The sequence below is a fragment of the Talpa europaea genome (assembly GCF_964194135.1).
Source record: "Talpa europaea genome assembly, chromosome: 1".
Lineage (NCBI taxonomy): Eukaryota > Metazoa > Chordata > Mammalia > Eulipotyphla > Talpidae > Talpa > Talpa europaea.
The window spans coordinates 144,195,533-144,251,884 of NC_140073.1; the positions used below are offsets into that span (position 1 = coordinate 144,195,533).

At 44.9% G+C, this 56,352-nt stretch overlaps 3 protein-coding genes across 3 annotated transcripts in view; 2 read left to right on the forward strand and 1 right to left on the reverse strand.

Annotated features, from left to right (window-relative positions):
- The window catches only part of TTLL4 (tubulin tyrosine ligase like 4), a gene marked incomplete at both ends in the record, with an annotated part of 13,834 nt that extends 13,528 nt beyond the window's left edge, over positions 1-306 (forward strand). Inside the window, one exon of the mRNA XM_084245236.1 lies at positions 48-306. Coding sequence (XP_084101362.1) covers positions 48-306 — 259 coding nt within the window. The remainder of the gene's footprint in view (positions 1-47) is intronic.
- Positions 307-14,028: 13,722 nt separating this feature from the next.
- CYP27A1 (cytochrome P450 family 27 subfamily A member 1) lies at positions 14,029-43,820 on the forward strand. Its single transcript, XM_084248562.1, has 9 exons — positions 14,029-14,417; positions 37,789-37,979; positions 41,274-41,473; positions 41,585-41,782; positions 41,930-42,102; positions 42,689-42,855; positions 43,055-43,136; positions 43,216-43,428; positions 43,582-43,820. Exons 1-9 carry the CDS (start codon positions 14,166-14,168, stop codon positions 43,699-43,701), a joined length of 1,596 nt encoding a protein of 531 aa, XP_084104688.1. The 5' UTR covers positions 14,029-14,165; the 3' UTR covers positions 43,702-43,820.
- Positions 43,821-51,618: 7,798 nt separating this feature from the next.
- Positions 51,619-56,352, reverse strand: part of PRKAG3 (protein kinase AMP-activated non-catalytic subunit gamma 3) — a gene marked incomplete at both ends in the record, with an annotated part of 6,482 nt that continues 1,748 nt past the window's right edge. The window contains 9 exons of the mRNA XM_084227774.1: positions 51,619-51,735; positions 52,026-52,172; positions 52,350-52,387; positions 53,727-53,892; positions 54,000-54,126; positions 54,276-54,330; positions 54,545-54,590; positions 54,708-54,766; positions 55,273-55,354. Coding sequence (XP_084083900.1) covers positions 51,619-51,735; positions 52,026-52,172; positions 52,350-52,387; positions 53,727-53,892; positions 54,000-54,126; positions 54,276-54,330; positions 54,545-54,590; positions 54,708-54,766; positions 55,273-55,354 — 837 coding nt within the window. The remainder of the gene's footprint in view (positions 51,736-52,025; positions 52,173-52,349; positions 52,388-53,726; positions 53,893-53,999; positions 54,127-54,275; positions 54,331-54,544; positions 54,591-54,707; positions 54,767-55,272; positions 55,355-56,352) is intronic.

The window sequence follows — 56,352 nt, forward strand, 5'->3', positions numbered from 1 at the left end:
AGCTATACAGTATATCAGTTACTTCTTTCCCCACCTGTTCCCTTTAGAAAACATAGCTCCTCCGAGGGAAGCGTACCACTCTCTGAAGATGGGAACTCTCCCAAGCCCAAGAAGACCCAAGCTGGCCTGTCCCCTCTCCCCAAGAAACTCAGTTCCTCAGTCGACGGTGAGGACACCAGCAAAGAGCCCAGCCACTCTGCCCAGGTGTTACCTGTGATCAAGTACTCTGGGCGGACTTCAGGACTCTCTCCTTCCCCAGCCTCCCAGTCTACCAGTGACTCACTCCTGGCTGCTATGAGCCCATGACTGGCCTCTCTCCAGTAGCCCCTGTCCAGGAGCACCAGTGTTAGCTACCTCACAGGAACTGGCCAGCCAGCCAGCCAGTCAGCCAGCCTGAACCCCCACCCCCTCCACCTTGCCCGTCCTCAGAATATTTTTTGAAGTCGTCGAATTGCAGAAGATGGGTATTTGGAGGGGTGGTATGGATGAAGAGAAGGTGAAGGAGGTTTACCCTCTTGTCACTTTCTGCCTGGCTGGCACCGCATATCTCAGCAGAGAAGCCAATTATGGCCACTCAGCCTTATAAAACAGGGTTTGGTTTCTACCTTCAGAGAGCCATGTGTGGTTTGTTTGGGGCTTGGATGCAGAGATTGAATTATAACTCAAGAGGAGAAAACATACTGAAGGAATTTAGGCCAGAAGTCCTTTTGTTCTATAATTGAGGAGATTCCTCTGAAGATCTTCATTTCCTCAGGTCTCACTTCCCCTACCCCACTCCTCGACCTGAGGAGCCACTTTCAGAAATCTTCAAACTTGCCCCATTAACTAGGCAGGGAGAGACTGACATGATGACCTGTTTCCTATTATCCTTGTCTTGGGGCTTTACCACCTCCAGACCACCTCTCCTTTCATAGATCCACCAGCAACCTTTGGTCTTCCTATTCTGACTTCGTATCGCTACTTGTTAAACATTCTAGACTTTCCTCTCATGAATGTTATTAACCTCTTTAGCGCTTGACTTTCTGTGAGACGAGAGGTTCTATGAACTTTGTGGATTTCTCATCATCTCAATGAAGGAGCCCAGATAATCCCAGTTACTATTGTCTGTGTTCATCTAAAACAGGACACAGTGCTGGGGGAGGGTGGAAGGAGTTGAGGTTTCCTCACAACACAGGAATTCTTAGGTTCAACTTCACCACCTTCACTGTGTGGTTAGCAGGGTCTGGCCCATAGGTCGCTGGGGCAGGCTGGGTCTGGTGGCTTGGGGGTGGATTTCAGGAGCAGTCACCACTTTAGGATACACTTCAATGAGACCGCTGACTACACTCTTAGTACTCTTAACTGTATCTACCTCCCTCCCTAAGACTTGGTAAATAGTGAGTGTTCAATAAATGTTGACTGAGCGAACTGTACGATGGAGATCTCGAAGGACAAGCACCTGAACCAGAAGCTCCACTTCCCCTCACTCCAGGGGCAAAGTGGAGCCCAGGGAGAGCACACGGTGGGGGAATTTGAATCAGATGGTTTTCACTTCAACTATGCCCTTTCCGAACGCAGCACTTCCCAGTTGCCACTCGCCTCCTCCCTAGCCCCTTCAATCCCTTTATTTCATTTTTCTAGCATCAGGGCCCAAGAAGAAACCAAATAACCCATCTCTGATACCCACGTTTTCCTTTCTGCACATATGGAGGAAGCTCTCCTCACAGGCTCACTCTGGTCTCTCCCTTCCTTCTTCAGCTTAAAACTACTGATTCTTTGCCTTCTGAGAATCCCCAGACTACACAATCAATCCATTTCCATTCCTGTACCCCATTGCAGCATCATGGGAATGAGGGTATGGGAGTTGGGGGTGGACTGAAGAAATTATGACAGTGATAAAAGTATAATGTCCTTAGTAGTTTATAATGATTACTTTTCATTGTTACCACAGTCGAGTATCTGACAGATCTAGGTGTTTTGCTGGATGGGAGAAAGGAATGGGGCTAATGTATGAAATTGAAATTTGGGAGTAGGTAGAGTCAGTCTTTGCAGAACATGTCATTTGTCTTCCTAAGTTAAGAACTCTAACCCATTTCCTGTTTGGAATGGGAGTGAGTGCTCCTGAATTGAGGAAATACAGGGTTGCAGGGTATTTTTGGAAGAGTGGAATAAGGACTTAGGTTAGGGGGCAAGGAGTCATTATGCATGTTTTCTTCAAATTTGCTCAGAGATTATTTAGAGTGAAGTAATTTAGAGGGAAGGGATGATACTGATAAGACAAGAACATGGGCCTGAAGGCTGACCTGGGGTTCGTATCTTAACTTTTGCTCTGTGACCTTGGGTCTGTCATCTAACTTTTTTGGTGTCTTTTAAAAACTAATGTGAATTTAATAGGTACATTGCAGGTTCGTGAAAATTAAAACATGATAAAACCATTTAGGGACATAAAGGACCCTTAATGAATGGTTATGCCTTTCTCTGTTATCTAAGCCCTGTTTCTGGGGTAGGGAAAGGCAGGTAAGAAATGTTAAACCCTTTCCACAAGGGAAGTGAAGCAGCTGTTGAGATGTTTTAGAGGTAAAAAAGTCCAGAACACCCCCGGCTTCACACACACATAAATGCACACTCCTGCATGCAGAAACACTGTCATTCATTCCACTGTTTTTGCTGAGAACATTTTCCTTTGGTTAAATATTTCACAGAATGCAAATTCCCTGAATAAGGAAGGACATTAACATTAGATAAAAGTGAATTGAGTGATACTTTATTCGGTCCTATCCCAAGAGAAGCTTTGATACAAAAAGGAGAGCGAGGCAGTAATTGCATGGTGACTAAAAAAGGGAGGAGATAAGTGCAGAAGAAAGTGCTTAGAGCTTGAACTGGTGCTGTGGCCAAGGAACAATCTAGAGAAGTTGCCTTCACAGGTACATTCTTAGGGATTCAGAATATTTTATTTAGGGTGGTTGTCCCTCCCAGAAAATGACTGCCTTCTGGGTCCATCCAACACTGAGTCAATGAAGAAGAATGATCCCAGAAAACTCCCATTTTCCTCATCACTTGAGTTACCCAAATAAGATGCCCACCAACAGCAGCCAGAGGACCTGCCCTCCTGGGTTCCTCTGAATTGGTCCTCCAAGACCTTGTCTACTGCTCTCGTCTACTGCTCAAATCAGCCCTCCAACTGTTTTGAGACTTAGAAACAGAGTTTTCAGAGCTGTGTGACTGAGGCGACTCCATTGCATTCTGCTTAAGGTCCTGATCCTGCTTAACCCTTGTGGCAGTGTATGTCCGCTCATTGTCCAGGGGTTTGTACAAACTCATCTGACTTGACCTTTCATCAGTTTGGGGCAATGAAAGCTGCAAGCAGTCTTAGGATGCTCTTGGCAGATTTCTTAAAGGTGAAAGAATACAAGAACAATAGGGCAGTTTTCTAAAACTCACTTGTGCCTTAATTATTATAATGGACTGAGACACATGGAATGCTAAGAACACATGGGAAAAAACAATTTTGAAAAGATTTCTGAATTGTGGGAGACCAAAGTCTGCCTCAGGGTGGTTACGAGGGTTAAAGGACGAAGAGAGGGGAAATATAAGTAAAGCACCCAGCAAAGTGCCTGAAATATATAGTGCAGATTCTAAGACAATTAAAATCAGCACCACCAAAACATTTTCTATAATAACAGCATGTTAACCACAGTACTACAATACTCCTACAGTAGTATAGTGCTATTATAAAACTGATAAAAGTACACTTTGAGTCTATGCATGGGATACCAACTATGAGGATTTAATCAAGATAATTAGCTTAGAAGGACTGGGACCTTAGCATTAGTAGTCAGGGAGGTGCATTTAAAAATCTAATGACATAGTCAGTGTATTTGCTTGGCTGAGGGGCCAGTGGGGCTTAGCCTCTGCCATCTAGGATTATGGCTGAACCTTTAAATTAGAATCCCATCAATGCTGACCTGTAGAGCACCTTGACTCAGCCTTGTTTCTCTGGTCTCTGCCCTGTCAAGTGCTATCAAGGCGGCCTATAAAGTGCTCCCCACGTGGCACAGGGGCACATTGGAATGGGGCCTGAGCAGGGAACCTCTTACCCAGAGAAACCTGAAAAGGGTGCTGCCCCTTGCATGTTTATGGGGTACCTGGTACTACATTATTCCTTTTTATACTCATTTGTTTAATATTTCAGATAATCTAGAGATAAGCTTAACCAAGATAAAACTTTAATGATATTTTTAAATGTTATAAGAATAAACAGGAAAAAAAATAAAATTCTCTAATAAAGCAAAAATACCTCATGTCTAATATCTGTGGTATGTTATATTTTTAAAAACTGTTCTTAAAGATAACCTTCTGGATCGGGCTTGCTACATAGCAGAGTAGGTCCCTCACTGTGATCTATTGAAGCCCTGAACACGACTTCGGGGTTGGGGGGCACTGAAAAAAAAAAAAACAAAACAAAACCCTAAACTATGAGTCACCATGTTTGTAGTAAAATTAAAATGGCTCAAATAGAGACGAAAATTTAAAGTGTCAATGTGGAGCAAGTAGTTCCTATGTTGCTAGTGGGAATGCAATATAGTACATTTGAAAAGAGCTTGGCAGTTTCTTAAAAGTAAAACATGCTTGGGCCTCCCCCGTGGCGCAGCGGTTGAGTGCTGGGTTGCAAAGCTGCCCGCAGCCTCTGCAGTGCCGGTTCGATCCCCGGCTGCTCCCCGGCCACTGGAGGAGGGTCCCACATGGCGCGCAGACCTCTCCTGCCGCCCGCTGCTCCCCTCAGCAGTGTACTTCGTCAGTCTAACTGTTCTGTTCCCCGCTCTGGCTCTGGTGAATTCTCTCACCCTCCCGCGCTTCTGACTGTAACCAGTGCTTGTATAAATGTATAAATAAATAAATCTTTAAAAAAAAAAAAAAGTAAAACATGCTGTTAACATACAACCTGGCAGTTCACACGGGCAGGCACATGTTGACAGCAACTTTATTAATAACAGCACAACCCAAATAGCAACAAGTGAATGAAGTAAATTGTGGTTTAGCTATTCAATACTACTTAGGTATAAAAAAGGAGTAAACTGATACATACCATAATGGAGATGAATGGCAAGAGCATTATGCTAAGGGAAAGAATCCAGAAGCAAAGCACTGTATTCTTTGTGATTCCACTTATGTAACTTCTAGAAAAGGCAGAAAAGTATGGGCAGAAAGCTTATGAGGGCTTGCCAGGGACTGACTGTGCAGGGGGACACTGTAAATTTATCTTGGCTGTAGGGTAGGTACAGCAACTCATCAAATTACCCCTAATAGGGGTGAGTTGCATGTAAGCAGCTACAGCTGACTTTTAAAAAAGGACGAGAGGGGGCATCCCTGGTGGCACAAGGGGTTGAGCACCACACTATCAAGCAAAACGCAGCCTCTGCAGCACGCATTCGATCCCCGACGCAGCCTCTGTAGCATGAGTTCGATCCCCGACCGGCCAGAGAGAAACCCACGTGGTGAAGCAGACCTCTCCCGCCTAGCCCGCTGCTCCCCTCAGCAGTGTATTTCAGTACATCTGCCTGTTCTGCTCCCTAATCCGTCTCTGGTGAATCCTCTCACCCCCTGCACCTCAGGCCTGTACCCCAGGTCTTGTATGCATAAAAATAAATCTTTTTTAAAAATAGTATAGCAAGAAAAGGGGGGAAAGGGAAGTTTCTGGAGTGGTGGCAATGCTCTTGATTGGGGGTTGTTTACATAGGTGAAATACTACTTAAAATATCAGTGTGCATTTAAAAGCTGAGCATTTTAGCATTTTCTTTTTAATTGTATCTTTTTTATTGGGATAACATTGGTTTATGACGCTTGATGACAATAGGGGTACTGTTCACACCTCTTCAGATGTGTGGTCCACACCACCAAAGTACCAATAATCCTCCACTATTGTCCCTTGGGTCTCCTGCTCTTTTTGCACCCCACTCCCTCCCACTCTAGTAGCCTCAATTCTGAGTCAGATTTTTAGGGTTTGTTTTGCTTAGTTTTGTCTGTTCTTTGTTTTGTTTCTTTATATTCCATGTAAGTGAGATCAGTCCTTACATGTCTTCCTCGATTTATTTTGCTTGACATATCCCCTCCAGTTCTATCCACATATCACAAATGGCAAGATTTCAAAAGATAACATTTTCTTTTTAGAAACTGAAGTAAAACTGACATAGAACTAACCAGGTTAAAATGAATGTTTCAGTGGCAGTACATTCATGATGGGTGCAACCACATCACCTCTTTCTGAAAACATTTTCATCAATCGAAGAGGAAACCCCTGTCTCCCTACTCCCAGCCCACTCGGTTTTCCGTTTCTGTACTTACCTGTTCTGGATAGATGACATAATGGAATCATAAAATATGTGGTCTTCTGGATCTGGCTTACCCTTTGCCTGTTTTCACATTGAGAATCTTACATATTTCAGAAGAAAAGTCAATAGTCACTAGAAGATATTCTATACATTTTATTAATATGTGTGAAAGTGTCTCCCTACAACGGTCACTTGAACAAAAAAAATTGAAGTTACCATTTTTGAGTTTCTATTATGATCCAGGCATAGTTCTTTTTTTTTTTAATTTTTTTTTTATAGAGGCATGCTTTTTATTTATTTATTTGTTTGTTTGTTTCGTTTATACATGCACTGGGTACAGTCAGAAGCGTGGGAGGGTGAGAGAATCCACCAGAGCCAGAGCGGGGAGCAGAGCAGGCAGAAGGACCGAAGTACACTGCTGAGGGGAGCAGCGGGCGGCAGGAGAGGTCTGCGCGCCATGTGGGACCCTCCTCTGGTGGCCGGGGAGCAGCCGGGGATCGAACCGGTGCCGCAGAGGCCGCAGGCAGCTTTGCAACCCAGCGCTCAACCGCTGCACCACTGGGGAGGCCCCAGGCATAGTTCTTTATGTAGACACTTGTGTATATATAACACACCAAAAATTCCTTTACTATTGACATTATTTATCTTTACTCTTTAGATTAGTAACATGACATTCAAAGACATTACATGACCTGTGCAAGGTTATTGAATGAGTTAATGAATGTACAAACCACTCCATTTTCTAGTACTTCGTAGCAGCTGCTGACTTTAGCAATCAAGGAGAAGATGTGAGATGAAGGAAGGATGGGATATGAAACCAAAAAAGGAAGAATACAAGGATATGGACAAATGTGACAGTGAAGTAATCATGTGATCAAGGATACCCGAACAGATCATAAAATAATAATTTATAAATGATTTTTAACGTTTTCTTCATTTGGTGTTTCTTACAAGTTTTCCTTCACTAAAAATGATGAAATAATACATGGCCAAATCAAAACCTCTGCTAGTTGTCAACCAAAGGGAGGCACAGTCCAGTTTTCATAAATATGTCTAGATTTCCATAGTTCTTAGAGCAGCTAACACTTTTACCAGAAGGTTCCAGTTGAGGTAGAACAATGCTTGGATATTTGTAATTTAGGGTTTCTAATTTTACTCATTGCCTTTGTGATTTTGTTTTAGTAAAAGCTGACATTATTTCATTGTGGTTTCACATTGCACTTCCTGATGGCTAATGTGGAAGACGGTTACTTTATAAGGTGGTTGCAACTATTTGTTTCAGCACAAATGCAATTCAACAACTCACTTTGCCAACTTTAGTGAAGTCTGGTAGAATCTTGGAAAGCATGTGACTGCTCTGACCAAAGCTGGGTTACAAAAGTTTGGGCAGCCTCTGCCTTATTAGTTGCAAAGTTCATGCTTGGAGCCCTGAGCTGCCATGTGTAAGTCCTACTGCCCTGACTTTAGTGAGCTGTGAGGAAGCCAAGCCAGTGGAGATTCATGTAAGACACTCTGGAGAGCAATGCTTGTCTCCGATTCATCAGGCCCTTCCATATTCTTCCAGCCCTCAGCCTGTGAGTCTTCCTGAGGTCTCAGATATAATAGAACACAGTAAATCATTCCCACTGTATTCACCCCATATTCCTAACACACAGAATCTGTATGTGTGATAAAATGATTGTTTTAAATTGCTAAGTATTTGGACAGTTTGTTAAGCAGTTATAACAAAAGTCTAATACAAGTGATTGGTTTTACTACATAGCAGCTAGAATGTTAAAACACTTTAGTTTCATTTACCCCCTTTTTCCTTTTGCATTATTATTGAAAATATATATGGTCATTTAGAGGAACAAAATCCATTTCTCATATATATTTGGTCTTTGTCAATGATTCCTGGCTCACAGCTCCCAAAACCTGTGGTATTTCCAGATCAATAAAAGTAATAAGAACATCTTTTGTTTTATTTGATCTCTTTTAACTGAGTTTCTGAAAACTCAGAGTCACAAAGGTGAAATGGGTGTTTTGCTACTCAACACAAGTGTCTTTTGTCACAACTGGGTTATGTCAATGAGGTAACTTTGGAAAGCACCTAAGGATGGGGACTACTGCCTGATTTCTAGGAATGCGAGAGGCTGGAAATGGAGTCAAGTCATTAATGGCCAATGACTAAATCAACCACTGTGTAATGAAGCCGCCTTAAAACCCAAAAGGAGTTTTGCAGAGCTTCCAAATTGGAGAACCAGAACACTTCCATGGGCCACAATGCCAGGCCCAAACTCCACGGGATCAGAGCCTCCTGTTTTGGACCTCACTCTATGTATTATTCTATCTGCTGTTGATTTTTAATATACTTTGTAATAAACTGGCAACATAGTGAGTGAATGGTTTTCCTGAGTTTGGAAAATGGCAAATGAATTGAAGGGGGTTGAGGGAAGATCTGATTTATAGCCAGTTGGTCAGAAGTATAGGTGACAACCAGGGCTTGCAATTGGCTTCTGAAGTGGAAGGTAGCAGTCTGTGAGATTGAGCCCCCAACCTGTGGAATCTAATGGTATTTCCAGGGGGATAGTGTCGGAACTGAATTATAGGATACCCTACAGGGCAGGGTATCAGCATATTGCTTAGTGGTATGGAAATCTATCCCCTACTGTGTGTGTGCGCGCACACACATACACTAAATTGGGTGAGCAGAACCTCTTCATTATTGACATACACTAATTTTACATATATTGCAAGACTGCTAAAAGTAACTGCTTTTGGGAAGCTTTTCTCCTTAAATTTTTAAGCCTCTCACTCACAACCCCAGAATTTGGCAAATGTCCTGAAGGGATTGTGTGTTGGAGGATCCCCATATTTCTGTCAAACTTTTCTAGTTTCTCTGTCCTCTATAAGTGGTTCTCTCTGAGTAAAGCATAAACTTTGAACTTCCTGATGTCCCCAGAATTTCCAGGTGCTCCTAGCATGAAAATACCCAGAGCGATCAGCTACAAGTGTTTCCTCCCAGTGTCTGTGAATCTCTAAATCCCACCGCTCAAGATAGGATAGATGGAGCAGACACCTAGTCATTACCTGGGACCTTGTTAGAAAATACAGACCCTACCCCAGGCCTACTGATGCAATACTTGTTATTCATTTGTTAAAAGAAGTAAACAAAGCACTGGTTATAAGATTGAACAAGACATTCTGTTGCATGGTAATGAACATGTGTTAAGTGCTGAACTTATCTTTCATTCTTACACTAGCCCTTTAAAGCTGGTACATATTATTCACATATTATCCCTGGTGGCACAAGGGATTAAGATGCAACCTATGAAGCTCACCACAGCCACTACATCACAAGTTCGATCCCCAGCCAGGGAGGTGACCCACACGGCACAGCAGACCTCTCCTGACTTGCCCGCTGCTCCCCTCAGCAGTGTATTTCAGCCTATCTGCCTGTTCTGTTCCCCAAATCTGTCTCTGGTGAATCCTCTCACCCCCCAAAACTCTGGCCTGTACCCCAGCTCTTGTATGCATAAATAAATAAATCTTTAAAAAAAACACTGAGTCTTCATATGATTTAAGGAATTCACATTAAACTAGCAGCTTGATTTTTCATCTGACGTTAAAAAAATGTTTCTAGCAATGCAAAACAAGGTCTGGTAGAATATGCACTAAACTATAAATGGTGCTTCATTTTGAGGGAATGCTTTTGGGAAGCAAAGCAGGGTCTTGCATTTTGTTGTTTCATATACATTTTTCAAGTGGTGGAATTATGGGTGATTTTTCCTTGGGGCTGATTTGCTGTGCAATTGTATTCCTTTGAAATCCATGCAAACATTCTCTACTTTCAAGAGGCTTGGCAAGCGAACAAGTTAATGGACAATCAGATATCACTTTGTGTAATGAGTTTTCAGAAAAGTCAAAAGAAAATGCCCTTGAGATGTGACTTTTGAATAAGCCATTTGAAAAAAGTAAATATTACATATGCATATTATATAACTTGAGTTTAAAAGTAAGTGCTATGAAATTTGCCCCTGCAACTTTTGTTTTACTACAAGTTTCTTACTTATCCGTCCAGAGAGAATACATGTGTAATTCTATGCATGAGCAAGTACTGGCATAATTATATGGTAATTATAACACTGTTCTGCATCTTACTTTTTTTTTAATTAAAAAAATGCATCTGGGAAATTGTTGTATATTACTCCATATAGACCTATGTCATTGTTTTTAAAGTAAACGATTTAAACACATGGTTTAACCATAATTATCTCATTTGTCCCCTACTGATGGCCATTTAATTTGTTTCCCTTATTTCCTTTATTTGTACAGTGATGCAATAAATATCCTTGTATATTTGTGATTTTGCAAATGTATAAGTCTAATTATAGAATAAATCCCCCCTAGAACTAGTATTATTGGTTCAAAAGGCAAGTTTTTTTTTAAGATTTATTTATTTATTCATTTATTTATACAAGCACTGGGTACAGTCAGAAGCGCAGGGCGAGAGAATTCACCAGAGCCAGAGCAGGGAACAGAACAGGCAGACTGACAAAATACACTGCTGAGGGGAGCAGCGGGCGTGGCAGGAGATGTCTGTGCGCCATGTGGGACCCTCGCCGGTGGCCGGGGAACCAACCCGGCACTGCAGAAGCTGCGGGCAGCTTCGCAACCCAGCACTCAACTGCTGCGCCACCAGGGGAGGCCCAAAAGGCAAGTACATTTTAAATTTTGAAAGCTTTATAACAATTTGTACTCCTAGAACCAGGATTGAGTTTGTTCTCTACATTTTCAGTATAAAGTAGCATTAAACTTTTGATTTTTGCCAGTCTTATCCATGATAGTTTCTTATGCTGTTTTCATTTGTCTTTTAAGTAAAGTTGGACATTTTTATATGTTTAAGAGCCTTATATAATTCCTCCTTTATGAATTATTCATGAATTATATTATAGTTTATTTTTAAACTCACTCAAATTATAAAAATAATTTTTCTATTGCTGGATAAAATTCTCCTGTTGGATAAAAAAAATCCAGCTACATGGTATTTATGAGAGATACATCAAAGTAACTTGTTGAAAATTAAGGAATGAATAAAGATATATCAAACATGCATAAAAAACACAGTAGGAGTAAACAATATTAAAATCAAACAAATGAAATCCAAAGCAATTTAATATTTCAAATTTACAAAGGGTGTCATCCATCAGGAATATAATAATCATGAAACTTTTATGAACCTAACATAGATCTTCAAAATATAGAATAAAACCTGGGGAGAGATACTGCTCTACTGCTGTGCAAAGACCCTGGAGAAAGCCACCATTAGTATGTCCCACTGGAAGGCAAACCTTTAACTGAGGACTTGGAGCATAAGAAGGAGAATACATTAAACTCAAAGTCATCGGATAGGATACTAATGAGATTCACTTCAAAGTGGAAACAAGCACACTTCTCAAGAAACTCAAATAACCCTACTGTCAACGACAGGGAGTTACAATGAATTCACTTCGGTGCTCTCTTTGAAGGTCAGAGAGTTGCTGATAACCAATTCCAAAACTACTGGGAATAGAGGAAGAAGATGTGATTGAAGTTTATCAGGAGTAAGCAGGGGGTCATTCAGTAGTTTAGAATTTTTTCCTTTTCCTTCAATTCCTTTTCATTCTTAAAAAGAGTTCTTTAGGAATGTGGCATTCAAACCAGAATTGAAAACTGGCATCCCACTCTCTAAAACATTTGGTAATTTGAATCTCAGTGCCTATTATTCATTATCACTTCTTTTCACTGTGCTGATTTTTGATGATCAGACCTCAGCCTGCTTCATAGTGCTCTCTTCTTACAAAACATTACATGTGTGTACAGAGAGTCTCTAGGACTCTGCATTTTCAGGTTTTTGATAAATAAGATTGACCCATGCTGATGCTCGTAATGACTTTCCACTTTCCCCAAAGTTCTAGCAGGTGATTGCTTCACTATGGACTATGACTTTCAGTGGGAGATGGCAGTTTTTCAGAGATCAGAACTGTGAAAAAAATGACCTTTCCTTAACCCACAGCTATTTTCAAAATCTGAGGGTCTAGACCAAAAGCAGAGGAATACCAAGTTGGAGATGACATTGTTATAGAGCAGCCCCGATATTGAACGGGTTTTTGGCTGTGGGTTTTCACCCGCGCGTTTAAAAGGGACTTATTAATACTCCACTACAGGCACACACAAAAGGTTAATAAAAGGTTTATTTACAAGGATGTAGTGAGGTGACTGACTCATAGAGACTGACTCCAGAGATGGCTTCCCTGAAAGAAAGCATTTTAAGATTAAAGAAAAGGAAATCCCAGAAAAGTTCTAATATTTATTAGCAATTAAAGTTATTCATGCCAAAGTGTATACAACAGACCACTCCTCTTTTTAATTTCATTAGTACTTTTGGGCTGGGGTCATGGGTTTTCAATGGACATTGTACCAACTTTATTACTATACAAAATGTTTGTAAAATAAAAACTGCAAAATATAAAGCAAAGGTTGCTGGGCATACAACAAATTTAAACAAATTCACAAGTCCATACTATTTGGGGCACACTAGAACATACCTCTCTCAGAGGCTAATAAATTAGTAGACAAAAATAAGTTTGACTGTAGAAGATTTAAATAACGTAAGGTAATAAACAGAACATTTGCATTTCAAAAGTACATATGGAATATTCAGGAAGAACACAAGGACTAGACCATCAAAACACATTTCAATAATTCTAAAAAAAGCAAAACATATACACCCTGACTATAATTAATTACAACTATCAATTAATAACAAAAGAATGGTCCCTTTCCAAACAAAACTATTTACATGTAACTAAAAGCACCTTCTTATGTGACTCCTCCATTAACAAGGAAATCAAAATGGAAATTAGAAACTAATCACTCTTTGGGAATGACTAATGAGAGAAACTGCCGTGAATCTTGTGGAACAGAGCCAAGTGGGATAACATAAAAATGTGTAGCATTAATTAGGGAGAAAGTAAGTAATTAGGGAGTAAGAAAATGCCATCAAGCAGTCCATTTTTTAAGAGGTTAAAAAGGTACAAAATATCAAGAAAACGAACCTGGTGGGTGCGAGAGGGTTCGCTTAATCCTGAACTCAACTTTTCCTAAGAACAACCTGCAGTCTGAAAAATCCTGCCTTACCGGACTTGGGAGTGTGCAGAGGACGGAAAGAATTGCAATTAAAAATCAAATACTGACTTTGCCTTTTCTCCTCCAGGTATCAGAGGACTTTGGATGCTGGGCCTAGTTTTTCAGCCCCCCTTGGGCGGGGCTCAGAGTCCCCCAATCAGTCCTGGGTGCTGCAGGGAGAAGCCAGCCCCGAGTCTGCGCATCCCCGCGGGGTCCAGGCCCCTCGGCGAAGCGGGAGCCTGTGGGACGAGGGCGCTGCGGGGGTGACTCGGCTGGCCCGACCCGCGGCCACGCGCGCTGGGTGGGGTCCCCCGCCTGGGAAGCCTGACCGAAAACTTCTCCAAACTTCGCTGCGCCCGGGCGCAGAGCCGAGCCCCGCGAGCTGCAAGCCCGCGGCGAGTCTCGCCAGCGCGAAGCGGGCGTCGGGCAGAGGCGGCCGAGGCCAGGGTCCCCCTCAGCCGCGTCCCGAGCTTGCTGGTCTGCGCCTGGGGCCGGGACCCCGCAGGCGGAGAAGGCGGCGTCTGTGTCCAGCCAGGGCCTGCCGCGGGGACTGAGGGCCCAGAAGAAAGTCGCGGCGAGGACCCGGCCCGCCTCCGCCGGCGCGGCCCTGACCGTCGCCCTTGAGTCCGCCCCCCACACCCCCCGCGACCTGTCCCGGGGGCGGCGCGGCCTCTCGGACTCCCGGGCTGGGCGCGGCGGCCGGCGCTAACCATGGTCGCCCTGCTCGGCGCGAGGCCTCGGTGGGCGCTGCTGGGGATGCGGGCGGCCCGCTCCGGCCTCTGCCCGCCCGGGCCCAGAGCCAAGGCCGCGATGCCCGCCGCCCTCCCGGCAGCCGAGGCTTCTGGAGCCGGGCCTGGCACCCCGAGACTGCGGAGCGCGGAGGAGCTTTCCGGGCCAGGGCATCTGCGTTTTCTTTTCGAGTTGTTCATGAAAGGCTATGCTTTGCAACTGCACAAGCTCCAGGTAAGAAGGGGGTGAGAGGGGGCAGGAACTCTGGAATTGGGGCGAGAGCCGGGACGGGAGCAGGACATGGGGATGGAGACACTTGGGACGAAAAATGGAGGACTCTGGAACTGAACTCCCGACCCACTGGGGTTGTGGTCATGAACTGGAAACCTGTAAAGGTTCTGTGCAAAGAGGAACCAGAACATTTTGAACAGAAATAAACAGGCTAATGAGTGATAGGAATCAGGAGGCGCCAGGCAGGAGATCACTTGGGACGGACGGCAGATTTAACTTAGAGGTTGAGAGAGAGGGAACTGTCTTGGTAGCAGAAAGGCAGCTGCAAATGTATGAATTACCAGATGTTAGGTAGCGTTACAATCCTGTGATGCTGTTGGCTACCACAGACTTCTTTTGGGAGACACTTCAGGAAGATTATAGAAGCTTCTTGGCAATTTGAAAAATAAATTTTCCTGCAGTTGACTATAAGTGATCACTTCTCAGGAGGCGAAAACAAAATCACAGATATTAAGGAAAAGGTTTATTTTTGTTATTAAGAAATCAATGTCCCATTAAGAAGGGTTTATCCAGTGAAACACGGAGGTGAGGCAGAGGTGAAGGAATTGCCCACTATCATCCTACAGAGACTGGAAAACCCAATGTCGGATACTATGGAGAGAATTTAGGAAGTGAACCAAAGATTTTTATATGGGATCAGTCTTCCTAATAACTACTAACATACATTAATGTATTGCTCTGCCCAGGCATTTTTCCAAGTCCTGAGATTCAGTGAGATGAGGCCCACATCCTCCTGTGGCTTGTATGCTCCTTTGGGGATGATGAGGGGACAAGGAACAAACAAGTCAATAAGTAGCAGGAAAAAACACCCATTATCTTCAGGGCAACAACAATAAGATTTTGAGCTGACTTCTCAAAGGAAACCATAATGGGACAACAGTGGAATGAAATAATTCTACACCCAGCAAAACTATCCTTTCAGATGAAGGCAAAATGCAAATATTTTCACAACAAAAGCAAATAATATAGGAAACTCTTAGTTAATATTTATTGGTAAATGAAAGAATTATTTCATATGATTTCTTATGAACGTAAATTCACATGTATTGTGACATACATTATTATATGTATTTGAGACATACATTATAGTTGAAACTATTGTGCTACAGAATACTTATTTCCTTTTTGAAAAAAGTTTGGCGATGTCCTTTCAATGTCAAATTTTATTAGAGTCAGAACATTTTTAAAAAGGACAATGGGAAAATTGGAAAAGAATATAAGCATAATTAATAGTCCGTGTTTGCAAAAAACAAACCAATAAAGAGAATTTCAGTAAGAGAACTGGAGAAGCCAGTCAAGAGTTGGGAGAAAAGCGTGGCCTCTGATTATGTGTAATCTTCCAGGCAGTGGGTGGTGGTCAAAGCCTGAGTGGTATAGTTAGGTTAGGCTCGGAGACAGACTGGTTACCATGTGGTTGTTTTGGGCAGTGGTGAAAAATGAGGAAGAACTGTGGAAACTGGGCATAGGACAGGCCTCTGAAGAGGGCCTCTTTTTTTTTTTTTAATATTTATTTATTTATGCATACAAGAGCTGGGGTACAGGCCAGAGATGTGGGGGGTGAGAGGATTCGCCAGATACAGAGTGGGGAACAGAACAGGCAGACTGACTGAAATACACTGCTGAGGGGAGCAGTAGGCAAGTCAGGAGAGGTCTGCTGTGCTATGTGGGTTTCTCTCTGGCTGGCCGGGGATGGAACTCGTGCTGCAGAGGCTGTGGATTGCTTCATAGTGCAGTGCTTAACCCCTTGCGCCTCCAGGGAGGCGCCTTTTTTTTTTTTTTTAAAGATTTATTTATTTATACAAGAACTTGGGTACAGGCCAGAGGTGTGGGAGGGTGAGAAAATTCATTAGAGACTAGAGCAGGTAACAGAACAGGATGATGGCTGAAAACACTGCTGAGTGGAGCAGAGGGCGAGACAGGAGAGGTCTGCCTCCCCATGCGGGTGTCTCCCTGGCCAGCCGGGAATTGAACCCAAGCTGCAGAGGCTGTGGACAGCTTCACAGCGCTGCGCTCAATCTGCTGCGCCACCGGGGAGGTGAAGAGGGCCTCCTAAGGCCAGATGAAGGGTGTTGGTTGCTCTGAGGCGCCACAGTGGGCTCTTGGGCAGGCATGGTGTGAGAATGCCCCACAGGGGCCATCAGGTTATGTAAGTAAGATGGGCAGAGCAATGGAGAGGGTCTCAGGTGAAGAAGGCTCAGGTGTGGCAGTTTCTGAGCCACCCTCCAGAGAATGCTGGATTGGGAGTTGAGGACGAGGGAGAAAATGACTCTGAAAGTTCTGAAGTCCAGATTGGCCAGTTTCTATGTACCTGCATCTTCTGTCCTGGCTGCTGCTGTCTCCTTTGGCCCCTCCCTGTTAGGTTCTTTTTTCTGAGACTTGTTGAACAGGCCACAAGTACTCAGAGATGTTTAAAAAATTATCGTCTGTGGGTTCAACTCCAAAAAACAAAGTTGCCAAGTAAGCAGAGACCAATAATCATCCCCTGCTTGATTTCTTCTCTCAAAATATAAGCCATCCAGTGAAGACCTCAAGGCTGGTCAGAAGGGAGTTAATTCCCAGGAGGACTTGTTTCTCAGGGTGAGTTTACTGGGAGGTTTTGCTCAGGATTACCTCTGGAGCAGTAACTACCAAGGAAATTCTAGACAAGCTGAGGAGGGAGTGGAGGAAACAAATAAAAGCTAGGAATGTGTGGCCTTTTAAAGGAAGGTCAGGTGAGCATTTAGGAAAGCCCCTGGTGCCAGTTCCTGTATCCCAAAGATCTGGAATCACAGGCATCTGGGTGGTCCTCCTGGGAAATCTTTTAGTCTTTCTTACTATGTGTGGCAGATGTGAGTTGATGAAGAACGAGCAATATCCTCAGTGAGGGAGAACATGTATTTTAGTGACCACTTTGTCTCAGTTCAAATTCCTTTGGTTTTCACTCACACTGACTTAACTATAAAGCATTTTCATTGGTTCATTTAACTGAAAAGTCTTATCATTGGGTGCCCTTCAGGTATAGTTTGCCCTAGAGATTCATGATATCATCAAAGCTATAGCTGTGTTTTTCTGCAATTCTCTTGGCTTGACACTTCTCTTGTCTTGCAGAAGTTGGTTGACTGATCTGCTCAATTCCGGCCTTTGAACCCATCATAATGGCTGAGAGGATAGGCATACTCTAATCAGCTTAGACCCATGTAGCTCACCCCTAAAACTGGGTTTGGGGTCCCTCTTTTCTTTTTTTATTGAACTTTAAAATTTTTTAACATTGCTGTTCACTTTTGTGCATTATTTGATTTCTCCCCTCAGGTGTAGCCCCTGTAAGTGTCCACCACCACATCACCTGTGAGCCGTCGTCATGGCTACCTGTGCTCCTCCTCCCCTGTTTTGATTACTCTCCCTCCCCTCCCAATTCCTCTTTTTTTTTTAAAAAAAATATTTATTTATTAATGCATACAAGAGTTGGGGTGCAGGCCAGAGGTGCAGGGGGGTAAGAGGATTCACTAGAGACAGAATGGGAAACAGAACAGGCAGACTGACTGAAATACACTGCTGAGGGGAGCAGTGGGTGAGACAGGAGAGGTCTGCTGCACCATGTGGGTAGCTCCCTGGCTTGCTGGAGATCGAACTCATGCTGCAGAGGCTGTGGATAGCTTCACCCCTTGTGCCACCAGGGAGGCCCCCCCCCCCAATTCCTCTTACCTAAAGTAGATATCTATTACACCACAGGGAAGAGTAGATCAGTTGTCAAAAACTGCACATCACGGGCCTCCCCTGGTGGTGCAGAGGTTGAGCGCTGGGCTGCAAAGCTGCCCGCAGCCTCTGCAGTGCTGGTTCTATCCCCAGCCCCCGTGAGGGTCCCACATGGCACAACAGATCTCTCCTGCCACGCCCGCTGCTCCCCTCAGCAGTGTATTTCGTCAGTCTGCCTGTTCTGCTCCCCGCTCTGGCTCTGGTGAATTCTCTCACCCTCCCGCACTCTGACTGTACCCAGTGCTTGTGCAAATAAATAAATAAATAAATCTTTTAAAAAAACAAAACAAAACTGCACATCACACATAAAAATAATAAAATCAGCTTAGGGAAGCATTGTAGGACATAAGTGGGTGGGGTGCACATTGGGACATGTGAATATCATGCTTGTCCATATATATAACACAATGTCAAGAGGGCTGGAAATATGAAATGCGAACACATTAAATTTATTTAATTTTTAGTAATTTATCATTTACATATATCTATAGCTTTAGGAGTATTTTCACACCTTCACATGTGCACGTGTTTCACTTACCCTCCACCAAAGCTCCCGTGCCATTGTTCTACCCATTTCCTTCCCCGACCTCCTCCTCCCTCCCCCTTATTCCTTCAGATAACCAGTATATTTTTCATAGTCTAAGAATTATGTTTGCTGTGCTTTGCCCATGTGTGTTCTTTGGTTATTTATATTCCACTAATGAATGAAACCACCCAGTATCTATCTTCACTTCCTGACTTATTTCACTTGCCTTAATTGCCTCAAGATCCGTCCATTTTGTCTCCAAAGGCACTCTTTCACTCTACATATATGTAGATTGGTTAAGGTTGGTCCTTCAGGTCTCAGCTTTTCAGGTTCAGAAAATTTTGTCAGCACATTCTGTGAGGGTAGATTATTGGGGACTGCTCTGCATTGGCCGAACCCACAGAAACAAATATGTGGACTGGAGTGCACACATGTTGACTTACTGGCTAAGTTAGCTCTACCAGACTTTGACCTGGAAACTGGCACAGAATCACTTGTCTTGTATTTTATCTGTCAAAGCAGTTAGAGTCCATCCAGATGCTAGAGGAGAAAATACATCTGTCCTCTTAATGAGAGGGATGTCAAAGAGTCTGGGACCATTTTAATACCCACGTCTTCTTCCTTGGATCCAGGTACCCTGGGATAAAAATTAGTAACTATATTAGTAGATTACTTGGTGTGCATGCATCTCAGAACTAAAGGAATAAAATTGGATGCAAGGAGATTTTATCTAGACCTTAGAAAAGCCTGGTTAAGTGAGTTTTCTGGTGCAGGTCCATTAGATTAATATTCTCTCTCTCTCTCTCTCTCTCTCTCTCTCTCTCTCTCTCTCTCTCAGTGTTGCCAAACTATTCTTATTTGGCCTCCCTCCTGTGCATTTTGTAATTACCCATTCTGTTAACACATTCTTTCTTCAGTTTAGTTGACACCATTGATAAGATGGATTTTCTTCCTCAGCACTCAAGTTACCATTAAGCCTTCCAGAGATTATCCTCCTGTTACCTGACAAGGCTTGACTATTTTTCAGTCTCATTTGGCAGACATTTATAGGTTGTCCTTGAGGTGATAGCAGAATTTGGTGTACTGCTTTTAAGACTCAGGGATGAGAAATTTGAAACTAGGTATAAAGAGTAAGGCATGAATTATACCAACTTAGCAGCTTTACTGTTAGAAATTTGTTAAGTAAAATGTTCTTTATTTTTTTCTAAAGATTTTTATTTATTTATTTATACAAGCACTGGGTACAGTCAGAAGCGCAGGAGGGTGAGAGAATTCACCAGAGCCAGAGCAGGGAACAGAACAGGCAGAGTGATGAAATACACTGCTGAGGGGAGCAGCGGGCACAGCGGGAGAGGTCTGTCATGCCATGTGGGACCCTCGCAATCGGCCGGGGATTGAACCGGCGCTGCAGAGGCTGCAGGCAGCTTCACAGCCCAGCGCTCAACCGCTGCGCCACCAGGGGAGGCCCAAAATGTTCTTATATATTTAAGAATAAGATGTTCTTACAGATACACTCTGTGGTCACAGAGATTATTTAAGAACATTCAACGGTAGTATTATTTCTTATTAGAAAAGTTCAGAATGATTCACATGTCCCAGTAGGGGACTAATTAAATACATTATAGTACATTCATATAATGGAATTTTATACAACCATTAAAAAGAATAGGAGCAGGGCCTCCCTGGTGGCGCAAGGGATTAAGACGCAACCTATGAAGCCATCTGCAGTCATTGCAAGCACAAGTTCAATCCCCTGCCATGGAACTACCCACAAATTACAGGTCTGTCCTGTCTTGTCCGCTGCTCCCCTCAGCAGTGTATTTCAGTCAATCTGCCTGTTCTGCTCCCCACTCTGTCTCTGCTGGATCCTCTCACCCCCCACACCTCTGTCCTGTACCCCAGTTCTTGTATGCATAAATAAATAAATCTTTTTAAAAAATAGGAGCAATCTATGTGTATTAATATGAATTGCTTGCTGTGGAAAAGAAGAAAGTAAGGCCAAGACTATAACATGCTGTAACTTATGGATAAAGAGTGTGAGGTATATAAACATAATATGTTTGTATGTACATAAGATACAAAGGCGGGACACACAAGAAACAGGTAAAGATGGCTGTTTCCATATAGAGCTGCCATCCTAAAAAATCAGGAGTCTATTAAAAAAACATTTGGGGTAAAAGAATTGCAATTCAAGGTACACAGACTAAAAAAAATATGACACAGGGTCAAAATAAGGGACTTTTATGGGAGAACAAAGAAGGTAGGTGGTTAAAGAGAAGAACTAAGTGTTAATAAACGTAACCCTCAGCCCATTGTTTCTCTAAAGTGCAAAATCTTGATGAAATTCTTACTGTCAAACCATGTGGTACATCTCTTTGTCCCTGCTGACGGTTCTGCCTTCTCACATAAAACCAGACATTTTTATGATTATTAAAATAATGACTGCACAGAGCACAAAAGAGTTTTTTGCAGTTTTGTTTGTAAAATCAAAAATTACAAAACATGTTAAGTATCCATCAACAGGATAAATAAATTGTAATATATCCATGCTTTAGAAAACAAAACTCATAAATTTAGAGATCTAATTGGCTTTATTAATGAGCACACCATCTAGCAAGGGCTTGCACAAAATGGAAAGTTTTTATAGTCAGAAAGAGGGTAGTAAAGAAAGATTATTTCAGGCAAAAGCCCCTGGCCCTCAGGGGAGCAAGTTTTATTTTGCAGATTATCTCACTACAGATAACCAGGAAACTCCTGATTAAGGGCTTAAGGTCACACTTTTGGGAGAAATTGAAACTGCAGTGAGGTTAGGTATTCAGTCTGGGTGGAACCCAGCACAAAAGACTCCATTTTGGGTCCATTTTTTCTATTTTTAACAATATAGTGGAACACTATATAGCAGCCATAATGAATGCACAAGCTTTTTAAGTATCAGTATAGAACTCCAAAACAAAGTTGAGTATAGAATAATATGTACAGTAGAAAACTATTTCTATAAATTAAAAACCATACAAATTACTATAGTTAGCATTAGATATATATGTCGTAATGTTATATAGACATTGACAGGAAGGACATACTTCAAATTCAAAATAGTGGTTGTTCTGGGCAGGAAGGGTGAAGGGAGGGAGAAGAGGGCTTTGTTTCTGAAATATCATTTTTCAAAAGATTTGAAACAAAATGACAAATATTAACAGCTTTCCATTCTGAAGGATGGGTACAAAGGTGTTTATAATGTTACTTTCTTTAATCATCCAGATTAAAATATTCATCATAAACAATACAAGAAATTCTGCTCATCATGAGTCCAAATGGTGCCACTGGCTGGGTCTGATCTGGAAGATCATTCAAAGCAGAGTCTGGAGCTAGGAAGGCCTGGGAATGTTGTTGATTATTTAGCACCTTCTGTCACTTGGAAATGTGAATTCCACTTTTGTAAGGGGTTGGGGCTAAATCTTGATGACACTTTGACAGCATTGTGACATGACTGTCACAGCTGGACTCCTCTTCACCTTTGACCCCAAATGGGCCTTCTTTTTGGCATGTCAGTGTGACCAAAAGAATGACCTGAAGTTACATCTCTCCTATTGATGCAGCTGCTGCTGGTTGCTGGCTTTCAAGGGCCGGTTTATTGACACAGGCAAAACAGTCCTTGGTATTTGTGTCTGTTTGTCCTCAGTGCTATTTACTTGCTGTTTCAGTGTTTTTTTGCTGTGATGAGTGTCTCTTTCCCCGCAAGGAAACCACTCTCAGTAAACTAAATAGGACTCTTAGTAGGAGACTAGAACATCACAATGCACTATCAGTTTTGGGGGGGAGGAGATTTTAGATGTTTTTCATGTTCTTTCCCACCCTCATAATAGATATAATCATGTACCATACAATTTACTCTTTGAACAAGTACAAAGAACAAATTGTCTTTGTGTATTCATAAAGTAGTACAAACATCACCATTGATTTTAGAATATTTTCATTATCTCAAAAGAAACTTGTATCCTTTAGCAGTCACCCTTTTCCTCCTGTTCCCTCATCAGCCCTTGGCAACCATTTTTCTGTCTCTATGGATTTGTCTATGATGAACATTTTCTGTAAGTGGACTCATGCAGTATGTAGGTTTATTGTGAAAGGCTTCTTTTACTTGGCATGATGCTTTCCAAGTTCATCCATGCTGTAGCTTGCATTAGAACTTTGTTCCTTTTATGGCTGAATAATATTCCATTGTAGATGTCAAGGGAATCCTCCTGGACCAAACCGGCAAACAATCAAATAAGCATCAGAGAGATTATATGGCTTTAGACACCATCTTAAATAGTTTAGCCAGTCAAGAGAGAGAGAACAAAGGAATGCAGATTTAATTTCTGTCTTTTCCAGGGGAAAGATTAGGTTTTCCTGGGAGAGGCCCTCAAGGAGAGAAGTACAGGTAAATAACAATGGCAAAAACTTCCACCCAACCTTCTGGGCCACTTCATGAAATAAACCTCTAGCCAAAGACATGTTTGGGGGTAGATTTTTGCCCCCCTACCTAGAGATGTACCACAATTTGTTAATTCATCTGTTGATGGATATTTGGATTTTCCTCACTTTTTGACTCAGTATTATTTTTTGAGTTTTCAGGGTATCTTGTCAAAGATAAGCATGGCTGATTATCAGTTAAAGTGGTGAAAACAGATTTTATTCAGTAACTACTGACAATGTGGGGAGATATAAACTCCATTCTTATTTGTGTAGAGGTGACTGGGCATTTTAAAAAGTGCGGTAGAGTGGGGGGTGGCTGAGGGAGCATACCTAAGTAAGTCTCCTACCCTTCCAACACACTAGGAGACCAGTGCCCTAGTTTCCTGCAACTAGCAGGAAACTGTTGGTAGTCTTGAGTTTTCTCAGGCAGGTATTTCATAAGGGTTTCATCCTAGGTGTGAAAGTCATCCTAGAGATGTGAACTTGAGCTATTAAAACTGTTACAGGGCAGCCCCTATACAAAACAGGTTGCCTGACTGTGGGTCCTCACCGGCGCGCTTAAAAGGACTTATCAATACTCTACTGCAGGCACACACAAAAGGTTAATAAAAGGTTTATTTACAAGGGAAGGGCAAATGAGGTAATGTACAATTCAGGGAGAAAAGTGGGAGATAAAGTCTTATATGTGTCCTACCCAATCCGCAGATCTGGAATCCCAAATGGCGCTCTGAGAGCTGGCCGCAAGCCAGGAGCCGTGAAGCCAGGAGGCGAGCGAGTGAGAGAACCCCAAGGCCCACGTGTTTGGTTTTTATACCCAACCTGGCTGCTTAACTCCACCCTCAGGTCCCAGCCACCTTCCCTTTGGTGGTGATGGGATTTGTCTTTCCCAATGTCTTGATGGCTTTGGTCTGGAGTGGGGGTGGAGTCCACAAAGCCTGCATGGGATTAGCTCAGGACAGGCTCTCCATCTTGCTTCCTTCCTTCCTCAGTCTCCTCTGCAGCTTCTTCGCTCTCTGCTCAGCTCCAGCCTCCTTTTGGCTGGGGCAGGAAACCTGGAACCTCCCCCTTTCCTGGTGACCACCCTGTTACAGTTCAACCATGTTTCTTCCCACACCTACCCCTTGGAAAACCAGACTACTGTAATTTGTGATTAACAAGACAAATCAGGGAATCTAATTTGGTGCTTCTTTTAGTATTTGCTATGCTTGCTGCTCTTGGGCAATCATGGATATTGATGATAATGATTGTGAATATGAAGAGACAACTCCTAAGATTGTCCTGACATAGCCCACATGTCAGGGGGGCAGGGAACCTGGAACCTCCCCTTTTTAGATTATTCTGTTACAACAGTAGAGAGATGTGTGGGAGGCGACTTTGTACCAACTCCTTCCCAGCCTCCCACCCATCCTGTTCTAGCATGATCACAAGTGGTCTGCCATAACTCATAAACTGTGATCAAATCTTTGCTTGTGTATCCACACATATGCAACGTTGGCCTCCAATTTCACTTAGACCTTCCACATGTCCAGCTAAGAATTCTCAGAGACACAGATCACTCCATCAGATTGATACTCTCATTTTACAGATAGGGACTCATACCAAATCTGTTGTTTTGTCTTAGGCAACATCAAATGATCATCACCACAACCATGATTCCCTGTGAGATGATCAGGCTTATATTTGTCATATAAACTTCAGCCAAGCTCTCTACCCAGGGTGAAGCTGGAGGTGTCAAAACCCACACATACTCCACCTCTACTGGCCCACTGAAGTCCTAGCAGCATGCCCTTGCTGAAGAGTTTAGAATACCTGTGACAAATGAACAAATGAGGTATATAGTAGCAGGATGAAGCTAAAGAGACAAAATCTGAGTTCTGCCATCTTTAGTGGTAGCTGATCCTTTCTGAAGTCAACATCTATTGGGATGTTCCGAAGTCTTTTTAGGTCTTGCATCTGAATCACCTCTGGAGGATGACTAACCACCTAATGTCCGGTTTACTGCTGTCCTGGACATACCACCTTCACATAATAGGGGATGCTTCTTAAGCAATACCCATTTTGTTGACGTTCTCATTTTTGACCTATCTCCTGATAGAGACATCAGGCCTTAGCAACACTTTGGCATTTTCTCAGTGTCCACCATTTAGTTGTCTTTCAAATGGGGTGTTCTGGGTGGTGATGTCAGGCAAAGAGACATAGAGATGTCAGACATATGTGGTCTAAGGTGGCCACATATTTTAGCTCCAGGCTGTATAATGCTAGTCTCTGGCATGTGTAATTCAAAAGGCTCATGAGTGCTATCTGGTCCAGGTGGAAGTTTGTCTGTACAGTCTGTGCATGGTTTTCTTAAGCACATCTGTCTGTGCTAGTTCTTTGATCAAGACATTGATTTCCCTTCCAACCCTTCTCTTCCTCTGAAATCCTGCATGACTTACTGATACCACATATCTAAACTGAAGGAACTGGGTCGCCTCCTGGAGGTCCGCGCAACCCACTACCACTATCTTAAATGTGCTGTTTCCCCATTGGGAATGCCCTTTACAATCAAAGGTGAGGGCACATCACATTACAAGATGTGCACTTAACAGGTCTGGTTCCACACTTGAGTGTGTATTGGCTCAAAATGCACACTGGTGTGAGTTTCTCATCTTCTAGCTGGTGTCTCATTAGGTTTTTGCTCAAATCTATCTCTAATTTCTTCCTTCCTGCTCCTTGTGAGAGGGGACCTCAGGCTAGTTCCTCTGAGGAACTAAAAGCCTTTGACAACAGGAAAAACTATTTTATCTGTAGTCACAGCTGGTAGTCTGAGCAAAACAGTTTTGCTCCTGGTATAGAAGGTTTGATACACTTGTGGAATGCCCTCTCTCTCTCTCTCTCTCTCTCTCTCTCTCTCTCTCTCTCTCTCTCTCTCTCTCCCCCCCTCCTTTCCTCTCCTCCCTCCCTTTCCCTCCTGTCCTCTCCCCTCCCCCTCCTCTTCTTTCCTTTCTGCGTTATATAGAAGCTTCTTCCTTCTTACTCTAAACACCAGCACAACTTGATAAAGCTCCCAGGGATAGTGGTCAAGACTCCTTGTTCCCTTGTCACTAAATAAATCAGCAACCAGGTCTGCTACTTCCTCACCCAACCCTATTCCATACCTTGCTGGTCGGCATGCAGAGTCTAAATGTCCCTTTCTAAAGGGATGTTGTGACCTTTTCAGCTTTGGGGACAAGGGGATTAAAAACCCCACCTAATCGGTCTGTGTGGGCAGGGGGCGACTTCCAGGTAGGGTGATTCCTTTTGCAGGTACAGTTTTTATATCAGGAATGTCACTCTTTAGCTGGTAGAAAATAAGTTTTTCTTTGACTGCCAGAGGAATTCAGTGTTGTTATTCTGTCAACATTGTTTCCAGAAACCACTTGGGGCTTTCTAATTTTTCTCACTCCCGCTGAGATTTTCAACTTGCTAATCAACAAAAACCCTCTGGAGGAGACAGCTCAATGCTGGCTTCACAGCTCTGCCATAGTGTGTAGGGAGGAACTGGCTGGCAGGCCCCTGAATCACTCACAGAATTACTTTCTCTTCACTGCAGTTCTTGACCCCAAAAGAGCAGCTGAATTTTACAGAAACACAGATCAAAGGGTTTAACACGGACATCTCAGGAGTTACCGGTGACTGGAAGTGCAGGGAATCCAAGGGGAGGGGTAGTGAGGGATAGAAACTCCTCCAGAAAGCAAAGCTTTGAAATGAGTTTTCATTTTCAGGGACTGTTTATGACAGAACAGATAGAATTCCTCTGTACTGCAAACTAAATCTGCACAACCCCCTAGTGGAGGACCCTTCCCCACCAGTCCTAAGCGCCCCTGAACCTCCTCCCCCCAAGTATGTGTGACTAGAACATGGAATCTGTTGTCTCTGGACTCAGGTGACCCCTGTAAAGGGGCTCTGTGATTACCAGGCACATTTTGGGCACCAAATGTGTCCAAATTCACACCTTAGCTGTCAAGCCAGGTCAAGACCTAATGGATTCTTTCAGTCAAAATACAATGGGTCAAGTTTAGATTTAGGGAGTTTATTGCCTATCTGCAGAGTGAAAAGAATAAGCCAAAGGGGCCAGCTCCCTGGGATCCTTACCCCGCACACAACCCCCTTCAAAAGGGGTTGGGCCACTGCAGTGGGAGTTGCCTCTTTTAAACTGCAGCTCTTAGGGCCTCCTTAGTGGCGCAAGGGGTTAAGCACTGCACTATGAAGCAATCCACAGGGAGCCACCCACATGGTGCAGCAGACCTCTCCTGACTCACCCACTGCTCCCCTCAGCAGTTTATTTCAGTCAATCCGCCTGTCCTGCTCCCCGCTCTGTCTCTGGTGAATCCTCTCACCCTCCTGTGCATCTGGCCTGTACCCCAGTTCTTGTATGCATAAATAAATAAATCTTTAAAAAAAAATAAACTGCAACTCTTTTCTGAGGGGGACAGGCAGTGTTAGGGGAAAAAGGATGTCCTGAGCTAATTCCATACAGGCTTTGTGGACTCCACCCCCACCCCAGACCAAAGCCATGAGGACATTGGGAAAGACAAATCCCATCACCACCAAAGGGAAGGTTGCTGGAAACTGAGGGTGGAGTTAAGCAGCCAGGTTTGGTATAAAACCAGACATGTGGGTCTTGGAGGGGCTTTTTGGCTTCACAGCTCTTGGCTTGCAGCCAGCTCTCAGAGCGCCATTGGGTTTCCAGGTCGGTGGAATGGGTAGGACACATTTAAGACTTTATCTCCCACTTTTCTCCCTGAGTTGTACATTTCCTCATTTCCCCTTCCCTTGTAAATAAACCTTTTATTAACCTTTTGTGTGTGCCTCCAGTGCAGTATTAATAAGTCCTTTTAAGCACGGGTGATGACCCACAGCCAGGCAACCTGTTTTATATCGGGACTGCCCTGTAACAGCAGGAGATGCACCCCTCATCAGAATCCAGAGGCAATGAGAAACTATCTCCTGATAGCCTCCCAGGCGAAATAGGTGGCAGGTGGGAAATAGTCTCACAGCTGCGCCTTGCAGGTCTGCAAACAACACAGAACATCCGGCCCTGAAGACTGAGGGGAGCTGGGGTCAAGACTTGTGCACATGCACACGTGAGGGGGGAGGGTGTTGGTAGAGCTATTACCCAACAGAGTGACAAAACATGCTAACGTTAGGGCCAGAACTAGGACAAAATCTCCTGCCAAGTGGATCCTGACCCCTCAGATAATAACTTGAGCTGAGATAAAAATACATGACAATCAGACAGGCCCTCTTTTCCCATAAATATGACCCTTTTTTTTTAAACCCACAAAAAATATGAGTTACATGCTATTTATGATTACATATCACATTTAAGAGAAAATGTTTCAATTTTGTTGAAATAATTTGCAGAAGTAGTATGCTCATTGTAGAGAAATAAGAAAATAAAAAGACAGAAAGAAAATCCAGATCTTCTGTAATCCCCAAACCCTGCACATGTCTTAGTGCTTTGTACACAGAAGTGTTTAGTAAGCATCATGAAATGAATACATAAACATGTATATGATCTTGGAGGTAAGTAAACATTTTCCCTGCTTGCTTATCCTTGGTGAATAAACTTCCACACTTTCTCCCATGTGTCATATATATATTTATTTATTTTTTAAGATTGATTTATTTATTTATACAAGCACTGGGTACAGTCAGAAGCGCGGGAGGGTGAGAGAATTCACCAGAGCCAGAGCGGGGAAAAGAACAGGCAGACTGCTGAGGGGAGCAGCGGGTGGCAGGGGAGGTCTACGTGCCATGTGGGACCCTCGCCTGGCAGCCGAGGATCTAACCCGTGCTGCAGAGGCTGCGGGCAGCTTCGCAGCCCAGCGCTCAGCCGCTGCGCCACAGGGGAGGCCCTATATATATATAAATGAAGCATATCGTGTACTCTTGTAAGCTGCCCTTCCCACAGCTAATGAGCAAACATCCCTTAAAACTTGATATTTAGGGCCTCCTTGGTGGCACAACTATGAAGCTGTCCTCAGCCTCTGCAGCATGAGTTAGATTACCTCCCCCACTCCATCCCCGCCCCCACCCTTGGCCTGCCAGGGAGGAACCCATATGGCGCAGTAGACCTCTCCTGACTTACCTGCTGCTCCCCTCAACAGTGTACTTCGGTCAAACTGCCTGTTCTGTTCCCCACTCTGTCTCTGGTGAATCCTCTCACCCCCCACACCTCTGGCCTGTACCCCAGCTCTTGTATGCATAAATAAATACATCTTAAAAAACAAACAAACAAACTTGATATTTAGTCTTGGGCTAGAAACTGACAAGGGAAAGGAAAGATTGCTCTGATTGTCTTCACACCTTGATTTATAAGAGGAAACCTTGGAACCAAAGTAAACAACTCAGGTGAACTTTCTGTTCTCTAATGGGAGCGGCCATCCATTATCCTCAGCAGGGTTCTTGCTGAGGCTCTGGAGATTTTTGAATACCACCAACTTCAAACTTCCTCTAGGCTTTTTTTAAAGGGGAAATTCACCTAACATAATACAATTAACCATTTTAAAGTGTGCAGCTCAGCAGCATTAGTATATTCTCAGTGTTATGTAACCACTACTTCTCCAAGGCTTCAAAATCTTTTTAAAATGCCAGAAAAACTGTCATTAATTAATTAATCCTCATCTCCCACCACCCTTTTAAAAAAATCAAGAAAGAAGGAATTCTTCCAAACACATTTTATGAGTTAACATCACATTAATACCAAAACCAAACACTGACAACACAAAGAAATAAAACTACAGACCAATCTCCCTGTGAACACGGATGCAAAAATCTTCAATAAAATTTTAGACCAGTGGAACAAAATTGAGAGCCCAGGAATAAAACCACACATTTATGGATGACCAACTTATGACACAGTGAAATATATGCACTGTGACAAATAAAGCCTCTTCAATAAACAGCACTGGGAAAACTGGATGGCCATACCATACACCATACACAAAAATCAGCTCAAAATGCATAAAAGACTTGGATGTAAGACTTGAAGTCATAAAATACACAGAAGCAAACAGGCAAAACACTCCATGATGTAAGTTTCAGAAACATCTGTGAGAACTAATCTCTAGCAGCAGGGAAAAAACAAGAGAGAAAATAAACAACTGAGATTACATCAAACTAAAAAGCTTATGGATAATGAAAGAGATAGTGACCAACATGAGTGAGAGCATATCTGACAAGGGACTGATAGCAAAGATTTACAATGAGTTCATACAACTCAACAAAAACAAAACTAACAACCCAATCAGAAAAAGGGCAGATGAACTAAATAGGCACTTCTCCAAAGAAGACATGCTGATGGCCAACAGACATGTGAAAAAATGTTCATTATCACTAATCATCAGAAAATGCAAATCAAAACCATAACAAGATACTACTTCAAACCTGTGAAAATGGCTCATATAAAAAAACCAGAAACAACCTCTCCTGCCGCCCTCTGCTCCCCTCAGCAGTGTGCTTCTGTCCTTCTGCCTGCTCTGCTCCCCGCTCTGGCTCTGGTGAATTCTCTCACCCTCCCGCGCTTCTGACTGTACCCAGTGCTTGTATAAATAAATAAATCTTTAAAAAAACAAAACAAAACAACAGAAACAAGTGCTGGTGAGTGTGTGGGGAAAAAGGAACCCTCTTACACTGTTGGTGGGAATGGGGACTGGCCCATCCCCTGTGGAAAGAAGTGTGGAGATTCCTCAAGACTAAAAATGGATCTACCTTATGACCCAGCAATTCCACTCCTAGGTATCTACCCAAAGACCACAAAAATACCAGTTTGAAAGGAAACGTGGTTTCCTATGGTTATAGCAGCACTATTTACAATAACTGAAATATTGAAAGAACTTAAAAGCCCCAGGCTGATGAGTGGGTTAAGAAGATGCGTTATGTGTATACAGTGGAATACTGTTCAGTGATCAAAAAAGATAAACTCATGCCATTTGTGACAATATGGATGGTGTTATCTAAGTGAAGTGAGCTAGAAGGAGAGAGATAAATACTGAATGGTCTTAGTTATATGTGGAATATAGAGAAACCAAACAAAGGGTCAGACAAAAGCAAACTTTAAAACCAATCCTCAGAAAGCTGACCATAGATCTGAGGCATCCGAGAGGGGAGGGGGCAGGGAGAGGGTATGAGTGAAGGGGGAGGGGTGGAGAGCACAATGGACTGTGGTGGAAGACTATGGGTGCTTTGATGGTGGGAAAACTATGGTGACCACACCTGAGGGGAGACATCCTATATTGTGAAAAAACAAATACGAATGAAATGTAATGGCATGTCATTCATAAAAAAAAAAAAATTAGAAAATTTTCTAAATGTGTGGGGAAAATTTATTTTCTGAAATCCGCTCATGACATTGAGAACGGTACTTAATGCTGACTCTGTGGTAAACTAATTAGTACATATTTATAGCCCAGGTGCTGGATCAGGTCAAATTGGAATGATTTGTTGACCTGGTTTATCTCAATTCATATTATATTTATATTTTTATATCCTATATAAAGCAGTCTTTATAATTTTATATTTTAAACCTATATAAAAATATATTTTATATTTTATATCCATCAAATAAATTGTATATTGTTAATATATACTATGTGGCAAAAAAAAACCCAACTTTTTATCTGCTAATTTTTAACTTTTTATATGTTAATCTGTGTGTTATTAAATTTTTTCAAGAATTCTGTGATGATTTAAATACAATGTAAAACCTGTCTGAAATATTTCTGAAAAACTTACTTTAAAAAGACAATTGAGGGCCTCCCTGGTGGCTCAGCGGTTAAGCGCTGGGTTGCGAAGCTGCCCGCAGCCTCTGCAGCGCTGGTTCGATCCCCAGCTGCTCCCCAGCCATTGGAGGAGGGTCCCGCATGGCGCCCGCTGCTCCCCTCCTTCTGCCTGCTCTGCTCCCAGCTCTGGCTCTGGTGAATTCTCTCACCCTCCTGCGCTTCTGACTGTACCCAGTGCTTGTATAAATAAATAAATAAATAAATAAATAAATAAATAAATAAATAAATAAATAAATCTTAAAAAAAAAAAAATAATTGAGAGCCTCCCTAGTGGTACAAGGGGTTGAGCACCACACTATGAAGCAATCCACAGCCTCTGCTGCATGAGTTCGATCCCTGGAGGGTCAGGGAGCAACCCACATGGTGAAGCAGACCTCTCCTGTCTCACCCGTTGCTCCACTCAGCAGTGTTTTCAGCCATCTTCCTGTTCTGCTATCTGCTCTGTCTCTAGTGAATTCTCTCACCCTCCCACACCTCTAGCCTGTACCCCAGTTCTTGTATAAATAAATAAATCTTTAAAAAAAAAAAAGAGGGCCTCCCTGGTGGCGCAAGGGGTTAAACACCACACTATAAAGCAATCCTCAACCTCTGCAGCACAAGTTCCATCCCCAGCTGGCCAGAGAGAAACCCACATGGCGCAGCAGACCTCTCCTGACTCGCCCGCTGCTCCCCTCAGCAGTGTATTTCAGTCAGTCTGCCTGTTCTGTTCCCCACTCTGTCTCTGGTGGATCCTCTCACCCTCCTGCATCACATGGCCGTGCCATGTGGGACCCTTGCCGGCCAGCCTGGATCGAACCAGCGCTGCAGAGACTGCGGACAGCTTCACAGCTCTGCACTCAACCGCCTGCGCCACCAGGGGAGGCCCTGTACAGAAGCTCTTTAATTTGATGTAGTCCCATATGTTTATCTTTTCCTTCACTATCACTACTTTGGGTGATGTGTCTTTAAAGATGATACTGAAGTATATGTCATGCAGTGTTTTACCTATATTTCCTTCCATATATTTTATGGTTTCAGGTCTTATGTCTAGTTCTTTAATCCATTTTGAGTTTTTTTTTTTAAGATTTATTTATTTATTCATACAAGAGCTGGGGTACAGGCCAGAGATGTGGGGGTGAGAGGATTCACCAGAGACAGAGTGGGGAACAGAACAGGCAGACTGACTGAAGTACACTGCTGAAGGGAGCAGCAGGCGAGTCTGGAGAGGTCTGCTGCGCCATGTGGGTTGCTCCCTGGCCGGCCAGGAATCGAATTCATGCTGCAGAGGCTGTGGATTGCTTCATAATGCGGTGCTTAACCCCTTGCGCCACCAGGGAGGCCCATTGAATTGTTTTTTGTGCATGACGTGGGTAGTAGTCAAGCTTCATTCTTTGCATGTAGTGACCCGTAATTGATGTTTCTTTATTGGCCTATTAACTGTTGGCTTGAAAAATGTTTTAAGTAAAGGGGTTATTGCAAAACAATTATAATATGTATTATGTAATAATAAAGTAATAATTAAACATAGAGGTAAAAAAAAATCCATGCCACTGGAAAAAATCCAGCCCCCCTGTCACAGCCCAGAAAACCCTCTAGGATCTGTTTCCTGCCTCACCCTAACCTTGTCTTTTCTTTATTAAGTAAGCAATGTTTGTTTTACTCTATATATTTTGGTATTTTTGAACTTCCTTCCATTATTTTTTATAACCAGGGGAAATAGTTTAAGCTCTCTATACAAATAATTAAGACATAGAAGAATGCACCTAATCTAATCCATTCATATTTTGGTTAAGGAAACTAAAAGTTAAAGAAGTGAAACAACTGTTCAAAAGATTGCATGACAAATAATCCCCCCCCATCCCTTATAGTCCTTCGATCCTTTCTCCCTTCCCCCTCCCTCAACCTCAGAAACTTCTGTTCCGCTATCAATGTTAACTAGTTTATAATTAGTTTGCTTTGTCAGTTCACCTGTTTTTTTTGTTTGCTTAAGCTACTTACACATGGGAAATAATTCCAAATTTGTCTTTATCTCTCTGAATGACTTTGCTGCACATAATCCCCTCAAGTTTCTTCCATTTTGCTATAAATGGCAAGATTTCGTCTTTCCTCATAGCTGAAGAGTATTCTGTTGTGTATATACCACATCTTTATCCAGGCTTCTATCAGTGGGCATTATGTTGTTTCCAAATCCTAGCTGTTGTAAATAATGCTGTAATAAACATCGTGGAGCATATAGTTTTTTGAGTTGATGATTCTTTTCCCCCTTTGGCTATATCCCTACCTATGGATATGGTATTTCCACCTTTTTTAAAAAAACATTTATTTATTTATACACACAAGAACTGGGGTACAGACCAGAGTTGTGGGTGGTAAGAGGACTCATCAGAGACAAGAGTAGGGAACAGAACAGGCAGATTGACTGAAATACACTGCTGAGGGGAGCAGCAGGTGAGCCAGGAGAGGTCTGTTGCGCCTTGTGTGTAGCTCCCTGGGTGGGGGTTGAACTCATGCTACATTTACTGCGGCTAGCTTCATAGGTTGCATCTTAACCCCTTGCGCCACCAGGGAGTCACCTCCACTTTTTTTGAGGTGAAGTCCAGACCACTTTCCAAAATGGTGGCACCAAATTACATTCCCACTGACGTTCTATTGGGGTTCCTTTTTCTCCACATCCTCTCTTTAGCACTTATTAGAAGTCTTTTTGGTCTCACAGGTGAGAGATGATATCTCATGTGGTTCTGAATTGTATATCTCTTAATATAAGTGATGAGCATTTTTCTATGTATCTGTTGTTCTTCTAGATATCCTCCTTGGAAAATTATTCAGATTTGCTGTTCATTTTTTAAATGAGCTACTTTGGCTTTTGCAGTTGAGTTGATGAGACCTTTGTATACCTTAGATATTAACCCCTTTTTGGTTGTGTGTATCTTCTATTCAATAGAATGTCTTTTTAATCTATTCATATAATCTATTACTGTGTAAATGTTTTAATTTGAGGTAATTCTAATTGTTTATTTAATCTAAATTACTCTTAATCTAAATTGCTCATTTAATCCTAATTACTTCCTTAGAGAACCCGTCTCTAAACACAGCCACACTGGGGTGTTAGGGCTTCAACATTTGGATTTGGGGGAGTCACAAATATTCAGTCCATAACAGCTGCTACTGTAAGTGGAATTATTTTCTTAACTTCTCTTTTCGATTCTTCTTTTGGATTTTTAAAGCTAATGCCCACTCCAGTGGAGCCACTGTTACCAGCTTCCTATGTAGCCTCTTGCTCACCTTCCTATCTCTCTCTCATATTCTTTACATTGCTTATGATTTTTTTCCGATTTGATTTATTGACAACTGCTAAATATTTATCATGTGTCTATAATGTGCCTAGCAGTGTGTCAGGCAATATGGGAAGTAATGAAGAAGTGTGACTTGATTCCTTGTCCTCAAAGATTTGCAGTCTAGTGAAAGAGACAAGGCATCCTGCAAAGTAACTAAGAAGCAATTTATGAGACTATGTAATCCCATTCTCCACTGTGTGGCTAGTGCACTAGGATGTTAATTCTCTAAGAATGGGTCTTTTCTGCTGTGCTCATGACTGTATCTCCAGCCTCTAGATCAGTGTAAGAAGAACAAGATCTGAGCTCAATAAAAGAATTTTGGGGGAACTCAGCCCACTCCCTCTTTGGAGTCTAGGAGGAAGCTAGCCCTCCCTTTCTTGCTGGAAGATGATCCCTAGGGGGTCTGCTCTGCAAAGTGGCACTCGGGAAAGACCTCTCTGAGAACCCTGGGACTGTCTCACTGGCTCAGATTACAACCTAATGGTAGGCTCAAGACGCAGTACAAATCTCTCAGCAAGTATCCTGGTGTCTTTCTAAAATAAGTTCTTACATAAATAGATCCTTGTTAAGTTCTACCAAGTAAACTAACTGAGAAGAGCAATATGAAAGAAGACGGCAGAAAGCAAGGTCTAGGAAAAAGGGGACATATCCTGGAAACCTCCAAACTGACAGCCAGCATGTGGTGTCAGAGGTTTTAGATTTCACAGAAGCTGATGCCCAACCAAGTAAATGGTGATTGAGCTAGTCTTTTAAAACATGACATTTTTTTTTTTGAATTCCAAGATCATGGCAAAAAATAAAAATAATTAAATCCCAGTATACTGTGACTCAGTTTAAATTATAGATTATAATTTAATTTAAATTATAATTAAATTAATAAGACATTATAAATTACAATTAATTTTATTTGAACTTAACAGAAGGAAAAGAAATCTAACATTCAGTAAATATTTCTTCAAAATGAGATATTGTCTCTTGAAAAGAGTCCTCTAAAATTAAATAAGAGCCATATTAAGAGGTTGGGATTATTCTAGAGGTTCAAAGCCTGGGCAATGTCTGGAGATGTTTTAGTTGCTACAATTTGGAAATGAAGGTGTTTATGGGTAAAGACCAGAATACTGCTTAATCTCCCACAATGTACAGGACACACTGCCACAACAAAGAATTATCCAGCCCCAACTGTCAACAGTGCCTGGAGAAACCTTGGCTTTGCATAGTTGTGTTGGTTTTAAATAGCATATATTTTTAAAGTGCCTAGTTTTTTCTGGTTAGTAAGACATGTTTTCTCAGAAAACAGTGGAGTAGTTGATTGAGAACATGGCCTTCAGTCAAGTGGTTGAAGTTTGAACCCTGACTTTTGCTACTTACTAGTAAACTGACCTTGGCCTTGGGCCAACCTCTTTGGGCCTCAGTTTCCTCATTTGCAAAATTTTGATAATGTTAAACCTATCTCATCCAGTTGTAGTGAAGAATAAATGAGCTAATGTAGTCAAGTGTTTGAAATAGTGTCTAGTTTATGCTTTGCTCCCATAGAAATATTTGCAATGATGAACATCACCAGGGCCCACTCTAAATCTATAATCTATAAAAATTCAGAGAATTACATTACTTAACTAGTACATTTTACAATTTCATAACACATGGTTCACTTCATATTTAGATCCTGACTTTCCCATTCATCTTCTTGTTTTTCCTGGAGTTTCTAATCATGTTTCTTTTTCTTGTTGGTTACATGAGATATTTATCTTCATCTCATTGACAGTAAGCTGCAATAGATTTAATTTTTTTTTTAATAGAGGCATGTTTTTATTTATTTATTTATTATATTTGTTTGTTTATACATGCACTGGGTACAGTCAGAAGCGCGGGAGGGTGAGAGAATTCACCAGAGCCAGAATGGGGAGCAGAGCAGGCAGAAGGACTGAAGTACACTGCTGAGGGGAGCAGCGGGTGGCAGGAGAGGTCTGCGCGCCATGTGGGATCCTCCTCCGGTGGCCGGGGAGCAGCCGGGGATCGAACCGGCGCCGCAGAGGCCGTGGGCAGCTTCGCAACCCAGCGCTCAACCGCTGCGCCACCGGGGAGGCCCTAGCTGCAATAGATTTAAATGCTTCTCTGAAGGAGCCATGGGCATATAATTCACTAAAGGTCTCAGTTCCCCTAAAGCCCTGGACTTTAAATATTTACTGCTCAGTGTTCCCCATTTTGCCATGTGTCCCCTTTTTCCAAATCTCATTCCTCCAAGGACCTCAGTTCCTACAGTTCCACCAGAGACTCATTTCTCTCAATATTCAACTTCTGTGTGCCCATTTTTTCTAGTGTTCTTTTTGGAACTACACAACATCCTAGTGACTACCTGCTATACAGTGCACTTTTGCCCAGCCCACCTGCTCTGGTGTGGCCACACACGCCTCCATTCCATCTCTTCTCCAGGAAGTGCCTGCCTGACTGGGCCATGATTATTCAGCTTTGGTTGAACCCCACAGGTGCTGCACAAGGCCAAGTATGGTCCAATATGGGTAACTCACACAGGACCTCGAACCATGGTGAACCTGGCCAGTGCCCCACTCCTGGAGCAAGTCATGCGGCAAGAGGGCAAGCATCCTGTACGGAACGACATGGAACTATGGAAGGCACATCGGGACCAGCATGGCTTGGCCTATGGGCCCTTAACCACGTGAGCTGGGGCCTGCAGGGACTGGAACAGGGCCCCACAGAACCAGGCCCCAGGCTAGTGGCACTGGGCAACCAGTGGATAATGAATAGAATAGGATGCCCCTATATGCTCTGAGTCTGAGTGTCTAGCAAGCAGTGGTTGGGATGGGCTGAAGCCCAGGGACCTTTCTTTGGCTTTTCTACTAATATATTGTATGATTTTGGATAAAGGAATCACTTTCCCTTCCTTGGTCTTATAGTTCTCATATGTAAAGTGGAAAGTTTGGACTAGAGTATCTCCAAGGTATCTCTGAGAATTTTCTATTATTTTATATTATATTCTATAATTATAATTATATTCTATATTATCTCTGAGAACTTTTCTATTATTCTATATTATGGTTGAAAGTATACCAACTCAAATAATAATGGGTCATACCTACTACTTGGTGAAAACACATCATCTTCATACTATTTAGGAGTGCTCAACTTAAAGTGGCAAATATTTCCCAAATTATGTCTTGTATAATTATGTCTTGTTGGATATCACTCTCATGGATGTTTTCTACATGGAGAGATAGCTATGGGTTTCAGCCTTGAGGTTTTACCTAGAAAAGTTAAGATTATGTTGACAGTGATAAATTGAAGGATGGGCTGAATGTGTTATATATACATAGCTGATTGAGGTCAATAAATAAGAATCATTGATGATAACCATTCCTCATCAGTTTGTAACTGGGTATATTCCAGGCTTCTTTTTGCTATCACATGTTAACAGAGTTCCCAAAACAATGATTGGCTTTTTACTTTTCCTGATTGCATGACATCAAAGTCTTGGTCACTTCTTAAGGGATTAAAATGGATTCTGGTAGAGTTACTAGATAATAACTATGTCTGTGATTTTGCCAGACATCAAATTAGTCTCTCCACATTTACTATTTCATTTTATCCTCACAAGTCCATGAAATAAGGTAGCATTATTATACTCATTTTAGAGATGAAGAAATTGAGACTTAGAGAGGTTGTGCATCAGAGGTGAGTGAACAAGCAGTGGTACTAGAGAACACCCTGATTCTGGAATTTAAGAAGGGACTGGCTGGACACTTTTGGGAAAAAAATGAGCTGGTTGGAGGGTTGATTTCTGTCTCTGATGCCTATTCATTCCTTCTCCCATAGCATGTTTTCTTACCTTTTCTTGATTTCTTCACAGGTGAACAGTTTCAGAACTTAAACAATAATTCCTGGGACGAGAATTGAGAATGTCTGTTCTCCAAGAGCTCTTTAAGTTGATATCTGGCCCTGAGGTCAAGATTGGGGTCTCAGGCCAGGCTACCTCTGGACTTGACAGCTCAGATTTAGACTTGCAGCTAAACTGCATCTTCATCCCTTTGTGATCTGTTTATACCTTGTCATGCTAAAACCAGTTTCCTAAATATAGTATACCATGTGTATGTATTTATAAGCTATTTTTTAAATCTATGATTTCTTTCATTTTTAACATATATTTTAAAGTCTCGTTTTATGAAATGTTGCTTTCTTAAAAAATATTTTAGGGCCTCCCCGGTGGTGCAGTGGTTGAGCGCTGGGTTAAGAAGCTGCCCGCGGCCTCTGCAGCGCCAGTTCGATCCCCGGCTGCTCCCCAGCCACCGGAGGAGGGTCCCACATGGCGCGCAGACCTCTCCTGCCGCCCGCTGCTCCCCTCAGCAGTGTACTTCGGTCCTTCTGCCTGCTCTGCTCCCCGCTCTGGCTCTGGTGAATTCTCTCACCCTCCCGCGCTTCTGACTGTACCCAGTGCTTGTATGTATGAATCAATCAATCAATCAATCAATCAATCAATCAATCTTTAAAAAAATATTTTAGCCACCACAGACATGCTCTCATTTAAGTTCCAATAAATGGATTTATTTCTGGTCTTCAGGAACATTTTTTTGTAGGGTTTCCCCAATGTAATAAAACTCCTGGTATTTGAGGTTCATTTAAATAGATAATTTTTAAAAATAAAAAATAAAATCTTTGCCTTAAGATTTTTCAACATATTTCTTTAAAAAATACTGTATTGTTTTTTTATTTGAAAAAGTAATAACTTACTGTAAAAATCCCAACTGAAATGTGGAGTCTTCCTACACCTGGTGCCTTCTGACAGTGTGGTGTGTATTCCTCCCTACTTTATGTAGAAACACGCAGATATACATAGTGATATACAGGGGTTCCCTCTTCCTCTTAACATTGGACCTTACTGTACTTATTACTCTACAAGCAGTTTTTTTTAAAAAATTACTCATACCCAGCTTCCTTAGGAAAGGTAACAGATTTGGGAACAGTTGAGAGTGGGGCGGCCCCTCACCATTATTAAGCACCCTATGGGAAGCATGCTCCCACCCACAAGTGCATCCCTGACTAACTAGGCTGGGGGCCTAGTCACCTGCTGGATGGCTGTGGCAAGAGAGCCTGGAGAATAGCCTGGGGGATTTCCTTGTCCCCTTGTCCCACTGAGCCAAGTGGACCGTGAAGGTCCAGAATCTCAGCACCTCAGGAACCCAAATTTGTTCCTCCTTTAACCCTCATCCTCCACTGGGAGCACTACAACTCCTCATCTCACATATGGTAGATTCTGGAACTGTCTGATTCCATAATCGTAGTTGCCATTTGTTAAGCATTCACCCTGTGCAAGGCACTAACCTCTTTAATTATCTGAACAACCTTACTAAGATTAGTCACTCTTTCTGTGTGAGGCACAGAGAATTTGGGCCACCTGCCTAAGGTCGCTCAGCTGGGAGCCAGACCTGTGATTTGACCCTGGGCAGTCCGGTTCTAGATGCCCACCTTAACCACTTGCACTCCACTGAATTGAGATTCTGAAGTGTTGTGATTCAAAGATTCTGTTATTTGAAAGTTTGGTGTGGGCCTCCCCGGTGGCGCAGCGGTTGAGCGCTGGGCTGTGAAGCTGCCCGCAGCTTGGGCAGCGCCGGTTCGATCCCCGGCCACCGGTGAGGGTCCCACATGGCACACAGTCCTCTCCTGCCGCCCGCTGCTCCCCTTAGCAGTGTACCTTGTCAGTCTGCCTGTTCTGCTCCCCGCTCTGGCTCTGGTGAATTCTCTCACCCTCCCACGCTTCTGACTGTACCCAGTGCTTGTATAAATAAATAAATAAATCTTAAAAACAAACAAAAAAAATATTAAAAAAATGAAAGTTTGGCGATTCCATCGTTGCAAATCTAGGAGCAGATTTTTCCTAGACTGCCCCAGGGTGGAAAGGCACCACCTACTCTAACCCCCGTCAGATTCTTACATGTGTGCCTCTCCTCCACTCCTCCAGGGAGGGGCACAACTGGTACCGGCTGCGCCAGGTTCTGAACCAGAGGATGCTGAAGCCAACGGAGGCTGCGCTCTATGCAAATGTTGTGAACGAGGTGATCGATGACTTCATGGTGAAGCTGAACCTCACAAGGGCAGAGAGTGCCTCGGGGGACCAGGTGTCTGACATGGCTCAGCAACTGTACAACTTCGCCTTGGAAGGTACTTGCTGGGGAGGGGGTGGGGTGGGCATGGGTCAGGGGTTGTGCTCCCCCAGCTCGAAACCCGACGTGCCATGGCTCTGCATCTGTAATGGTCTCTGCTCCCCGCCAGCTATTTGCTACATCCTGTTTGAGAAACGTGTTGGCTGCCTGCAACGCTCCATCCCCCAGGACACATTGTCCTTCATCAAATCGGTTGAGCGCATGTTCCATAACTCAGTCTATGTCACCTTTCTCCCCAAATGGACCCGTCCTCTGTTGCCTTTCTGGAGCCGATACCTGGATGGCTGGAACAACATCTTCTCTTTTGGTGAGAACTCCAAGGGAAGAAGTTGGAGTGTGGGTCTTAGGGTCTGTGCGTTAGCAGTCACCCCCAGGACTTTCTCCCTCATGCCTGCTGGTCCTTGGAAGGCATGCCTTTTGACCTGTCTTCTCCTATTCTCCATGCTCCCTGTAGGCAAGAAGATGATTGATGAAAAACTCAAGGAGATGGAGGCCCAGCTCCAGACAAAAGGGCCAGAGGGGGTCCAGGTATCTGGTTACCTGCACTTCCTGCTGACCGGTGGACAGCTCAGTCTTAATGAAGCCCTGGGCTCCCTGTCTGAGCTGCTCTTGGCTGGAGTAGACACGGTGTGTGAGCCGGGGTCGGGAGGCGTCGAGGGGACAGGGGCTCCTGGCTCCCATCCTGAACCAGTTTCCCATTATCTCCTGTCCTGATCCTGACCTTCGCCCTTCTTGGCATGGAGGTAGAACTAGAAGGGAAACTGGGGGATCATTGAGCCCCGCTGAGGAGGGCAGGGGCTGGCCCTTTGGTAAAAGGGATTCTACCATCTCCTGACCTCCTGGAGCCTCTTTGACAGCTGGGAGGTTTCATCTCACATCCAATCCTGCTCTCTTTTGCTGTAATCTAAGGGGAGCATTGAAGAGCTTGCTCACAACCAGCTTCTTCAGCTTCTCCAAAGGACTTCTTGGCAGCCCTTTGTCATGCTGGGTTTCTCTGTTACAGTCCTTTCTTGCTGGAGCGACTTTATCATGTCGTTTCTCATCCCACAGTGGAGGCAGCCTGGAGGCCCCATGAACACCTGTGTCTTATCCTGCTGTACTCTTGGGAAATGATTCCCCCACATTTTGCATGTACCCTCTCATGTCCCTACCCTCTATCTAGCTGACCCCTTTTCTAGAAATCCATCATCTCACCTCTTATTCTACCTCCCAGACTTCCAACACCATGACTTGGGCCCTGTACCACCTTTGCAAGCATCCAGAGATCCAGGCCGCCTTGTACAAGGAGGTGGTGAGCGTGGTGCCAGCTGGAAAGGTGCCCCAGTACAAGGACATTGCCCGCATGCCCTTGCTTAAAGCTGTGATTAAAGAGACCCTGCGGTAGGATGGTGTTCCTGGGAGCCTAATGTCTCTGCGGGGGAGACTTCTGAATTCCCCAACCCAGGAGGGCTGGTAGACTGGGGCTGGGGCCAGGGTGAGATGAGAAGGAGCACCTGGAGGGCCAGAGAGAGGGGGTTGAAGGGGTGGGAACTGTCTCTCCATGGGTCCAGAGACAGAGGGCATTTTCTTTTCCCTGCAGGCTCTACCCTGTGGTCCCCGTGAACTCCCGGATTATCACAGAAAAAGAGATTGAAGTTGGTGGTTTCATTTTCCCCAAAAACGTGAGTGGGGCTTGAGAGCTGGGTTCCCAGGGGTTCCCCGTAGCCCTACATTGAGGCACTGTTCGTTCTTCCTCTACAGACCCAGTTTGTGCTGTGCCACTTTACGGTGTCTAGGGATTCTAGTGTCTTCCCTGAGCCAGACAGCTTCCAGCCCCACCGCTGGCTGAGGAAGAGTGAATCTGACACCGTCAAGGTCAAACATCCATTTGGCTCTGTGCCCTTTGGCTATGGGGTCCGGGCTTGCGTGGGCCGGAGGATTGCAGAGCTGGAGATGCACCTGCTGCTGACAAGAGTGAGTGCGGAGAGGCAGGCGGGCGTAGGGGCCCAGGGAGGGGTGCAGGAGGCCTTGGGAGGAGAGGAAGGGAGTCACCGGGCGGGGGTGTGCAGAAGAAGGCATGCCTGGGGGAGGGAAGACACTCACTTCTGTGTGCATCTCACCTTCCAGCTGATCCAGCAGTACGAGGTGGTGCTGGCCCCCGAGACAGGGGAGGTGAAGGACATGGCCCGCATTGTACTGGTTCCAAATAAGAAGGTGGGCCTACGTTTCTTGCAGAGACAGTGCTGAACCCCTGCCTTCCTGGGACTTGTTCCTGAGGTGCAGTAATTCCTGGCCACTGCTGTGTCTCAGATGAGTGGGGAGAAGGTTGTAGAAACTCAGAGCACTTCCCATTGGACTCTGAACTTTTGCAGCTTTGATCGTTTTGAGCAGATAAACAACCACCCCCTTGTCACATACCATCCTTGGGGAAATACAGAATAAAGGGACTTTTGTGGATCATTGGAGACCTTTGTCATTCTTTTTGATGATCCAGATTTGCATCTTTTTCTATGTTTGGGGGACATCTTGCCCCAACCTTGGAATCTTTCCCTCCTTGGAAACCGAAGACACCACGTATCCCCCCCAGACTTCACAGAGAAGCCTCAGCTTCACCTGCAGTGACTGAGGCCACTGGGGCAGGAAATGTGATTCCCAGGCACGGAGAGTGGCACCACCTTTCAACAGAAAGTGCTTAGATACAGGCAATGAGATGCTACTGAAATTGTTGGAGGGGCTCTAGGTGAGGCCTGCAGAAATGACTTCTGGGGCCTCTCCTGGAAGCGCTATGTTAGCTCTACTCAGGAGGAGGAAAGTTAAGAATCAGTCACTATAACATTGACCTAGAGCTACTCCATGTCTCCAGGGTGTGTATTGGCAAAAAAAAAAAAAAAAAAAAAAAAGCTCCTGCCTGCCAGTAGTAACTGAATTTGGACCCCCACTAACTGCCTCTTACTACAGAGGAGGAGCAGAAGAAGCAGGGGTCAGCCTCCGCCTCGAGACCACCTTCTAACTCTTTCATGTACATCTGAGGGTGGAACCCAATTCCCACCTGGCACTCTTGCTGCAAGGGAGTCTGGGGATTGCAGTGTTTTGCTTTCTGGCCAGTTCAGTACAGGACACCAACTAGAAGGAAAGTGGATTGGCACTGAGCCCTTGTGCATACCACCGATCTGAAAAGTTACAGAGTGAGTCCCAGCTTCAGAGTCTCAACCCCTGTTGTAAATTTCTGCTGCATCATAGAAAATGAAAGTCAATTTTTTTAGTATCTGTGGGAATTTGAGTTTGAACATTATAAAAAAAAATATATCTAAAAAATCATGTTATCACCCTTGTTAAAATCCTTCAGGGGCTGGGCCTCCCCAGTGGCGCAGCGGTTGAGCGCTGGGTTGCGAAGCTGCCCGCGGCCTCTGCGGTGCCGGTTCGATCCCCGGCTGCTCCCCGGCCACCGGAGGAGGGTCCCACATGGCGCGCAGACCTCTCCTGCCGCCCGCTGCTCCCCTCAGCAGTGTACTTCGGTCCTTCTGCCTGCTCTGCTCCCCGCTCTGGCTCTGGTGAATTCTCTCACCCTCCCGCGCTTCTGACTGTACCCAGTGCATGTATAAACCAAACAAACAAACAAATAATAAATAAATAAATAAGACATGCCTCTAGAAAATTAAAAAAAAAAAAATAAAAAAAAAATCCTTCAGGGGCTTTCCTCAGCCCTCAAGCAAAGTCACCACGACTTCGAAGACGGGTCCCCCCCACACCACCCCAGAAACCCCTTCCACAGCTGAACCCAAATTCCGTGTACTTCCTTGAGCACATTATATTCTTTCCAGCCTCAGTACTTTGTATTTAATGTCTCCTCTCCTTGTAACGCCTTCTTCACCAAGCATCATGTCACCCCCGAGAACTTGCTTTTCCTTAGGACACAGTTCAAATGTCACTGCCTCTCAAAGCCTTCCCTGAACTCTCTGGACAAGTATGGGCACTTCTACTTGTGCTTCCCCCTACTCCCCACTCCTTACAAAACTGGAGAGAGAATATGTGATGTGGCTTGAGATTAGTGTTTTGTAGTGTTTGTCTAAGACTCTCAGTGTTCAGCTCACCTAAAGAAGCTCACTTAGAGAATTTATAGGCTAATTCCATGTAAAAATAAATGAGGATTTGGGGCCTTCCTGGTGCCTAGGGGTTAAGTCTCAGCACGATCACCACTACAGCCTGAGTTCGATCCCTGGCCAGGGAGCTGACCCACACGTGGTGCAGCAGACCTCTCCTGTCTCGTCTGCTGCTCCCCTCAGCAGTGTATTTCAGTAGATCTGCCTGGTCTGCTCCCCACTCTGGTGAATCCTCTCACTCCCTGAAACTCTGGTCTGCACCCTAGTTCTTCCACGAAAAAATAAATAAATAAAATCTTAAAATAAATCGATGAGGATCTTTATACAGTCATGTGGGATATGTTCTGAGAAATACACCATGAGGCTATTTTGTTGTGTGGAATTTCATAGTGTGTAATTACAGAAACTTTGATGGACTCTCCTGCTACACATTTAGACTTTATGTACAGCCTATTGGGATCGCTGTCTGTATTTGTGGTCTATTGTTGACCTAAATGTAGTTAGCAACTCATGGCTGTAGATCCACAGCATGGAATATTATTCAGCTACAAAAAAGGCATGAAGTACTGATTCTTACTACATCATCAGTGAACCTTAAAAACATCAGGCTTACTAAATCAGACACCAAAGACCATGTAGTGTATGATTCCATGGATAGGAAATGTCCACTATAGGTAAATTCATAGAAAAAAAAAGTAGATTTTTGGTTATAGGAGCTGGGGGGAAGGGAGAATGGAGCGTGACTGAATGGATATGGAATTTCTTAGGGGTGATGACTGTTTTAGAATAAGATACAGGTGATGGGTACATGGCTTTATGAATTAATAAGAACAATCAAATCATACACTTTGAAAAGATAAAATTTAAAGTGTGTGAATTATATCACAGTTGAAAAAAATATGAGGGTAAGTTTGGTAAGATTATGAAGAAATGGTTGGTGAGGTAAGCTATACTTCCAGAGGCACCATAGGAAGCCCTGCTGTGCAACTGAGGGCCTAAAATCTAACTTCTAACCGGAAATCAGAAATGCAGAGCCATAGCAAAACCTGAGCGGATTGATGAAATAGTGGTGTTCTTTGAGGATTTATTAGAGTGGGCAAAGTTCCTTCACATTTTAATGAGGGCCAGACACAGCTTCAGCGGCTTCTCCCAAAAGTTTTTGGCATCAGTGACAAGTGAACGTTGTGTTCTTCAAAATTTAAGAGCTGAAGATTTATTACCACAATCATGAAACCTTGCCCCCAGAAGCTGCTGTGAAGAAGAGAAACAAAGACTCCTGCCCCCAACAGAGAAAAACAACAAAGACAGTTTCTCTTTAAACTTAAGGTTTAACACTTAAGACTTTATTGATAAAATATGCGTACAGAAAAACACATACACCGTAAGTGTACATGAAGTCTTGTCCTTATCTGGGAACTTGGAAATGGTTGTTTATATTCCATTGCAATGCCTGGAAAAGACATTTAATGTAAATGAAAAAATTGCTTTAACAGTGATAGCATGGGTACTATACAACAGTGGAAGTCCTTTCCTTGCAACTTTCTCTCTGGAGGGAGAAAAGCATCAGCTCTGTTTGAGTGTTGACACAAAGCCCATCTGTGACCCCAGAAGTCTGCCCCCCAGAAGTCACAGTGAAGGGAGCTCACCACTACGCTCCCTGACCTGAGCTGACTTTACTAAGGAAGAAGGACAACAGGGGCCTCCCTGGTGGCACAAGGGGTTAAGCATTGCACTGTGAAGCAATCTGCAGCCTCTGCAGCATGAGTTCGATCCCTGGCCGGCCAGAGAGAAACCCACATGGCGCAGCAGACCTCTCTTGTCTCGCCCGCTGCTCCCCTCAGCAGTGTATTTCGGTCATTCTGTTCTGCTCTGTTCCCCACTCTGACTCTGGTGAATCCTGCCACCCCCCGCATCCCTGGCCTGTACCCCAGCTCTTGTATGCATAAATAAATAAATCTTTAAAAAAAAGAACAACAACAATAGGATTAGGAGAAGTGCAGGAGAGTAGACATTACTTAGCGCAGTGGCCACGCCATTGACTAAAAACAAGATGCCCGTGTCCTGACTCCCATTCCTGCTGACTTGAACTTGTTGGCCTAATTAAGGTACATGTTTGTGGGTAAGACTTTAAGAAACCCGCTTGTTTGCTTAAACATCTGTGCAGTACTCCTGGGAATAACAGTAGTCAGATATCCAGTGCTTTCTGTCTTTATGTTCTTTGGAAGTTTTAACTGTGAATATATGCTGGTGTGATAATAGGAGTTTATTTCCTGGTCATTACTTATGATTCCAGTTTGTTGTTTTTTAAAGATCTATTTATGCATACAAGAACTGGGGTAAAGGCCAGTGATGTGGGGGTTGAGAGGATTCACCAAAGTCAGAGTGGGCAACAGAACAGAAGGACCTACTGAAACACACTGCTGAGGGGAGCAGCAGATGAGAGAGGAGAGGTCTGCTGCACCATGTGGGCTGCTCCCTGGCTGGGGATGGAACTTGTGCTGCAGAGGCTGCCAATAGCTTGATAGCGCTGTCTTTAACCCCTGTGCCACCAAGGAGGCTAATGACAGTTTTAATGTGTGTATCAAATAAAACTTGGCCGTTGTCATCGTGGAATGCACATACATTGTATGTTCTTCTCTACTTAAGGGGGTTTGGAGAGACTAGTGAGAAGGCTAACAAACTGTGCCTCTACTTCCTGTAGTTCTTAGTGCTGTAAACAGTAGTTAGACCTAATCATGTAACAAATGATTTTATTAATCATGAGATTAAGGCATTCTCATTTCTGTGACTGCTACAGAAAATAAATACAGGTGCCTAGGATCCATCCCCAAATTAGGAAATCAGTATACTTAGGAATGGAGCCCTGGAATTTGCCTCCTGGTACACATCCAGGGTTGAGAACCACCGAGAGCCTTGCGAGAGGAGAATCAGGTTAAGCTAAGCAGTCTGCGGGGTCCAGTCTGGAGGCCTCAGAACCACAGCGGAGCCGTGGAGGCTAGGGGAGGAGCCGGGGGCAAGGATGCATGGGAAACCTGGCCAGCCCCGGGCTCACTGGGACAGCAGTGCAGTTTCACAGGAGGGAGCTCTTTTTCTTCAGAGCCAAGGTGGAAACAGCGGCAGCCCCTATTCTAGCAGCTGTGACCCTGGAGCCCTGGGACGGGAGCCCAGGGAAGGCTGTGAACAGAGAAGGCTCCAGGCAGGGGGAGGAGTCGTCCTTCACAGAAGGGTCCAAGTGGGGAACTGAGGCCCCTGGGGATGGCGGGCCCAAAGGGTACAGACCCAGCACTGTGAGGAAGGCCTCAGGAGGGCAGGAGAAGGTGGAGTGCCTTCCTTTCCACCTAATGCCTGCACTGTGACCTCTGAGGCGCCCTCATGCAGAGCGTCCGGAGGCTCCTTGCAAGAGACTGACCTGATCACACAGCTGGAGGCAGCCTGCCTTCGGCTCCCCAAGGACCCTGTCACTTGAGACAGGCCCACAAGCACCTCCCACTAGAGCCCAAGACCAGAAGACCTATCCTTCCCAGATAGGACCGGGGTAGAGCCAGCACCCACCCCGTGGTTACTGCAAAATGAAACAAAAGCTGAGCATCAATGAGGAAGTGGCTTCATTTACCGCTTGACCAATAAGCTTCAATGTCTCCGATGCATTGCTCTGGGAGGTAAATGGGGTGAGACCATAATTTAGAAATACCAGCCTCCCTCTCCTTACTCAACAGCTGGACCTGTCGTGTCCATGGCCCCAGGTAGGGTGACACAGGAGGAGTCAAGTCTGGGCACTGGGATTTCAGAAGCCTGACCCTTAAGGTGGGTGGCGAGAACACAGGACATGTAAAGTGACTTTGGGAAAATATATGATGGGTTAAAGAATAAAGGTCCCTTCTTCCCCACTAGGTAAATATTCTATAGGGTATTGGGGAAGTGAAGAAACTATAGACAGCTCTGGGGTTCCTGAGGAGGGAGTTGTACCGAAGGACTTGGTGATGACAAATACTGCAGATAGGTTTGGAGATGATGCGGGTAGAGGGCCCAGGGCCCCACGTTTCCTGGGAAAACCACAGGTGCAGAGTAGAGTGGGTCTTCCGTGGGCCAGCTCAGCAGAGGGGCTTGGAGTGGCCCCCGTAGAGCCTCCTGAGACCTGAGGGGTGCATGGCTGGGAGCTAGAATGTCCTGTGTGTCCCAAGAACAGAGGTTCAAAGGGCCTTAGTGGTGGGAAATAAGGGAGCAGGCAGAGACCACGCATGCTGGCGGCCAGCCCAGTGACGACCAGATGGGAGCAAGGGTGTGGCAGTAGGTTTTGGTGTGAGTGGATGATGATGATCAAGGGACGAAGTCGTACAGGATTTCAAACCTCCCCTCCTTGCTGAACTTAATCCCAAGAAAAGGTGGGGGGGTGCACCCAAATTGACAGAGTAATGGTGAAAGGGGTTCATAAATGAAAAAAATAATGTGTTAGAAAAATAATGTTTTTTGAGGGCCTCCCCTGGTGACGCAGTGGTTGAGCGAGGGGCTGCGAGGCTGCCCACAGCCTCTGCAGCGCCGGTTCAATCCCCGGCCGCCGGCAAGGGTCCCCCCCACACACACACACACACAAAAAAAAAATGTTTTTTGAGATTAGAGTTTGTGAAAAGAATTATACCTGCCATATAAGTAAGGAATAATTTTTTATGGTTTTGTTATAAATAAAAGGTAAAAGGTGAAAAAGACCTGTTGGTGGAGTCACAGCCTATACACAGAAGAAATGCCACTTGCAGAGTTTTCCTTTGTGCCTTTGAATTCGGAAAGCATAGGGACCTTGCCACAAGCTCAGATCAAATGACTGGAGCATTTTCTGGGTGAAACTTATAAAATCCAAGTTCATAGGTTGTCCTTTTTTGTTTTGTTTTTTTCTTGATCATCCATCCTCAGTGATCCGAATACAGGGTCATCTCTGAGGGCTGAGAACAGCATTCGGGGGCGAGAGCTAAGGATGAGGTGGAGGGCGCAGTCTGCTCCCACGCGCAGCTCGGCAGAGAACTGCTGCCCCATGGTGGCCCCGGCAGCCCTGGCATGACAGACAGCGCCTGGGAGGAAGGAGGCACTTGTGGCTCCCCTCGTGGGGACGGGGCCAGGCCTCCCGGGAGCTGGGGGCACAAGTGGCAGGTCGTCCAGAGCTGAGGGATCCAGAGCCCCTGATCAACACTGGGCTGCTGGCTCATGCCCTCTTGGGCCAGTCATGACCCAGTGGGGGGAAAGCAATATGGGTGGGCATAAAGCAATTGACCCTAGGGGAACCCCAGTGCCTCTGGCTCAAGATCTCCAGGCTTGACGCAGCGGTTCTCCTTCATTCCATCGTCCCTTGGTGCACTGGGCATTCCTGAGGGCTTTTGGGAGCACAGGCAAGACAAGGGCAAGTAGGGGGAGCTGGCGAAGGCTGTGAGGAAAGAGAAGGGAATTTGGAGACATGGAGAGGGGCGGTTACCTTTCCACTGGGGAAGCCTGACCATCGCCCACCTCCAAGCAGGTGGAATCTGTCCCCACCTCGTCTGTAAACCTCTAGCAAATGACTAAATGATGTCAAATTACTGAGATATGCACGATAGGCAGAAGATCCCTCCTTTTTCAGCCTTAGTTATTACCAAGCATGGAAATTCCATCCCACAAAGATTTATTAAGTTGCTTCCTTCTAGAGGAATTCCAAGCCAGTGGGGATTGAGTTGCAAATGGCCCAGAGTGTATGAAGACACCCCTGCCCTTGTCTTCACTCCAGCCCCATGCACCCCGCTACGTGGCCCCCGTGGCCTCAGCGGAGAATGGGACGAACTGGTGGCCCTGCGGTGGGCCTCACAGTTTCCCAGGGCAGCTGTGCGCGGGTCCACCATCCCCAGCAGACCCCGTCTGAGATCTAGGAGCCCAGGAAGACCCTGAAGAGGGCAGGGCACTGGGGCCAGCAGCTCAGGGCAGCGCCTACCTGAATCAGAGCTGAACCAGCAAACAACAGTGGAGGAAGAGGAAGGCTGAGTCCCCCGGCTCCCGCCATGGGCTTCCGGGCGTGGAAGGTGCCCTTGGAGTGAGGACTTGGACATTCTCAGGCACTGAGGGCGCTGATGCCAGCAGGGCTGAGCACCAGCGCCTGGAGGATGTCAGAGAGGGACACCACGCCCAGAAGATGCTGGGTCTCGTCCACTAACACCAGCCGGTGTACCTGTGGGCCCACAGACATCAGTGTGGGGCCAGAGCCATGGGCCAAAGTTGTGACACAGCGGGATCCAGAGTGTTAGAGAGGGCTCTGACCCTCGGGGAGGTCGGCTGGCTGTGGCCCTGGGCACGAGGACCCTGTGGACAGGACTAGGCGTGCAGGCCAGTGTGGATACCAAGAGTTTGGCCATGAAATGGGAGGACCAGGCAGAAGCCTGGTGTAAAGAGATGACTGGAGCTGCTCCCAAGAAAAACTGGGCCAAACACCCTGAAAGTATGTGCAGAGGGGCGGGGTACCTGCTCCTGGGCAATCCGGTCAATGACTTCCCCCAGACTTTCATGGGGCTGGCAGGACAGGACTCCCTCCAGACACAGTGTCCTCTGTCTCAGAGCTTCTCCCACACTCATGTCTAGGTGGTTGTAGGTTTGCTGGGCAGCCAGGTGCTGGGGCAGGAGGGAAGTTCCACTCCTAGTCATGCCCTCTGCCAGCCCCAATTCCCGCAGATATTGTCCCCTACATGCAAAAGTCCCCCCCGGCCCATAGATACCCCCACCACTGTTCCTTATACCAGCAGCTTCCCTGTGGCCCGCCAGCTTCCCTCCATCCCCACTGACACTTACAATCACATCAAAGCGGGAGTAGAGGCCCACGACCTGACCTGCAGCAGTGGGGGTGGGGGGGGGTGAGAAAAAGACAAGGAGAAGGTTCCCATCAGAACCAGGATGCCACACAAGGGTGCCTGGGGTGGGATATTGGAATGAACCCCTCCACATTATATTGGATATTGGAATGAACTCCTCCACCCCTTCACGCTCCCCCCATGCAAGTGGCTTTATAATGAGGCATCAGGTTGCCATTTCCTGAAGCTACAGACCAAGCAATCGAATAGCATGTGAGAGAGACAGAGAGAGAGAGAGAGAGAGCCTGATGTCATGCATCATGACTTGTGGCTTCACCTATGAAATGTTCTAGCCTCAACTGGACAGCCTGAGTCTGATCAAGTCTTTATCTCTAATTTCTGGTTTACAGGCAACACAGGAATAGAGGGACATGATAAAGAACACCTGTAGAAAGCAAATAGATAAATTTGGAGGTAGGACATCCTAGGCAAAAACTCACCTAAGCATTTTCACTTATCAGTGTCATGAAAATAAAGCAGGGAGGAAACTCTTCTAACTAGGGGGAATTCAGGGGACAAAAGGAGCAAATGCAAAGTATGGATCCTCACTGGATTCTGGCTTGAGTAGTCAACTGTAAAAAAGGGATATTCTTGGTGGAAAGTGGGGAAATGAGAGTAAAGATTAGATACTAGATAATATCAATGTTATTTTTAGTTTTGTTAGGTGATATAAGAAATACATTTATTCTGAGAGATGCAGACTGGGGTGTTAAGAGGTAAAATGAGGCTGTAACTTAAATTGTTTCAGAAAAAAAGAAAGAATCGGTTATGGTACTATGTTGACAGTAGTTAATCCAGGCAATAGATAGATGCGGTTTTCTTTATGTAGTTTTTCTATTATTTTTGTAGAATTGGAAATTTTCAGAATCAAAAAGAAAGACTTCTTGAGCTCCAGCTTCATTATGGCGATCTTAGCTTTGGAATAGTTTCAGCCATAGATCAAGTAGAGACATGATCTTGGAGTCCCTCTAACCCCTATTTTTTCAGAGCAGGAACTTGTGGTTTGAGTGGAGATCCACCCTACCAAAGCCCATTTTAGAATGAACTAAAAGTAAACATCTTCTGCCTCTCTCTTATTATGCCCATTTTATTGCATAAAATATTTTACGTCATCCTGGTAGTTAGAAGTGTGGGTTTTATTAAGATTCCCACTTCATAAATGGGGAAACAAAGGCACAGAGAGGCTAAGGAACTGGTCCAAGGCACGAAGCAAGCAGAGACTTCTCTCCCTGATGCCACCTTGGCACCCGCGGATGCCCTGTAGATCCCTGCCACCCACTACTCCACCCACCCAGGGCGCCTGTCCCGGGTGTGATACCAGCTTCGTTGATCACCGGCAGCGCAGACACGCGTCGATCCACAAAGATATCCAGCGCAGTGAGGACAGGTGCTGTTTCCAGCACCACAGCCAGGTCTCGGAACGTGCCGATGCCCAAATCTTGAACAGTGCGGGAGAGGAAGGAGGGCCGGGGCAACAGGGCACCCTGGTTGGGTTGGGGGTGGGTGGTGATCAGTGTGGGCAGTCCCCAGCTGAGAAGCTGAAGATATCTCAGCCCCTCTGGTCACCCCCCGGGGCTGGACCCAGGCTCACAAAAATGTGCAGGAACTTCAGCAGCCGCTTGTGCGTGAGGATGTAAAGCACAGTGCCCGACACAGGGTCCAGGACTGGTAGGCGGTGGATCCGGTTTTTGATGAGGCTGTAGACAGCTTCAAAGAGGCTGCAGAGGTGGCAGTAGTGAGCGTGGGGCAGCCTGGGGGCAGACACCCCCCCTCCCAGCCATGGAGGCAGGAGCCAGTGCAGAGCCAGGGATTGGGGGAGAGGGTGTGCAGGGCAAGGATGCTGAGGGTGGATGCTGGCGGTGCTCACCTGTCATTAGGACAGATGGAGACAAGAGGCTTGAAGCAGCCCTGAAGGTAGATCTCTGCAGGAAAAGCCAGAGTCAGGCCAAGAAAGCTGGGTACCCGGTCTTGCCCAGCAGCCCCCAGACTGGCTCCTTTCCCCAGGCCTCTGGGCTCCTATCACCCTACCCCGCTTCCTGCAGGATATCCCCGCTGCCTGTCCTCCATCTCAGAGCCTTGGCCCCACACTCACCCGCGTGCCCTCAGCTCCTTACCGCCACCCCTCTGCCGACTCACCTCTCCAGGTCTCAATCTTATGTTCTTCAATCTCATAGATCTGGACCTAAAGACATGGACAGGACTCCGGAAGTCAGACTTGGGCCCCTCAGGCACAGTCTCCCCCAAATCCCTTCCACCCAGGCCACAGAGGTGCCCCCCGGACTCCCAGCCCGCTCCTCACCAGGGGGGATCTGTAATAGCGATGCAGCACCAAGATGAAATCTGTGATGGTCAGCATCCCTGCGGGGGGCGGGGGGAACGTGTAGGGGTGGGGGCGTCAGCCTGGGATCTTGAGTGGTCAGACCCAGCCCCTGCCCCACCAAGGTCCTAGCACTGACACAACAGTGGGGCGTGGAAAAGGAGATTGGGGCAGCCCTTCCTGAGAACCCCAGTTATTCCTTTTCTGCTTCCCCGTTCATTTCTCCCCTGTCCCGTCCCCCATTTCCGGTCTCCTGTTTGCCCTCCTCCCTTTCCTCTTTACCTACTTAGCACCCGTCACATGGACCTCGGGGTACAGAGCCGGAAGGGGTCAGCTGGTCACGAATCTTCCATGGACAGGGCAATGGAGGCCCATTCCCTACCAGCTGGCCTCCACAGACTCGGGGGGAGGGCCCCCAAACCATGGGCTTGGCTCAGCCTGCGGGTCTGCTCAAGCATGGGTTGCTTCAGAGCCGGCCCTAGCATCACGTCTTGTGGTTCCCTCTTCTCCGTGCCCCACCACCTCCACCTTCCCCGCCCCTCCTCACCCACAAAGCTCTGCTTCTTGCTGTCCCACAGCGGGGCCGCCCGGACACCATTGGCCACCAGGGCAAAGAAGGCCTTCTTGATCTGAGGGGGGCAAGAGCAGAGGGGTGAGTCACGACCCTCCGTGGGGCCTCTTTGACAATGTGCTTACCTGCTTTCTCCTGGCGTGGCACACAGGACACAGCCTTGCCGGGCACACTTACTGCAGAGGTAAGGCTGTGGCCAGGGCCCAGAGGGGCCCCCTCCTCAGGCCCCCTCCCCAACCAGGGTGTAGGAAACAGACCAGCATTTTGACTTGGAAGCCAGAGGTATACAGACAGCGTCGTTTTTCTCATCTAAGTACTAATATAGTTATTCACATAATTGAAATATTTTTCTCTAAATAAACTTTACATGGACTCATTTTGGCCTCAATACTTAAACAATACTATCCCGACATTCTGGTTGCAAATTTCTAAGACATGTTAAAATAAATGCAAAGCTACTAAAATGAATGCATTTGTTCATGTGTCACCAGCATCAGATCCCTAACCTTGCTTTGGGAAACCGGCTCTACCTGCATTCTCAGCTCAGTCATAGCTTGGGCTAATGGCGAGGAGGCACCAGAGCTCATCCAATGCTTCTGTTATTGAGAGTCCAGTGTTCTTTTCCTTTTTTTTTTTTTTAAAGATTTGTTTATTTATGCACACAAGAACTGGGGTACAGGCCAGATGTGTGGGAGGGTGGGAGGATTCAGCAGAGACAGAGTGGGGAGCAGAACAGGCAGACTGAGTGAAATACACTGCTGAGGGGAGCAGCGGGCGAGTCAGGAGAGGTCTGCTGCACCATGTGGGTTGCTCCCTGGCAGGCCGGGGATCGAACTTGTGCTGCAGAGGCTGTGGATAGCTTCACAATGCTGTGCTTAACCCCTTGCACCACCAGGGAGGCCCCAGTGCTCTTTGTCTTAAGTGGCACTGTAATGTTTTCCCCATACTGTGGGATTCAAAGGTGTTACTATCTATCTGAGGTTGTCCCTAGACTCTTCTGAAGACTGTAGAGCAAAGGAGGCATTTAATCCCCATTTTAGAGCTGAGAGAGATACA

Coding starts and splice junctions, on each gene's coding strand:
- CYP27A1 (XM_084248562.1), top strand. CDS start 14,166: ATGGTCGCCCTGCTCGGCGCGAGGCCTCGGTGGGCGCTGCTGGGGATG. Junction 42,103..42,688: donor TCTTGGCTGGAGTAGACACG/GTGTGTGAGCCG, acceptor TCTACCTCCCAG/ACTTCCAACACCATGACTTG. Junction 42,856..43,054: donor GTGATTAAAGAGACCCTGCG/GTAGGATGGTGT, acceptor TTTTCCCTGCAG/GCTCTACCCTGTGGTCCCCG.